The sequence below is a fragment of the Monodelphis domestica genome, chromosome 1 (genome assembly GCF_027887165.1).
Source record: "Monodelphis domestica isolate mMonDom1 chromosome 1, mMonDom1.pri, whole genome shotgun sequence".
In the NCBI taxonomy this organism is placed as follows: Eukaryota; Metazoa; Chordata; class Mammalia; order Didelphimorphia; family Didelphidae; genus Monodelphis; species Monodelphis domestica.
Window position 1 is genome coordinate 181520566 of NC_077227.1, and position 72089 is coordinate 181592654.

Genomic DNA, 72089 nt, shown 5'->3' on the forward strand with positions numbered 1-72089 from the left:
CTGGCGTCTCCCTCTCCCCACAGGAAGTGAGCGAATTCCAGAGGCTGTTCCCTACCTCACTTCCTGTGTCTCACAAAATCCAATGGTTGGCTCTAGCTTGGCTTAGGACAGCCCAGGTGGGCAGTTAGTTATTTCTGATTTGTCATTGACTAGCACATGCCCGTGTAGTGTGGGTGTGCACAATTTTTGGGTGCTAGACCAAGATGGAGACTTTTAAAATTCACATGGTAACAATATTGGGAACAGAAACCTCAAGTCAAGAGTTTGTAAATCTGAATTTCAACATAGAAAAGTTCCAGAGCAGCCAGTGCCTCTTGGAGAAAGAAGAAGATTGTCCAAATGACCACTGTGGCTGGAAATCAGCAAAGGAATAAAGTCGAGGGGATATGAGTAGAAGACTTGTATGTTGTTCCCTAATTTTATAGTGAGTTACTAGCATTGTACAGATTCTATGACAAAGGGTCTTTCAGGGGACAGCTGGGTAGCTCAGTGGATTGAGAGTCAGACCTAGAGACGGGAGGTCCTAGGTTCAAATCTGGCCTCAGACACTTCCCAGCTGTGTGACCCTGGGCAAGTCACTTAACCCCCATTGCCTAGCCCTTACCACTCTTCTACCTTGGAACCAATACACAGTATTGATTCCAAGATGGAAGGTATGAGTTTAAAAAAAAAAGAAAGACAAGGTCTTTCCTCAGTAACCCTAAAGTATATTTGCTTTTTAGAAAGAATCCATGCCACAGGATAGTTTTATAAGCCTGGAGAGAATAGTCTGTTTAGAACTCTGTAGAAGACTGAAATTTTCACAGAAATATCTGGGTATTTTCTTAATGACAACACTAAGTTCATTCTCCTTCCAACGGAAGCTAAAACGAGTGTTTTCTATGTCTATTTATCAACTCTCATGAGTCCTCTGAATTTCCTGTATTTTCTATGGGGTGAAATAAAGGTCATCCTTTATGTCATATGTATTAATTTGAGAGTTTATACAGGAGCTTACATTTTGGTATTCATTTAATTCATACTTGGAGATTTCACAAAATAAATTCTGAGTGGATTCTTATGACTCAAATGAGGGAATGATCTTTTAGGGTCGGTCCCAAAAATTGGATCTATTTTGTGGGAGTCATTGGGTTGAATTGGTGGGGGCAGGAAATGCTCTCTGGGTTATAAATTACATAGAGATGAAGCTTAGAGAAATTAAGTATTTTGCTCAAGAACAAATTTGTGACAGATCCATTATTAAAAACCAGGTCTCCTGCCTCTCAGCCCAGTGTCCTTCTTATTAGATCATATTTCCTTAGAGTTCCAAGATTCTAAGATTTATCCTCTATCTACAAACTCAAGCAACTTGATTTAAAAAAAGCAAACTAAGTATTTAATTGGAAACTATGTCCCTTCTCCAATAATTCACATACAATAAGAAGGAACAATAAAAAAATTACAAATAATCATAGCAGCTGGGCGTCTATGCTAAATACCAAATAGAAAAATGAAGAGTTCAGATGAATCATTGGTTCATCTTAAAACCTATCAAACTAACTTTTATTTTAGTCTTAACCAATCTACATGAGATTTTAATTATAAAAATTAAGTAAATATAGGGTTGTTGAAACAGACATTAAGTTAGATCAAATTTTTTTCCATCCAGATTCTTGGACATATTGCTTTAGTATTATCATTATTATTAAGAGGAGTAGTGCACACCATGGACAGAGGACTAGTCTTGCCTTGGATTGTTTCGAATCCAGCCTCTAACATATACTATATATATAGGTGTGACCCTGGGTAGGTCACTTATTCTCTCAGAGGCCAAGGAAACTCTCTAAGATTATAAACCAGAGAGAGGGTGCTAATCTGCATCTGTAGAGGATATTTCCTCATTTGGAGGTTTCCTATACCAATTAAATCACAGGTTCAGTCATCTTGGTCATTGACATCTATGGTAAAGCTCTTCCACAGTTTATAAATTGCTCTTTCCCCCACATAAATATGCACTCATTTGGTCTCTACAACTACCCTATGTATAGGCAGAAGGCAATAATATTATCCCCCATTTTACAGATGGGGAAACTAGAAGCTCAACAAGATGAAGTGATTTGCCTGGGATCATGTAGAGAATAAGTTATGGAGAGAAGAGTCGAACCTAGATCTTCAGATCCCAGTCCAGTGCTCAAGAAAATATTCCCTTTGGGGTCTGTGGTCTATAACAGAAACCTGGGAATTTTGAGCCCTTTATCCATTTAGAAAAGCAACCTAGGGTTTTAGGGACCTCTAAACACCAAGGGAAAATGAGTCATTGATAAGGAAGTTATATGGCATTGGGGCAACTACATGGAAGAGTGAATAGGGTGCCAGGCCTGAAGTCAGGGAGACTTACTTGCCCCAAGTTCAAATATGGTTTCAGACATGTACTAGCTATGTGGCTCTGGGCAAGTCACTTACTCCTGTTTGTCTCAGTTTCCATATCTGTAAAATGAACTGGAGAAAGAAATGGCAAATCACTCCAGTACCTTTGCCAAGAAAACCCCAACATAAGGACACAAAGGGTCTCGGATGTGACAGAAAAACAATTGAACAACAAATGGTATGGTTTGAGCATAGAGTTTGGAACCAGAGGATGGTGCTTCCTAAGGTCAGCACCCAGCATCAAAGTTTCTGGGGGCTGATCTATTTGGCTCAATCCAGGTAAATGATTCATCTCTCACTTTGTAGATAGGTGTGTAGTAATCATTTGGGGCCAAGACATATCTAAGTCTGATTCAAGGGAGACTGATAGACACAACAAATACAGCTGCTTGAGGCAGCCCCATCTGATCCCTCCATCTGCAAAGAAGAAGAGTCCAGGACATGAGAGTTTGGTTCCAGGGAGCTCTGTCAGACCCCAAATTCTAGCCAATTCCATGGGGACCCTCAATAACTGTTCAAAATTCTATTTCTCCACCTAGTGGCAATTTGTCCTCTTTGGCAAATTATAAGTGGGTCCCCTCCCCAAATAACACCCCCACCATTAACAGTTAATAAGGCCAGAGGGGCAACTGGGTGGCTCAGAGGATTGAGAGTCAGAACTAGAGATAGGACGTTCTGGGTTCAAATGTGGCCTCAGACACTTCCCAGCTGTGTGACCCTGGGCAAGTCACTTAACCCCCATTGCTTAGCCCTTACCACTCTTCTGCCTTGGAGCTAATACACAGTATTGATTCCAAGATGGAAGGTAAAGGTTAGAAAAAACAACAAACAATAAGGCTTAAATAAATTTAAAGTTGGAAAGGGATCATCTAATCTAATTACCTCATTTTACAGATGAAGAAACTGAGGATCAAAGAAATTCAGTGACTTGCCCAAGTCCCAAGAAAATTAAATGCCAGGACTGGGATCTGTATCTAAGTCCTCTGGTTCTAAAGCCTACACTCATTCCATCATGCCATTTGTTGTTCAATCATTTTTCAATCGTATCCAAAATTTTTTGTGACCCCATTTTGGGGTTTTCTTAATGATTTGCCATTTCTTTCTCCAGTTCATTTTATAGATGTGGAAACAGGCAAACAGAGTTAAGGACTTGCCCAGGGTCACACAGCTAGTACATGCCCAAGGCCAGATTTAAACTGAGCAAGATAAATCCCTCTGATTTCAGGCTCGACATGTATTCACTACTCTGTGTAGTTGACCCTAATACCATATTGCTTCCTTATTAATTAATGGCTTACTTTTTGTGCTTAGAGAGCTACACAGGGCATTTTTCACAATAACTCTTCCAGGTTGGAAATAGGAGTATTATTATCACCATTTTCATTAAATTTAGAGCAGAGACAGTAGAGATTTAAATGAAATCCTTTTTTTTTTTAACTCTTACCTTCGGTCTTAGAATCAATGCTGTGTATTGGTTCCAAGGCAGAAGAGTGGGAAGGGCTAGGCAATGGGGGTCAAGTGACTTGCCCAGGGTCACACAGCTGGGAAGTGTCTGAGGCCAGATTTGATCCTAGGTCCTCCCATCTCTAGGCCTGGCTCTCAATCTACTGAGCTACACAGCTGCCCCCTGAAATCCCTTTTACAAAGGGAAAAACCAAGGCCCAGCCAGGCAAAAAGATTGTAAATAAATACTATAGTAAATAGAGAAACAGGACTTCAAACCCAGGTCCTCAAATGCCCACAGACTTCAGTCAGTCCCAGTCTGTTTTCTTCACTGAATCACACTCAGTGAAGAAATTGTGGTTCACGAAATTTAAAGTAACTGACCCAGGGTCTTGTAAATATTAAGGGAAAAAGCCAGGAACTGAGTCCAGGACCTCCGATGCCAAAGCCTCTGCTCCTCTACCCAACCTGTGTAAGGCCTACAAATTCTTTGAGGGTGGGCATGGGTTTCATTTTTGTCTTTGTATCTCCCCGGCCTATCACATGATAGACACTTAATAACTTATTTTTATTTTTTTTTTCAAAATTAAATTGAATTTTTATTTAAAAAAATATTTGTTCAGTCCCAACTCCAAGTCCATAAACTCTTGGCAACAAGTGGCTCGTCATTAACACCAAGTAAAGACTCAGACACAGAGTAGCATTTTGTCCATCACAGGTCCTGGTTTTAATCTTTTACAAACAACATTTCAGAATGTGGCTCCTTTAAGAGGGGGAATTTGATAAAAGTTAGTGATGACGCAGTAGTATGCTAGAAACAGTTCTTGCCAATTCTAGAAAGTGGATTGCTAAATCTTCAGCTTGAACAGGTTCAGTAAATGCTACAAAGGAGGGATTGATTTGTTGGTTTGTTGATGGTGGAGACCAGTGGGGTCCAAATCAAATATACATGGGGTCCATTAAACCACAGGATCTGTTCATACCACATGTTGACTAAAAAAACCACATATTAAAATGATCAAAGTTTTATTTTATTTTTATTTTGTTATATTTTCCTGATTAGAAATATATATATAATCTACATATAATTTATAATAATAAATATACATAATCTGCTTTGGGATATATATACATATATTTATTTATTTATTTATTTAGTAAGCCTTACCTTCTATAAGCAGAACAGGAGATCATTGAACACAATATCAGAAATATTGGATGACGATTATCTGTGAACGCTTGGCTACTCTCAGCAATGCATTGATGTGGGACATTCCTAAAAGACTTAGTGCAAAGAATGCTACCCACCTCCAGAGAAAGAACTGTTGGAGTCGTCTTTCACATCAGTGTATTCATGGGGGTTTTGGTTATATATGAGGAGGTTCTTATAACAATGACCAATGTGGAAGCATGCTTTGTATGACAATTTTTTTAAGATAAAATAAAAATAAAATAAATATTTTAGAATTAAAAAAAAAAAAACCTCTTGAACATCCTAATGCAAACACCAACAACATGGAAATAGGTTCTGATCAAGGACACATGTAATACCCAGTGGAATTGCCTGTTGGCTGTGGGAAGGGGGTTGGGGGAGAGAGGGAAATAATGTAACCAAGGAACAATGTTCTAAATTGACTAATTAAATTAATTAAAATATATTTAAAAAAACAAAAACAACCTCTTGCCTTCTGGCAGAAGAATGGGGATTAAATGACTCACCCAAGGTCAGATAACTAGGAAGTGTCTGAAGTCACATTTGAACCCAGGACTTCCTCTCTGTAGGGAGGCCTGCCTTGCCATCCATTGAGCCACTTAGCTGCCCTATCAGGCTACACTTGATAGTGTTGTAGGCCAGGTTGGACACTTAAGAATGTGATGGAGAAATCGTTGGTAATGCAAATGAAGCTTAAAAGTGTGTGGTGGATTTGGGGAGAGCTAACTGTTAAACATGTATCAGTACACTACTGGATTAGAATTCAGGTTTGTTCAGGGGGAAAAAATCTGGAAAAGGGGTAACTGACTTTACCTACTTATCTTGTCTTCAAGCAAGAACTTCTCCAGTCCCCACAGAAAATAAAACAGCAGAAGCTTTTATTAAGCGAAAAGGGAAATGGCAATGATTTTTATTGACCTTGAATGTACTTCATATTTTTAAGTGTCTGAGTGGAGTATTTATGTATTTTTTAGCCTGGTTTGAACTGATGAGAAATGGAAATTGTGAGGGACATGCTGAACAGCCGAAAAGAGCTTTTATTCCGGGCTGGCGAAATGGACAGGAAGGAGGTGACTGGGGGGCGGGACTCCCGCAAGTTCCGCCCAGTCATTCCACAGGAAGAGAAGACATCAAGTTTATACTTCCTCTGGTCCCCAGCGGCAAACCCGGAAGAAGCAGTGAATCCCCATTTCCTCTTTTGTCTCCTCTTACCTGGCTGGCAGAAAATGGAGAGGGTGGAGGGAGGAGAGTTGAATGAGGAAGCAAGTGCCTGCGTGGGACAATGAGATTGTTATGGTAATGACGACTTGTGAAAATACAAGGTAATTAGTACAGCAGAATTTGCTCTTCCTTGACAGCATGCCAGTTAAGGCTGTCAGGAAAAAAAAAAAAAACACACTTTCCCCCAAACTCTCTGTGGATTTTTTCACCTCCCAAGAAAATCTGTTCATCTCATCTTAACTGTGTTCTTTTCGAAAAGATTCAGAGGAAAGAACACTGGACTGGGTGTCAAAGGACCCGAGTTCGAGTCCCAGTTTTTCTACTAACTACTTGTGTATCCTTGGCCAATTTGCTTCTACTTTCTGGATTTCTTGGTCTGGTTTCTTCATCTAGAAAATGAGATGGTTTAATGAGATGCTCTCTAATAACCTTCTCAGACATCTGTGATGTCTGTGGCTATGTATTGGGTATAAATTGTTAAAGCAACTAACCAATTAACTAGATATATAAAGAGCCCAACTCCTTCAGTTAGTCCGTTAAAGGCTACTTGGGAGGTGCTTTTTCAATAGTCTGATGGCTCAATTCATCAATAATTTATCAATAAGCATGTATTAACCCCCTACTTTATGCCAGTCACTTTGCTAAGTACTGGGAATACAAAAAGAAGCAAGAGGTAGTCCTCATCCTCAAGAAGCTTAAAATCAAATGGCTGAGAAAGCATTTCTTTCAAATTCAAGAAAACCTAGGTTCAAGTATCAGCTCTGCCACTTACTAAATAAATGAGGGCTTAGAGTCAGGAAGACATTAGTTCAGATCTCATTTCAGATACTGGTTTAGGCATGTAATTGGGTGAGAATTGATCCTTTCATCTGTAAAAAGAGGATAACAGCAATACCTACTTCATAAGATTGTCATGAGGTAAGGATGTAAAGCACTTTCCAAACTTTAAATTCAATGTAAATATTAACTTTTGTTGTTTTAAATTAGCCATGTGAACTTGGGTAAGTCATTTCAGATGGTGTCCAAAATACCTTTTAATTTTGACATGCTCTGGTTGTATGGATTTTTTAACACAGAAAAATTGAACTAGGAAGTTGAATGAGCCTGTCACATAAAGGGTGAATAAAACCCCTGATACTTCATGAGAAACTAGTTGTCATTTTCTCCCTTCATTTCAAAAGAGGACTAAGGACATTACAGGTGATAAAGTGACTTGCAAGTGAAATGAATTTAAGTGAGGCAGAATTGTATGCTCATCACCCTCCCTCTCCATTCCAGAGTCAGCAAATTCCAATGGCAGGACAAAAAGTTAAGATGATTGGCAATGGCCCGGGATGCAGTGAATGACCTCAGTGTCTTCATCTTCAATGTCTGACCAAGCTCTAAGCACTCTTCAGTACCTGCTTCAGCTGCCTTCATGGTCACTGGAGTGAATTGTTCTCATCCGCTCATTCCAAGAAGTCTTCACATTCTTGGGATAGATGTCATTCTAGCCTACCAACAGGTTTGAGATCTATTGGTTGCCTCAACCTGATTTAACCCATCTGTTAAGATGGTATTACCAGAGTATGGCTACTAGGTATGCTACAGCTTCTTGGAGCCACAGGTGAGAGTTGGGTGACAAGTAGACACCAAAAGTAGATGAGCAGCCCTGAAAAGGGCTCCTACTAGTCCTCCCTGAACACCCTGTAGACCCCTGAGGAACCAATACTTTTGTCTAGAAGAACTCAATCTGTTGTTTCTTTTAAAGAAATATTTAATTCCCGATGAACAGAAATCTATTTTTGTTCCTCCTGTCTCATCCTATCCCCTGACCCTAAACCGTTGAGAAAAAGAAAAAAAGAAAAACAAAATCCTTGTAATAAGTATGCATAATCAAGCAAAATAAATTCTAGGAGTTAAAAAAAAATCTCATTCTGAACCCTGAGTATATCACCTTTTTGTCAGAGGTAGGTAGTATGCCTATTATTTCTAAATTGGGCAACTAAACAACACAGCAATGTAGTAACTTTTTTTTAAATTTCCTAGATTATATGTAGATACAATTTAAACATTTTCTGATGTTTTGCTCTCCATTTTCTCTCCCTTCCTCCCACTCTTCCTTCCTCCCCCAAATGGCAAGTAATATGATCTAGGTTGTATATATGTTATCATTCAATATGTATTTCCATGTTCATCATGTTATGAAAGAAGGCAAATATTGCTTATGCTTGAGAAAAATTCATGCAGAAAACAAAGAGAAGAATGGTATGCTTCAACCTACATTCAGATTGCATCAATTTCTTCTTTGGTGGTAGATAGCCTTTTTCATCATGAGTCTCTTGGAGTTGTCTTGGGTCCTGGCATTGCTTATAATAATAAAGTTATTCACAGTTGATCATCATATTTTATTGCTGTTACTATATACAATAATGTTTTCCTAGTTCTACTCATTTCACTTTGCATCAGTTCATACTAGTCTTTCTAGGTTTTTTTGGAGATCATCCTGTTTTTGTAGTTAGAAAGCACAGTTCTAAATTCCTATTCTGTTATTAGTAAATATAGTTCTCTTTCTATTTATTCTAAAGAAAGAATATCCATATTCTCAATTTAACTGTCAACTATGTGAGCAAGCTCAAGGGCCTTACCCTCTCCAAGCCTCAGTTTCCTCATTATAAAAAAAAAAATCAAGGCATAGTATAGTCTTCCTCTGTAAAATGAGAAAGTTGGGGTAGGTGAATGCTGAAGTTCCTTCTAGCTCAAGAACAACAAACTTATCCTATGACTATATCATAGAAACTCAGTGTTGGAAGGGAGCTTGGAAGCTATCCAGTCTAACTTATATCTAAGCAAGAAATGTCTTATCTCTTCTCAAAGAAAACTTCCTTAATGTGGAGTTTGGGGTGGGGGGAAGGAGAAATGATTTTGACTTTGGCTTGGTCTACTGTCCATGAAGTGGGGGCAGGGAAAACGACTGAAGAGACAGGGTCTTGGGAATGTTTCTTCTACTCTAAGTACGTGATGATCTATGATCCTCTAAGTATGTGATTTTACATTTCTCCCTTGCTTTCAGATTGATGCTAATCTACATATGGCCATATTTGTTTTTCATAATGAAAAGGGATGACTTCATTTTCCTCAACATCTTAAAATTAGTCTAGTGAGCAGCTATCCCTTATAAATTTCCAAATTCTCAGAAGCTGAGTTCAGTAGGCTACACATTGCCAACACCTAAACTAAAACTTTTTTGGAAACAGCATACTCTTAATTGTTCTACTCATTACAGGGGACACATTGGAGAAAGGCCACTTTTTCTGATCATATGATTAATTTCTTTCATCCCTTTCAGTTGTCTGGGCTTGAACTTTGAGATTTAGTGTTTCTTGAATAAGAAAATTTGAGAGTCCAGGATTTAATACTAGCCACAATTGTTATGTATGCAAGGGGCAAATGGGACTTTTCTCAAGGTTGCCAATATAGGTAAGAAGGATTTCCTTATTAAATTGACTATTCTCACTACTCCTTGCCTACAGATACTCTATTGCCCCATTCCATTGTGTAGTATAATCATTACCTGGTCATTCTCTCCTTGCCACACATATACCAATATCACAATGGCATAAGTGCCTCTTTCATGGAATCTATGGTTCCTTCCAATTCCCTTCTGATTATAAAAATGAATAATATGGAAATATATTTTGAGTGATAGTATATATATATATATATAACCTAGTGGGATTTCTTGTCAGCTCCAGGAGGGAGGAGGGAAGAAGGGAGGGAGACACCATGAATCATAAAACTTTGGAAAACTTATGTATAAATTTGTTATTAGAATAAAATAAATAAAAATGGGAACCAAGATGGTGGCTTGGTACCAATTATCTTCTGAATAGATTGTCCCTATGCTTCCACCTCCTTCAATGTTTGTCCTTTCTCCTCACCCAATTATTTTTGCTTCAAATCAATAAATTCCTGGTTAAACTTCTGGACCTTGGATGAATCAGTTATCTGCTGCATGCCTTAGCTTCTCCATTTGCAAAATGGCACCATTTCTATGCTTTTATAAAATAATAAACTTTGTCCCCTCTAAAGCTTTCTTGAGGACTAACATAAAACCCCAGGAAAACACAGAGAAAACTGGTCTCTACACTGAAGCGCTTTATAAATGTGAGTTATTATTATTGACATAAGCTTTTATGCTATTCCTGAATGTGTTAGCAGCTCACTAAAATTGATTCTGACAGACATAGCTATTGCCTACAGGTCCTTGCAATATGAAGGAGACAGGGAAAAAAACTGAATATAGAAACACATTCCCTGAAAGCTGTTTTCTCAAAGGCTTTGACTCTCTAGTTTGGCTAACTCCCCCAACCTTGTTCTGTGTTTTTGGCTGCTGGGGATGGGAAAGGAGGAAAGACTTTGCAGAAGCAAGAGATTTGAGAGTGAAACTGGAAACTAAAGAGCTTGTGGGTTTAGGGTTTTTATGTTTCTCTCTCCTTTCATTTCTCTGGGGAGTCTTTGAAAAGGAATGTGTTAGAACTATGAAGAATTCAAGCTTAATTTCATTTTTCCTGTACTTCCATTGAGCCTTGTTCCTCCCCTAATACATCCTACTTCCTTCCCCTAAAGGAAGAAAGAAATGGATCCAGAAAGGGAAAAAAGGAAGGGGTAAAGAGTGAGAAAGAAAGAGACAGAGAAAAGGACAAAGAGATCCAGAAACAGAAATAGGGGAGTGGAATTGGAAAGAATTAGAACTGAATGACAACGAAAGGTTAGAAAAATGATTCTACATGAAGATGATATCCCTCTCTCCTCCTCCTCCTCCTCCTCCTCCTCCTCTTCTTCTTCCTCTTCCTCCTCTTCTTTTTCTTCTTCTTCACCATCATCTTCTTCCTCTTCTTCCTCCTCCTCTTCTTCTTCCACTTCTTATTCTTCCTCTTCCTCCTCCTCCTCCTCCTTCTCTTCTTCTTCTTCTTCTTCTTCTTCTTCTTCTTCTTCTTCTTCTTCTTCTTCTTCTTCTTCTTCTTCTTCTTCTTCTTCTTCTTCTTCTTCTTCTTCTTCTTCTTCTTCTTCTTCTTCTTCTTCTTCTTCTTCTTCTTCTTCTTCTTCTTCTTCTCCTTTCTTCTTCTTCTTCTTCTTCTTCTTCTTCTTCTTCTTCTTCTTCTTCTTCTTCTTCTTCTTCTTCTTCTTCTTCTTCTTCTTCTTCTTCTTCTCCTTTCTTCTTCTTCTTCTTCTTCTTCTTCTTCTTCTTCTTCTTCTTCTTCTTCTTCTTCTTCTTCTTCTTCTTCTTCTTCTTCTTCTTCTTCTTCTTCTTCTTCTTCTTCTTCTTCTTCATCACGTGAGACAAGAGGAGAGAATGAAAAAAAAAAGGGGAATTTTCATTTGGAATAAAGTTGAAAATTAGAATAGACCAAACAACAACAACAACAACAAGAAACCCAGGAGATGACAAGAAATATTAGAATAAAAACAAAATATGGGGAAGAAAACAGAAGAAAATGTAATCTATCCAATATTTTTAAAACTAGTTGACTTAGAAAACAGGTCAAGAAGAAATAATTTAAGAATAATTGGTCTCCCTGAAAAAAAAATATATAATTTTTTTAAAATCTGGAAACTATTTGCAAGAAATCATAAATGAAAACTGCCTAGATCTATTAAAGCCAGAAGAAAAAGTGAACATAGAAAGAATCCACCAATCATTTCCTTTAAGAAACCTCAGGAATGTCTTTGCCAAAACCCAGAGTTTCCATGTCAAAGAAGGAATATGGCAAGCATCAGGTACCAATGAACCATGGTCAAGATTACCACAAATTTGGCAGCTTCTCATATAAATAAGAGGGAATCTTGGACTATAATATCCAAAATGCAAAAGACATGAGCTTATAGCCAAGAAAAATTTATCCTTGCAAAATTAAATATAAATCTATGGAGAAAAATAGACCTTTAATATAATAGAGAGCTTTCTTTTTTCTCTTTTTCTTTTTAAATTAAAAAAAAATTTTAATTAAAAATTTTTTTTATTTAGAATATTTTTCTATGGTTACATGATTCATGATCCCCTCCCCCCCCCAGCTTTTTCCTACCCCCTCTGGAAGCTCACAAGCAGTTCCACTAGGTTATGCATGTATCATTGTTCAAAACCTATTTCCATGTTATTCATACTTGCAGTAGAGTGATCTTTTAACATCGAAACCCTAATCATATCCCTATCTAACTATGTGATCAATCATGTTTTTCTTCTGCATTTCTGTTTCCAGTTTAATAGAGGACTTTCAAAAATTTCTGATCATAAGACCCAAGGAAAATAAAAAAACTTTGACATACACACTCAAGAATCAAGAGAAATCTAGAAACTTAAATTTATTGGAGAAATTGAAAGAGCTTGTATTTTGAGATGGTGTTAATTTAAAAAGAAAAAAAGTGTGAATAAAATAGGTGGGAATAGAGAAGACAGATAGTACATGGAGGGTATACTCACAAGTAAAATAATTTTCATTCTGAAAGAAGAAAGAGGTTAAATTTTTTTAAAAGAAGAAGATAATTGAAGGTTAAAAAGATATCTATAATTGGCAAATAACTAAACAAGTTTAGGTATAGTGATGAAATGGAATATTATCATGCTATATGAAATGATGAAAGAGGTGATTTTTGAGAATTCTAGGGAGTAGGAATTGATGGGGAATGAAAGGAGCAGAACTAGGAGAATAATTTATACAATGACAACATTGTTGAAAAAATCTCTGATCAAAGCAAATACCAACGATGTTTCTGGGGGACTTATGATGAAGTATGCTGTCTACCTCCCATCAGAGAGATGCCGTATTAAAGTCCAGGACATGAAGAGACACATTTTTAGAGATGGCAACTTATAGGAGTTATTTTGCTCTCCCATACTTAATGGTTACAAGTGTTAGTTTTTAAACTCTTGATTGGGAAGAGGTTGGGAAGAAGAGGTTGGATTAGCAATAATGCCCTCTCTCCACAAAAGGGTCATTAAAATTTTTTTTAATGCACAGAAAAGAATAGAAGGAAGTCGAAGTCTTATGGAAGCACAGACAAGCAGGACAGTTTTGAAAGTTATATGTGGAATTTAGAATATACTTTTTTTAAAATAAGGAGAGTGAAATTGAGAATTGTAGTTTCATATATTATCTGCTGTGTATGTGGAAATGATCCTTATTGTGTGTAAATTCAAAAGAAAAAATTTAAAAGTGAAAAAAATAAGGAAAATAAGTCACAAAAATTAGAACCAAACTAATGAAGAAAGTGCTATAGCTATAAGGAAAACCAGCTCTTGAAGGAATTGCCAAGCTTTTTTTTTTGGCCACCAACATATCAGCCTAGTTTAGCTATCAGAATACACAAGTGCTATAGATTATTTCACTAGTTTGTGGGGGGACAGTTTTATGGAAAACATAAACACATCAGTATGTGCTCTTTATTTTTGTCAGGAGGGCTGATGCAGGGTAGGAGTAGTTTGATCACTTTGATTATTTTTCAGAGCTTGAGCCTGCTTTTGAGATTAGGAAGACAAGTATCCAGGGGGAATATGAGAGTGCCTTTTAGTATTACTTAGTATTATTTTTAAAAAGTTTTTAAAAACTTAACTGTCCATCTTAGAATCAATATTGCATATTTGTTCAAAGACAGAAGAGTAGTAATGGCTAGGCAAAGAGAGGTAAGTAACTTGCCCAGGGTCACACAGCTAGGAAGTATCTGAGGTCAAATTTGAATCCAGGATCTCCTGTATCTAGGCCTGAATCTCCATCAACTAAGCCACTTAGCCACTCCTTGGCATTCTTTTTAAGAGGCTGGGGATAGTATCTATATTTCAGTGTAAGAGGGACAAATTATGATTGATTGAGGAAATCAATGGAAACCTAAATTCAAATCTAGCCTCAGATGTCAAAGAGAGAGAATAAATGTCATCTTGGGCATGACAAAGAGAGACATACTCTCTCTCTTTGCCTTAGTTTCTATAAAATTAGGATAATAACAGTGCCTACCTTTCAAAATTGTTGTTAGCGTCAAAATGAGATAATATTTATAAAACACACACACACACACACACACACACACACATATACACTTAGCATGGTGTCTGTCACATTTTTTTTGTTGTTGTTGTTCAGTCATTTTCAACACTTTGTAATCCTATTTGAGTTTTTCTTGGAAAAAATACCTAAATGATTTGCCATTCCTTTCTCCAGCTCATTTTGCAGATGAGGAAACTGAAGCAAATAGGGTAAAACGACTGCTCTTTACTGGTACATCTAAGCACATAGTAGTAGGTATAAATATTTATTCCATTTCCCCTTTCCCATTTCACTTACAGTAAGAGATAAGATAATTGGATACTTTAATGAAATGAGGTTAAATCTCAATCGATTAAATAAACTTCAGTTTGAGATTCTGTTTTTAGTTTATTTATTTAGTTAATTTAGAATATTTTTCCATGGTTACATGAATCCTATTCTTTCCTTACCCTCCTCCCACCTCCCTCCCACAGCCATTCAAGTTTAGATTCTTAATTCTATTGATAAACTGAAAAAAACTTTTTTTGATAACTTTCAATATTATCGGTTTCCTTTTTAATTACACATTTTATTTTATGTATTTAGAAATAGTATTCCAACAAGTCCATAAGTTTTGCCAGATTACCAAAGGAGTCAATGAGACAAAAAAGGTGAAGAACTTCTCTTTAAGACAAAGGCTGTTGAATGAAGAAGAATCTTGTTGGTTAGGTCATGCCTGAGAGTCATTATAAAATATCAAACTACTTGAGAAGCAGAGTAATTCCAGAGATTGGAGTGAGGCATCTCAGTAAAACCCCTGAGGAAGAATTTCTTGGAAGAGAGAAAGAGTCCTTGGCTTTGGTGTTAGTCTAAGTTTCTTTCCTGCTCTCTGACCCACTTGGCTGATAGAGGATTTTTCAAGCTTTGGAGGGTCAGGAGGATCCTGGACTTACCATTTTCTCATCAGTATCCTAGCACTAATCCTCATGGGATAGCAGTGGCTGGCAGTTGTGTCTGCATTGGGAGCCAAGGACAAATTAGACACAGATTCACAGCTCTATAAAGAACCCAACATAGAAACTATACCATGTTTAAGGGGAACTTCTTGAGTATCCCACATAGAAAAGAAAAGAACTTTCAGCAACCAAGAGTTATGAGTTACCCCTTTGCCAAATGTGTTCTCTTAACTTGAACCCACTTTCACTTGGCCTCTGTATATACTAGGAGAATATGTTAGAGATTTCTGAGGGGATGTTTTATACTCTAACAAATTGCAACACCTATTGTTACTATTACACTTTATAAACACCCCTTTCTAAAAGTTACTCAAGACTAGGTGACAAAATTGATTCTTAACTGGTAGTCTTAAGAAGAAACAAACCAGTGGGGGCTTGTGAATTGTAGCCCTAGAAGAGATGCCTCCTGAAACCTCAGGGCTACCCATAGAAGTCAAAGGGATTGTAGCAGTCAGACTCTGGGGCCAGTGGGAGCTGAGTTTATCACCTCAGAGCATGTGCTGCATCAGAGACTGGATTAGCCTCTGGGGAAAGATGACTGACTTCCTGGAAGTCAAGAGGATAGATTCCTACTGGAAGAGCCACTTCTTTGGTGGATGGATATAAAAGAGATTGGACAGATCAACTTAGCCCTTTTTTTCTGGACTCTTTCATCTTTGATGTTGCTGTTTAAAGAATCTACCAGAATGTGACAGAGAAGACCTATATATTCCCAAGAGAAGAGAAAAGGAACACTGTCAGAGGAACCTGTGCTTATACACTTTCTTCTTCCAGGAATGGATGATGACAGTTTTGGGGGCAAAATCACACAGGAATTACATGTGTTTGCCCATCACTTTCTGACCATGGGCCAGGGTCTGGACTTTCTCAACCCAAGAGATGGTAAGTAGTCGAGGGGAATGATATAATTTCTACAAAAGCAAGTGAAAGAAGCAGATCTGTGCTTTCCCATTCAGGCTATGTGGGTATTTCATGCATCAGCATTCTGTATAGAGTGGGAAAGATTTTGGTTTCCTGGACTGCACAATTCTAAAAATCTAGTCATATTGACAGATCAGGGATTTTGGGGGAGTAGCAACAGCCTTATAGATTGTTCCTTTTTCAACAATTTGAAGACTTGCCCCTTCTAGAGAGAAAGTTCCTGTGGAGCAGCTTTTTGGAGAAAAAAGAGGCTTACCTGCATGTCCTCAGCAACTGGGAGAATACCAAGGGTAAAGCCATAACCGGAATGGGTAGAGATTGGGATTATTTGGTCAGCAGAGGTCTGATAAGAAGAGAATTTTCCATCAAACAGTCTTACAGTGTGTTTGCCCTTTTTTTTGGTGGGGGAAGACCCCAACCATTGGGAGACACTATTTCATCTAATGGGACTTTAGGTAAGAGTGAATCACTAGCATTTCAATTTTTGTCCCAAGAGTGATGTCGTTTAGAACCTTCTAGGAGGAACTACTATGAGTTCTTTCAGAGCTTTACACATTTTGAAGGGACAGGAGGAAGGGGTCCCTTTTGTGCATTTGTTACCTTGAATATTGGTACAGGATCTGGGAATTCTGTTTACTTAGACATATATGCTATAACTAACATATATTTGGACATTTTCTTACAGAATACTCTGGGTGTAGGACATGAGCCAAAAGAGGAACATTTTTAGATAGCCCTCAGTAATGCAGACACATGAATCCTTTAAAGTAGTGATATCAAACTGAAATAGAAATGGTTGCCATTAAACTGACCATAAGGAGCCAGGTGGGTCATAAATTGACTTAGTTTTGGAAAAGAATATTACCTTTGTTTTATTATATTTTAATTTATTTTCTTAAATATTTCTCAATTGCATTTTAATCTAGTTCTGGCTTACCCAGGAGTATTGTGGGCCACATGCATATTTGACACCCCTACTTTAGAACTATATCTATGTAAAAAAATCATCTAAAATATTGTCTCAGCATTCTGATAATTGATCAAATTATATTCGTGGTAAACTCTATGAGCATAGAGACTCAAATATTATTCAACTTTGGATCTCTCACCAGGCCTAACATAGTGTCTTACACATATAAGATGCTTAATACATATTTTTAATTGAATTGGTGAATCACTGCATAATTCTATATCCAAACACAATTAGAGCAGAAGCAAGATTTTTCTTTTCAGATGCTACATCCCTTTTTAACTAAGTCTCCACTCATATTTCACATTTGTTATTTTCAAAACTACCTAATGTGTGTATTCTGTCAACAATAATTACATGTATACCTTCTTCATGCACTATAGCAGCCAGCTTCCATTATGGCCACGTTTGGAGGTCAACTTTTTGCAAGCAATTTTCATGTCATTTTTTAAATAATGGAGGATGGAATACATATAACACTGAAATAATAGATTCTTTCGGTATTAGAATAAGTGCCTTAGAATAGGATTCTACAGAGTAGAACCACTCCCCATCCTCTAGAAAATTATTATCTAAGGCCTTTATGTTTACATAAGAAGAGAAAAAATCATTTCCTTCTCTAACCTTCCTCTGTATATGTAGCCCCCTTCTTCCAAAAGCAAAGATTGACTTCAAAGTGAGTACTGTCCAAGGACGGGCATGGTTGGGTGGAATAAGAGTCATAGACTAGAACTAACTTCAGAAATATTTAGCCTAAATGACTTTATTTCTATGCTAAGGAGACTGAGTCACAGAGAGATTAGATGACAATCAAAATCAGATAGCAAGTTAGGAACAGAATCAGATGTGTGTTTCCTGACTTATGGTACAATTTTCTAAATTTTGTTGATTTTTAAAAAAAAAATACATATCACTTCCAAATAACTGACTTCTCCTTAGAAACTTTCCTTGCAGCAAAAATAATTAAACAAATTCTTGCACTCCTCTCTATATTTGTCAGGGTAGTTTTAAAATATAATATTATCTATGTTTATATGGTACATGGCAAATAGCAAATGTTAAATTGAATGATATGATATTCTACTGGATTTAAATACAACCTCTTGAACCATTCTTTTTTTTCTCTTTTTTTAAACCCTTATCTTCCATCTTAATATTAAGTATAGATTCTAAGGCAGAAGAGCAGTAAGGGCTGGACAATGGAGGTTAAATGACTTGTCCAGAGCCACACAGCTAGGGAATGTCTGAATCTAGATTTGAACCCAGGACCTTCCATCTCTAGTCCTGGCTCTCAATCCACTGAGCCACCAGCTGCCCCCTGAGCCATTCTTAATTGATGGGCATTTCATTTGTTTCCAATTTTTTATTCTCCCAGAAAAAGTACCACTAGGAACACTTTGGCACATATAAGCCCTTTCCTTCTTTCTTTGAGCACTTTGGGACTATATGCCCAGTTGTAGTAACACTGGGTCATAGAGACACATTTTAGTGATCTCATTATTCCAAATTGTTTTTCAGAAAAGTTAGATCAATTCATAGCTCAACCAATAGCCTGTTGTCATACCTGTCTTCCCATAACTCCTTTATCATTAATAATTTTTGTCAATTTGCTGAATATGAGGTGAAATCTCAGAGTTGTTCAATTTATATTTATTACTAGTGATTTTAGTAGTTTCCCCATACAAATTATTAATAATTTATAATTCTTCTAAGAACCTTTTCACATTCTTCAGTGCACACAGATCTATATTTATGTCAATTTTCTATATATCTTGTATATCAGTCTTTTTTGTTGAGTTAATACAAAGATTCCCCCCCCCACCCCAGTTGACAGTCTCTCTTTTTATTTTAGCTGCATTGATTTTGTTTATGGGTAAAACATTTTCATTTTTTATTATCAAAATTGTACATTTTATATTCATCCTTATCTTTATATTACTAAGAATTCCCCTAACTATGGTTTGTGAGAGGCTTCTATGTTCTTTAATTTTTTTAATGACATAACTTCTTGTCTAGTTGGCTTTTTTCCACTTTAATTTTATTTTCCACCAATTTTCTTCTATGTGAAACATTCATTGTTTTTTTTTTAATTCCCCCGTTGGCCATGCAACCAAAAGTGTAATTTTGTAACATATTGCTATACTCTTGGGCAGCCACATGCTAGCCTGGATACTCTGGAGAGTTTGGCAGGATCTTAAAGTCCAATTCCTATTCCCAAAGAAGGGTTTCTAGCAGTCTTTCAGTTGTGAATTAGAAAATCTAGCTTGGCTTTTCTGTTTCTCTCCAACCTATTTCTGCCAACTTTCCCTAAGCCCCAACACTACTATGTTTCTAATATTGTCACACCCAATTCAATTTAGAAAATGTTTTTTAGAAATCTATTATGTGGAGGACACTGTGCTGGGCCCTGGGGATATATACCAGGTATACTTTGATTCCTTCTCTCTATTGGCTGAGGAATGAAAATGCCACTTAACTTTTTTTTTTTGAAAATTTTATTTAGTCAATTTAGAACATTATTCCTTGGTTACAAGAATCATATTCTTCCCCTCCCCTCCCCCATCCCTTCCCATAGCCAATGCACAATTCCACTGGGTATTACATGTGTCCTTGATCAAAACCTATTTCCATGTTGTTGGTGTTTGCACTAGGATGTTCATTTAGAGTCTACATCCCCAGCCATATCCCTTCAACCCATGTATTCAAGCAGTTGTTTTTCTTCTATGTTTCTACTCCCACAGTTTTTCCTCTGAGTGTGGATAGTGTTCTTTCTCATAGATCCCTCCGGGTTATTGGTGATCACTTCATTTCCACTAATGGAGAAGTCCATTACATTCAATTGTACCACAGTGTATCAATGTACAATGTTCTCCTGGTTCTGCTCCTCTCACTCTGCATCAATTCCTGGAGGTTGTTCCAGACTCCATGGAATTCCTACACTTTATTATTCCTTTGAGCACAATAGTATTCCATCACCAACATATACCACAATTTGTTCAGCCATTCCCCAATTGAAGGACATCCCCTCATTTTCCATTTTTTTGCCACCACAAAGAGCGCAGCTATGAATATTCTTGTACAAGTCTTTTTCCTTACTATCTCTTTGGGGTGAAAATACCACTTACTATTGACAAATCCAGAAGCACCTTCCAGGACAAAGCAAAGCAACCAGAGTAGAGTGTTAATTGTGTGTGATGACTAAAGGTACAATAAAAGAAACTGTGCTGTAAACTCAACTTTCTGGAATAGTCTGGATGATACACCCAAATAATATACTTTTCATTAGGTAGATTTCAGCTATCAGTGCTTTCAGGACAGGCAGGATATTCAATTCCTCTCAGAATCTGTTTCTTAGTGCTAGATCCAGATGTACATTCCTTGATCATGACTCCAGGGTACGTTGAGCTTCTGCCTTGAACCCTAGACCCTCTTGGGTACTAAGCTGTTCTCTTCTCCCTGGGAGGAAAAGGCACATTTCTACAGAGCACCAAAATTTCTGTCTCTGGGCTTCCATATCTTGCTCTAACCTAGCAGTTGCCTCAATTACACTTAGCTGTTAAGTTTCTGTAGTTCCTGGATCTTTCCAAATGTCTAATCTTCATATACTTTACTGCCCTTTGAGCATTACACTGATCTGTTCTTCCTCCCACATGACACTCCATCCCCTGATTCTATGACTTTTTCCTTGTCCCCAATGCCTGAAATGTTTTGTCCTCTTCCTTCTTGCTTAGTTTTTCTGGTTTCTCAATCTCCACCTCCTGCAAAGAGATTTCCCTACCTCAATCTCCCTCCTCTCATTCCTCTTACCTTCTTTCCATCAATTCTGTATATGTCCTGAAGTGCATAATTCTATAGGTGTTATCACTTCCATTAGAATGCTCTCCTATAGGTCCAGCACCATGTTTTTGCCAGTCTTTGCAACCTCAGCACTTAGCAGAAAGCTTAACAGATAGTAAGGGTTTAATAAATATTTGTTCAAAATCTCATCCCATAAAAACATCTTCTGGACCTGTTTTCTTAGAATATTTTAGATTAGTCTCAGGTTTAGGTTTTGATTATTTTTCATTTAAAGAGAAGTGTAATTAAATAATCAGAAGTCAAAATTCCAGAATGGGCTTATGATCAGCATTATTTTCAGGGCTCTTAAAAATTATCTTGAATTTTCAGCTTACATTTCCATTCTTTCCACTATACAATGTTAACCTTGGTTTTGCTTCTAAATGTTTAATTTATTTTAATTGGTGCAAAGATTTGAAAATATTTCCCAATTACATGTAAATCTTATTTGGGCTACACTCAGGAGTGTTGTGGGCCACAGGTGTGTTTACAGATATGCATTCTACAACTGTAGTTTACTACCTCTCTAGCAGTAGAAAGTAAGTTTCATCATATGCCCTCTTACACCAAAACTGATCATTTCATTACTCTGAATTCTAATCATTCCTTTTGTTTTTCTTTATATTATTTGGATCACTGATGTATTGGGGGGGGGGTCTGCTTTTTTGCTCAGCATAAACTTCTGTTAGACTTTCCAAGTTTCTCTATATTCTTTATATTAATAATTTCCTATGGTTCATGGCAAATAGTGTTTAATTGTATGATTGATAAGATATTCTACTGTATTTAAGTATAACAACTTGTTGAACCATTTTTCTTTCTTTTTTTTAACCCTTACCTTCCATCTTAATATTGAGTATTGATTCTAAGGCATAGATGAGTGATAAAGTGACTTCCCTGGTGTCACCCAGCTAGGAAGTATCTGAGACCAGATTTCAACCCAGGATGCCCCATCTCTAGCCCTGGATCTCAATCTGCTGAGCCCCCTAACTTCCTCCAAGATATAGATACAGAATTGGGAGTTGACTTATGCTCTATTGGTGGCTAATTCACTAAGCGAGCTTGGGCCAGAAATTTAGCTTTAGTCTTCTCATTTGTATAACGAGAGGTACTTGTTAGAGAGCATTGTGGTTAGGGTGCTGGACCAGGAGTCTGGAAAGCCTGAATTCAAATGCCTCCTTTTTAAAAAATATTATTATTATTATTTTAGACTCTTACTTGAAATCAGTACTGTGTATTGGTTCCAAGGTAGAAGAGCAGTAAGGGCTAGGCAATGGGGGTTAAGTTACTTGCCCAGGGTCACACAGCTGGGAAGTGTCTGAGGCCAAATTTGAACCTAGGACCTCCCATCTCTAGGTCTGTCTCTCAATCCACTGAGCTACCCAGATGCCCCCCAAATTCCTCCTTTTAAAAGACCTTGTGGTTGTTGTTTTGTTTTTTTTTTCTGTTGTGTCCAACTCTTTATGAGCTCATATGTGATTTTCTTAGCAAAGATACTAGGATGGTTTGCCATTTCCTTTCCTAGTGCATTATGAAAACAGAGATTAAGTGACTTGCCCAGGGGCACATAGTTGATGAGTGTCTGTGGTCAAATTTGAACTCAGGTCTCCCTGATAACAGACATGTCTCTATCCACTAGACTACTTAGCTGCAGCCTCAGAACTTCATTTAGAGTTTTCTTGACAAAGATACTGGAGTGGTTTGCCATTTTTTTCTCCAGTTCGTTTTATAGATGAGGAAACTGAGGCAACAAACAGGGTTAATTGACTTGCCCAGGGCTAAATAGCTAATACATCTGAGACCAGATTTAAACTCATGAAGATGAGTCTTCTTGATTCCAAACTCAGGATTCTATCCACTGTGCCATCTTGTTGTCCAAATGAAAGGTAGAACAGAATAAAATAACAGGGCTGGACTAAATGACCTCTGAGGTCACTTGGAGGTTTAAATCTTTGAACTTATGACAGGACCATCTCTTAGATTTCTTCCAGCTGCCTCATTTCATGAACCTCTAGGAGAAGCTAAGGAATACTGCTTTGATCTCTATCAAGTTTCCAAGAATAAAAAGGCGATAAAAAACTTCTCATTTGGTGAAGAAAAAAGATGCCAGGTTTAAAAATGAACTGAGAGTCATTTCTCATAAAACTTTATTTTAAGACCTTGAGTCCATGTATGAATGTGTAATGCATAGCTACTAGATGTACTCCTTCAAGTTTTATGGTACACAAATGACCTGGGACCTACAAATTTTTTGCTAATGTGATGAGACCTAAAGCTATTGGTTCTATCAGACTCAGCCTGAATAAGACCTAAGATCTCTTTGTTCTGGGTAAATAAATAAGACCAACCTAACACCATTTAAATCGTGTATGTGTGTGTGTGTGTGTGTGTGTGTGTGTGAGAGAGAGAGAGAGAGAGAGAGAGAGAGAGAGAGAGAGAGAGAGAGAGAGAGAGAGAGAGAGAGAGAGAGAGATTAGGAGCCAAAAACAAGCATTTCAATTAGATTCATTAAGACAGTTATTACTTGGTAATTGAATAGCAACAGATTGCTAAGGAATACTTATTGAGGGCTAATAAGTATGTAAGAGAGAAATCTTTTTTCTCCTGTAATTCCATCAGCTATAAACTAGTGTAATTAGATTCTTAGTAACTCATTCAAATTGAAGGGAATGTTGAGGCATATAATTGGCACTTAGAAAGGTACCTGTAGTAGGTTTGGGTACTTTCCATTTACATACTTATTGTGTCATTTTAACTTGCTAAATAATTGAGACTAGTGGACAGCTGATAAGTTGGTTAAGGGTGAATTGAATTCTAAAACATATTAATAAATCAGGACCAGATATATTTTTAAAATTTGAAATGCATGCTTGTGGAGATCATTTTTATTCTTTATAATTTATTGTCTTTCAGTTCAATTCAGCAAACATCTCTATAGTAGTAGCTAAGTGGCACAATGGATAAAAAACTAGATCTATAGTCAGGAAGACCTAAGGGCAAATCCAACCTTGGATATTTATACAAGCTATGTGACCTTGAACAAGTCACTTAATCTCTGCCTCATTTTCTTCCTCTGTAAAATAGAAATGATAAAAACATCAACTGTTGTGAGGATAAAATGAATTAATATTTGTAAATGAATTTAAAAACCTTAAAGCAATATTATTATTATATGACCACTGTATTCTTTTTTTTTCTCAACTCTTACTTTTTGTCTTAGAATCATTAAAAGTATCTGTTCCAAGGCAGAAGAATGGTAAAGGCTAGGCAATTGGGGTTAAGTGACTTTTCCAGTGATTACAAAGCTAGGCAATGTCTGAGGCAAGATTTGAACCCACAACCTCCTATTTCTTGGCTGGAGTTCTATCCACCTTTTCTATCCAACTCTATCTACCTGGCTGCCCCATATGTAACTACTATATTCAAAGCACTCTACTAGACACTGGGCGATTCAAAGTCAAGCCATAAAATAACCCTTGACTTGAAGAAGATTATATTTGACTGGGCACAAGAGTAATGATAGCTCATGTTGTTGTCCAGTAATTTTTCAGTTATGTCTGACTTTCTGTTGACTCCTGAAGTAGCTTACCCATTTTTACAGACTCTACCTCATTTTACAGATGAAGAAACTGAAGCAAACAGGATTTAGTGACTTGCCCAGGTTCACACAGCTAGGAAGTATCTGAGCCAGATTTGAACTCAAGAAGATGTCTTGGATTTGAGTGATAATATATGTATGGTCCGGAGAAATTGCTTGTCAATTCTGGGAGGTGGGAGGGAAGAGGGGAAGGAGACAAGAAACATGGAATCATGGAAAGAAATTTTAAAATAAAATAAAACCAAAGAAGAAGAGACTTTCTTACTCCCCTCCTGCCACTCTCTCCAGTGAACCTAACTTTTGAGCTGAAATGGACCTTACAGGTCATCTAGTCCAACCCACTCATTTTGCATATGAGTAAACTGAGGCCTAAGAAGTTTAAATGACTTGCCCAAGGTTAAACTGGTAGTGTCAGAAGTAATATTTGGACTCAGATCCTCATATTCCTCATATTCCCATGGCAAGGCTCTTTCCATTGTACCAAGCTAAAGGCATGACAGAAGGATAGAACATATCAATATTAGGCTTAATGTGAACTTAGAACTAAAGTGGAGAAGGTTGAGGGAATGGGTGTGCAATAGTTAAAATTAAATTATGATATGGAAATAGGTCTTGATCAATGATACATGTAAAATCCAGTGGAATTGTGTGTCAGCTATGGGAGGGGGTTGGGGGAAGGGAGGGAAAGAACATGAATCTTGTAACCATGGGAAAATATTCTAAATTAACTAATTAAATAAATTGTTCAAAAAAATTAAATTATGAGGCTGCTAGTAGTTTTAATAACTTTATTACATCAAAATAGTGATAGTAAAGAGAGGGAAATGTAGGAAAGAGGTAGAGAGTTGCTTAGCTTACTACTCTATTTGCCACCATGATGGATTGAAGCTCACCACCAACTTGAGTTCCTTCAGGTTCCAGCCAGAAGAGAGGGAACAGTCTCCTGATCTCACCTCAAAAAAAGGGGAGAGAGAGAGAGAGAGAGAGAAGAGAGAGAGAGAGAGAGAGAGAGAGAGAGAGAGAGAGAGAGAGAGAGAGAGAGCACAGAAGTCCACCATGATGGGGAATATAAATGTACTTTGAAATCTTAGAGGATTTGGTTTCAATTCTAAGGGTATACACCCCAAAAGGAAGATCACATTTTTTCTCTTCCCATTTCTATTTCCAAACCTGCAGTGACTTCAGGAAAAGTTTCTAAAACAAAGCTTAGATGTGGCTTATGTCTGGGGTCTCCTCAAAATGTGGACAACAGGGTCCCCTCTAGAATGTTATATACCCTAGAGATACAAGGTGTAGGATGGTGGTTTATTTCCTCAACTACAAAAAATATGTGAAATGAATGTAGAAAGGGTAACAAGGTGTCTCAGTGGATAGAGAGCAAGGCCTGGAGATGGGAGGTCCTGGGTTCAAATGTGGCCTCAGATACTTCCTAGCTATGACTTGGGTAAGTCACTTAACCCCAATTGACTAGCTCTTACTGCTCTTCTGCCTTGGAACCAATACACAGTATTGATTCTAAGGCAGAAGGTAAGGTTTAAAAATAAAAAAGGAGAAGAAATGAAAAAGGGATTTCTGTCCATGAAGAGTACATGGTTGGAAACAGGAAGATTAATTCCATATTACAGGAAAAATCTAAATATCATGCTAGCTCAAAATATGACCAAAAAAAGAAGAGAAACTATAGTAAATATCTTTTATCCACCCCAAAAATCAGCCAGAACCTCACAGACTATAGAAAATGGTCTTCTAGTAAAGGCAGTGACATTAGGCAAACAGACCTGTATCTTCTCAATATAACCATAATCACTCTAGGAAATAAGACTGTGGGTTCAGAAGAAAAAAAAAGGGGGAAGACTCCCTGAAAAAGACTGAAGAGACCCATTGGGTGGAATGTTGGACACTATTAGGAATACTAGCAACTACTGTGATTGTACCATGACTCAGATTGGAACATTTCAGGTCCTCAGGCACCAGAGTCCCTAGAAGTCTGACCTGAGAGTCTATAGAGTACACTGAAGATATATCACCCTAGATCTCAATCATATAGGAGAGCCTAACTCTGGCAGGAGAAAGTCAGTATAGGGACCCAGGTGACCTGAGGTTCATAGACCATTCAGGACTGAGTACTCCATCCAAAAGTGCTATAAGAGGCATAGTCTGCTTCTAGCATAAAGCCCTAGTTCAAGATCTAGTTTAAGAAAGACAAGCTGACCAGAGAAAATGTTATCCATTATAAAGAATTTTTGGAGATCCAGAGATGCCCCAAAATCCAACATAGGAGAAGACATTAGGACCATAATAACTATAGACAGAGACTCTAAAGAAAAAAAATGTTTCCCACAAGGACTACATGAATACCTACAAGAATTAAAATAAGAAATTTTAAATATGAAACAAAAGCTCTGGAGGAAAAAACTGGAAATAGACTAAATAACATAACTGGGAGAAGCATAACTTTCCCATGGAATGGACTCTTAGAAAATTTAAATAAACCTAATAGAAATCAATAACTCAAGATGGCAAGAAATATTAAAACAAAACCAAAATATTAAAAAAATAACTGATAAAAACTCCTGACCTAAAAAACAGATCAAAGACATCTAATTTGATAATCATTAGACTCTGAGAATTATGATTAAAAATATACTATTTTTTAAAAAAATAATTAATGAGGTTGAAATAGTTAATAACCTTAGCAAAGTTGCAGGATACAAAATAAACCCACAGAAATCAATTAGTATTTCTAAATATTTCCAATGAAACTCAGCAGCAAGATTTTAAAATTACTATAGATAATATAAAATACCTGGGAATCTATTTGCCAAGACAGACACAGGAATTATATGAACACAATTACTAAACACTTTTCACACAAAGTTAGATCTAAACAATTGGAAAAACATTAATTGCTCATGGGTAGGTTGAGCTAATATAATAAAAATGACAATGTTATATAAATTAATTTATTCAGTGCCATATCTATCAAATTACCAAAAAACTATAGAACTAGAAAAGAAAAATAACAAAATTCATCTGGAAGAACAAAAGGTCAAAAAATATCAAGTGATCTAATAAAAAAATGTGAAGGATGGTCACCTAGCAATACCAGATCTTAAACTGTATTATAAAGCAGTAAAGTAATCCTCAAAACTATCTGGTATTGGCTAAGAAATAGAAGGGTAGATCAATGGAAAAGTCTAGGGGTAAATGAATTTAGTAATCTAATGTTTGATAAACCCAAAGATCCCAGCTTTCACAATAAGAACTCACTATTTGACAAAAATTGCTGGGAAGATTGGAAAACAGTATGGCAAAAATTAGTTTAAGATCAATATCTCATACTCCATACCAAGATAAAGTCAAAATGGATATATGACTTAAACGCAAAGAGTGATAGTATAAGTAAATTGGGGGAATGTAGAATAGTTTACCTATCAGATGTATGGAGAGAGGAGGAATTTATACCAAACAAGAGATAAAGAACATCATAAGATGCAAAATGAATAATTTTCATTATATTAAATTAAAAAGGTTTTGTACAAAGAAAATTGATGCAACCAAGATTAGAAGGGAAGCTACAAACTGGGGGAAATTTTTTTGTAACAAGTTTCTCTGATAAAAGTCTTACTTCTCAAATATATAAAGAACTAAGTCAAATTTGTAAAAATCCAAATCATTCCCCTGTTGATCAAAGGTCATAGATCAAAGGATCATGAAAAGGCAGTTTTTAGATGAAGAAATCAAAGCTATCAATAATCATATGATTGGCCACTATGACATTAAAGGAAAATGATAAATGTTGGAGGGAATGTTGCAAAAACATTCCACAAAAACACATTGCTGGTAGAACTGTGAACTGATCCAACCATTCTAGAGAGCAATTTGGAATTGTGCCCAAAGGACTTTAAAAGAATACATACCTTTTGATCCAATAATACTACTACTGGGTCTGTATCCCAAAGAGGGGGGAAAAAAAGACTTGTTTATACAAAAACATTTCTAGCTGCTCTTTTTGTGGTGACAAAAAATTGGAAACTAAAAGGATGTCCCTCACTTGGGCAAAGACTAAGCAAATTGTGGTCTATGATGGTGATGGAATACTATTGTGTTATAAAGAATGATGAAAAGGATGATTTCAGAAAGAAATCACTACACTAGAGATACATGGTATAAACCTATGTGAACTGCAGAGTGAAATAAACAGAACCAGGAGATCATTATACCCAATAACTGCAATATTGTGCAATGATCAAATGTAATAGAAATTGCTACTAATAGCAATACAGTGATCTAAAATAATTCTGAGGACTTATGAAAAAAAATTCTGTCCATCTTCAGAGAAAGAACTGTGGTAGTAGAAATGCAGGTAAAAACGTATGATTTATTACTTGTTTATTTGGGTATATATTTTGGTTTTTTGGTTCTATACGATAATTACTTAAAAAATAAATAATATGGAAATATAAAAAAGAAGATATTAATGAAAACTATCCATATCTTTTAGAACCAGTGGGCAAAGTGAAGATAAAAAGAAACCACTGATCACCTCATTAAAGAAATCCCAACAAGAAAAGACCAAAAATGGCATAGTCAAAGAAAAACAATTTTAAGCAGACAGAAAGAATTAAAATATCAAGGAAGCATTGCTAGGATCGCACAGTATTTAGCACCTTCTAATATAAATAAGAGAACTTGGGATATAATATTCCAAAAGGCAAAAGACATGAACTTGCAGTCAAGAATAACTTACCCTGGAAAAGTGAATATAATCACACTGGGGGAAAAATAGATTTTTAGTAGAACAGTACTTTTAAAGCATTTCTAATGAAAAGATCCAAGCTGAGTAGAACCTTTGAAATACTAAGACAAGTCCAGAGAAAATTAGAAAGGTAAATTTATTTACACAGTGATGATCTAGGGCTAACATTCTAGGAGAGGGAGAAGAAACAAGTGATCTTTCACAATTGTGAAGGTTTTAAGGAGTATTGAGAGAGTTAAATAAGAAAAACAGAGGACCAAGGGGGTATATTGCTTAAGCATATAGAGAAGATCTTGGTTCAGGCAGCCATCTTGGCCAGAAAATCCTGAACTTCCCCTTACTCTTACTTAAATTGGATAAAGGAGCGCTCTTTGTCTTTGTCTCTGTCTCATGCACATGCACACAAACAGAAACACATGGTTTGTTATGTACCACAATATGTACTATAAAATCAATAAGGAAACAAGTAGAGAATGAAGTTAAGAGGTAAGATAAAATTGAGGAGGCAGTAGATGCAAACAAAATAAATTTCCTGATCCTGAAAGGAGAGATAAGGGGGGAGGGGGGCTGGAATCTAAGGGATTGCCCATCAAATGGGTGTTGGCTGAACAAATTGTGATATATGGATATAATATAATATCTTTGCAGTGTAAGAAATGATGAAAAAGATGAGATCTGAGAACATTGGGAAGGATGAACTGATGAAGAGCGAAGTGAGAAAAAATGGAACAATTCATACAAGGACAAAAACTGAAGAAAAACTATCCTGAAAGACTTAAGAATTAAGAATTAAGAGCAATAACCAACCATGGCTCCAGAGGACCTATGATAAATATGTTGCCCATTTCCTTCTTGTTAGAGGACACAGTTTTGGATAAAAGAGGGCCAGTGGGAAAAAATATATACACAGAAAAAGAAGAAACTTCAGAAGGAAGCACAGACAAGCAAGACAACCTTGAAAGTAACATGTAGAATTTATTATATAGATAGGTGGCACAGGGCAGCTAGTGGCACAGTGGATAGAGTGCTTGACTGGAGTCAAGAAAATTCATCTTCCTAAATTCAAATCTGGCCTCAGACATTTATCAGCTGTGTAATCCTGGGTGAGTTACTTAACCCTGTATGCCTCAGTTTCCTCATCTGTAAAATGAGCTGAAGAAGGAAATGGTAAACTACTCCAGTATTTTTGCCAAGAAAACCCCAACTGGGGTCACAAAGCATCTGACAATTCTGAAAAATGACTGAACAACAAAAATTTTAGAAGTAAATGGTATAAAAGGGATATTTACAGTTTCTTATGTATGTCCTATATATTTGTAAATGGTTGTTTTTTGTTTTTTGTTTTAATTCAGAATAAAAAAAGAACAAATACATAAGATGTAAACATCTCAAATAACCCATTAAATTCATTTTATTCCCCTCATCAGGGGAGGGAAGGGAAACTTTCTGGGCCCTATCAATACATATTTCCCATTCTACTTAGATCTAAGATTGTTTTAGCAAATTTACAATCCAGACCTCCTTATCAACCAAGGCAATGGCCTTCTTCAGTGTTTTGAGCTACAAGATCCTGGCAGTGGCCATCTCCTTCCTATCTGTGAAGCTTTGGGAATCTCCATTCTACCTGAATCTAGAATCCTTGGGAACCCTTCATCCATGAGGTTACCATCAAAGCTCATATGAGTTCAGGTAAGGAAACAAAAAGACAAGATGGCAACTAGAACATTGAGGTTATATGTCAGGGTTTCACATGTCCATGCTGCAAGCTGCCACTGCTACTAGAGGAGAGGGGATTTGGGAATAGTGAAATCCCCTTGCCAGAAGTATAAGGGAAAGGAATCCATGGAAGAATCCCCTTAGAGGGCAGAGCCATTTCTGTAACTCTTTTTCTAGACTGGGGAATGGGGACAAATTTCCTGGACCATGAGTCCATGACTCAATTGTCAATCAAGTGCCTTAGGACCAGTTAGAAGTTTCAGTGTCATCCCAGTAAACTAAGTGCTTTAGTAAGAGATCAGAGCCTATGTCCATCTTCAAGAGGAGTGGCCCAATCCATTAAACCAGGGGTTCTCCTGATCATCTTTGTCACCAAAAATATAGAATTTTATGAAAAAGCCCCATGAAGTAGAAATTCCTCTCCCTTAAAAAAATTCCAATAGGAATAAAAAAATCAGTCTTGTAAGGTATATGAATAAGTAAAAATTGCCAGTAATAGTTAGAGTGCTAAGAATTCTACTCTGTGGTTGTAGTATGGTTTTATTTTTTGCAATTAATTTATTTCTCTCTCTTTTTATTTTTCAACCATCTACTTTCCTGGAAAGAAGCACTATAAAGGAACTGTCTTCTTCAATACTCTAGCTCCATTTTGACTTTTACTATTAACAATCCAGGTAATCTCACTACTTTAGTCTTATAAACATAGTCCATTATCTTTCAGGCTAACCTCTCTTCATCCCTTCACTGTTAGAGACACTTTTGTCTCCTTTTCTCTAATGCATGCTATCACAGGTCTGAATTTGACACTACCCTTTCCTCCCTGTCACTAAGAAATAAATGTCACTAAAGTCATGATACTCCCTCCCACCTCCTGCAAAATCTCTAACACTACTTTTTGCCTTTGCCTGTCTCTAAAACTGTTACCAATGTTTTATCCTGTGCTGCAAGACAAAATAGTCTTAAATGACAGCTAGGGGGATTTATCTTATAAGTAAGAAAGAATTTCCTGCCCACAAAACACTGGGAAAAAGCTCTTGAGGGAATCTGGTGCCATCTTTAAGAATAAGATAGATTGACCTTGTGGGGAAAAATGATTTTAAATTTTTTAACCCCAACCTTTATCCCTCAGCTAGCTGTGCTTATGACATAGATTTTTCTCCCCAAAGGATTTAGAAAAAAGATGTAATTTTATTATATTTTCTTTAGTGTGGTTGCCCAGTTACTATTCAGTCTGCTCTAATTCCTTTTACTCTTCAGAATATTTTTTTTTACAAGACCAATCATTTCATTAGTATAAGAAACTCCCAGGGAGGATATTCCCTCTACCAATCTATCTATCTATCTATCTATCTATCTATCTATCTATCTATCTATCTATCTATCTATATCTATCTATATATATATAGGTATCTGTTTTGTACTTTTAAGGTCTTAAGTGAGCTGACTAGAACTTCCAGGCTAATCAATTTGCTCAGGGTTATATACCACTATATGTCAGAGGTAGGATTTGAACCCAGGTCTTTTCACTCTGAAACATTCCTCAGATCCCATTCCGTGGTCCTCTTCTCCCATTAGTGAGTTTCTTTTGGAACCTTCATGTGAGGAAGACACCAGGCCAGTCATTCTTCACTTCTCTCCTGGCTCTATTTCTGACTCTCTGGACTTTGTTATCATGTTTCCTAGTAAGTACCCCTTCAATTTCTGCCCCCTCCCCACAGACACCTTTTTTAATTCTTTTTTTTTTATGTCATGATACTCCCTTCTCTTTAGAATGCAAACTCCTTGAGGTCAGGGACTATTTTTACATTTTTATTTATTTAGAGTTTTGCAAGAAATTCTGCTTGGCACATAGGCAACACATAATAAATGCCTTCTGATTTAATGATGTCTTGATTATTAGGTCAATTCTTTATTCACTGACAGAGTACCTCTTAGCAATTTTTAAGTGCAAATTTACATTCTAGGCAAGCTCAGAGAACAATTATAGGTTTCCTGGCAACTGGATATTAGCTACTTTGCTATGATAGCAAATATTCCAAGTCCCTTTGTTCTACTTTTTGTTTTCCAGTCTAGCCAGTGCCTCTTTGGTTTAACTTAAAGACCGTTTTGGAGTTGAGATCCTGTGGTGTGAATTTCTGTTCCATGATAAGCCCTACCTGGACTAAGCATAAGCCAGTTTTAGCTGAAGGTTGGTCCCAGACCCAAATAAAACCGATCTAGGAGCAACTCTTACAAGTTCATGCTGCCCATAGGGGAGGATTAGACCCGTTTTATTGTTCTAAGGGACTATGCATCACTGAATAGTGTATCATTGCTCCAAGCACAGTATATTGAAGCCATTGCCCTGGGGACCAAAGTGAAAAAGGGTTCTTGGCATCTTACTCAGAACCTGAGCAATATACTAAAATAATGACGGATCCCAGTTAGGAATATTTCTTGAAGCAGAGTATGAGAAAGAAAAAAGGGAGAAGGCAGGGAACCTGGACAAAATGAATTGAGAATGTTTGGACTAAAAAGCTGAGATCTAATGTAGATTTAAAAAATGCTCTTGTGAGAGAAAAGATAATGAATCACTTCACAAAAATGTATCACCTCCATACCCTTCTTTTCAGTCACATAGCCACTGTACATATCCTGGCACTCATTGTCTCATTTGGACCACTGCAGCTGCCTTCTCAAGGGCCTACATGCTTCAAGTCTCTCCTTACTCCAACCCATTTTCTTTTCTTTTAAAAATGTTTTTTTTTGTTTTAATAACGAATTTCCACATGAGTTTTCTGAAGTTATGTAATCCAAATTGTCTCCCTCTCCTTCCCTCCCCACTCTGGTAGCTGGCAAGCAATTCAGTCTGAGTTATACATGTATTATGATACAAAAACATGTTTTCATATTGTTCATTTTTATAAGTGAATAATCCTATGAAACCCAAACCCCCAAAGATATACCCAAATAAACAAGTGATAAATCATGTTTTCACCTGCATGCCTACTCCAACACTTCTTTCTCTGGAGATGGATAGCATTCTTTTTCATAAATCCTCAGATTGTCTTGTAGTTCTTCTAGTAGCAAAGTCTATCATATTTGATCATTCCACAATATTGGGTATAATGATCTCCTGGTTCTGCTTATTTTATTCAACATAAGTTCATGTAGGTCTTTCCAGCTTTCTGAAATAATCCTGTTCATCATGCCTTATAGCACAATAGTATTACATCACCATCATATAACATAATTCGTTCATCCATTACTCGATTGAGGGGCATCCTTTTAGTTTCCAATTCTTTGCCACCACAAAAAGAGCAGCTATAAATATTTTTGTACAAACGGGTCCTTTCCCAATTTTTTTTTCTCTTTGGGATACAGAGCCAGTAGTGATATCACTGGATCAAGAGATATGCATTCTTTTATGGCTCTTTGGGCATAATTCCAAATTGCCCTCCAGAATGGTTGGATCAATTCACAACTCTACTAGCAATGTGTTAGTGTCCCAGTTTTGCCACATCCCCTCCAACATTATCATTTTCCTTTACTGTCATATAGACCAATGTGATAGGTGGGAGGTGGTACCTCAGAGTTATTTTGACTTGCATTTCTCTAATCAGGAGAGATTTAGAAAATTTTTTCATATGATTTGATAGCTTTGATTTCTTCATCTGAAAACTGTCTATTCATGATCCTTTGACCATAGTCAATCTCTGTATATGTACCATGTTCTGCTGAAAAGAGGGTATATTTCCTTTTATTCCCAATTAGCTTTCTGCAGATATCTGTTAAATCTAACTTTTCTAAAATTCAATTCACTTCCCTTACTTCTTTTTTATTTATTTTTTGGTTAGGTTGATCTAGTTCTGATAGGGGAAGTTTAAGGATCCACCCCCCAGTATAGTTTTACTGCCTATTTCCTACTTAAGTTTTTGTAGTTTCTCCTTTAAAAATCTGGCTGTTATAGCATTTGGTGCATATATACTAACTCCTGACATTACTTCATTGTCAATACTACCTTTTATGACGATATAATTACCTTCTTTATCTCATTTAATCAAAATTTTCTTGCCTTTGCTTTGTTTTGCTTTTTTTGTTCTCAGTTGAAGTCCAATAGATTCTGCTACAGCCCCTTACCTTTACTCTGTGTGTGTCAACCTGCCTCAAATGTGTTTCTTTTAAACAATATATGGTAGGATTCTGGTTTTTAATCCACTCTGCTATCTGCTTCCATTTACATTCATAGTTATGATTATCATCTATGTATTCCCCTCCATCTTGTTTTTATCTTTAAAATCCTGGCCTTTCTCCTTTTACTCTTTCCCTCCACACCAGTGTTTGGCTTTTAATTCCCCCCCCCAAATTCTCTCTCCCTTATATTACTCTCCTCCCCACTACACCCCCCTTTCTCTTTCCTCTTCCACTTTTCTATAGGGTGATACAGGATTCTATACCCTAATGAATCTGGCTGTTCTTCTCTTACTGAGCCAATTCCAATAAGAGTAAGTTTTAAGTCTTACCTGTCACTACCCTTGTCCTCCCCTTCACTGTAATAGTTTTGCCTTCCCCACCATGTGCCTCTTTATGTGATATAATGTAATTCATTTTATTTCTCTCTTACCATTCTCTTAGTGAAATCCTCTTTTCCATCTCTAGATTTTTTTTTTGCATATCATCCTAAACAGCTTACTATCAAACCTTCTGGCTATGTATACTTCTAACTTCTTTGATAATGATAAAAAAATTTAAGAGTTACAGATATCATCTTCTTATATAGGAATATAAACTATTCAAATTTATTGAGACTTAAATTTTTTTTCTTTCTTATTTACCTTTTTATGCTTCTCTTGAATTTTGTATTTTGACATCAAACTTTCCATTTAAATCTGGTCTTTTCTTCAGGAAAGCTTGGAAATTTTTCTATTTTATTCAATGACTATATTTGCACCTATAAGAGTATAGTCAGTCTTGATGGGTTCTTGGTTGTAAACCCAGTTTCCTTATCTTCTGGAATATCATATTCCAAGCTTTCTGATCCTTCAATGTAGAAGCTGATACATCCTGGTTAATTCTGATTGGGACTCCATGATATTGGATTTTTTTTTTTTCTGGCTGCTTGCACTATTTTCTCCTTAACCTGGGAGCTCTTGAACTTGCCTATAACATTCTTGGAAGTTGTTATTTAGGGATTTATTACAGGAGGTGATTTGTGAATTCAATTTCTATTGGACTCTCTTGTTCAAAATTATCAGGAGAGTTTTCTTTGATAATTTCTTTTAACATGATGTATAGGCTTTTTTTTTATGACTTTCAGGTAGTCTAATAATTCCTAAATTATCTCTCCTAGATTGATTTTCCAAATATGTTGTTTTAAATCAGATATTTCATATTTTCTACTATTTTTTCATTCTTTTGATTTTGTTTCATTGTTACTTGATGTATCATGAAATTAATTTTTTCCAAGACCTGATCCTCCTTTTCCATTTGTTCCATTCTACTCTTTGTTGGACTCTTTATTGGATTTTTGTGCTACTTTTTTCATTTGGTCAATTTTGCTTTTTAAGCTATAATTTCCTTTTTTGTATTTCTTTTTCTCATTTTGCTTCCACCTATCTTATTTAATTTTTTAATTCATTTTTGAGTTCTTCCAGCGCCTGAGAGCAATTTCCATTTTTCTTTGAAGTTTTGCATGTGATTGTTTGGGTCTCATTGTCCTCTATTGAGTCTGTGCCTTGCTCTTTGACTCCTTAGAAATTTTCAATGGTTGGGTGTTCCTTTTGCTGTTTGCTCATTTTCTCAGCCTTTTTTTTGCCTAGGAGTTCCTGAAAGTTGATGATTCCATCTCCTCTGCTGATGGCTTGCAGGACTCAGCTCTCTGAGCTATTTTGCCCTGGGGCTAAGGGCTTCACTACAAGTCCAGGCCAAGAGCTACAGACATCTGGGTCCCACTGTGGGCTGGTTCCACGACCCAGGACTTCAAGGGGTGTGTGTGGGGTATGGGGTGCTCTGTTTTTGGTACAGATAGGGTCCAGGGATCCCAAAGTTTGTCTATGTCCAAATTCAGAACCGGACACAGTAGGTGCGTGTGTGTGTATGTGGGGTGGCAATCACTTCTCTTTGTATAGTTTTGCTTCTGGTTCCCCCTTTTCCTAGGAAAATCAACTCTTTCTAACAGAGTGGGGAGAATAATGGGAGCAATTTGAAAGGAAGTTGGGAGGAGATGGAATCAAAGGTGATTGTAGAAACTTGGAATTGGCAGAGACACAGTTCACTTTTTCATCTGAAGCCAGAGTAAAGGAGGCAATAGAAGGGGGTAGGGGGATGTCTAAATGATATGAGAAGGGGAACAGGATGAGTTCTGAGTGAATGGTCTCAATTTTTTCAGTGAAATATAAGAAGTCTTCTGTTGAGAAGGAGAGGGGAGAGAGTGCCAAAGGAGGTTTCATGAGAGATAAGAATTAAAAATGTTTGAAACAACTTTGGGTGGGGGGAGTACAATAGTGAATCTATTAAAGAGAAATAAAATGCTTACCTTAATGCAGTGTGAGCCTCATTTGAGGTTATACAGTATGAACTTGTAGTCAGTTTGGTTTTGTGATTTTTCTCCTGCTCAGTGCATTAGAATGTTTCTTGTTCCTGCTCAACTCAGTAATACATTTCTTGTTCTTGTTCTTCTTGTTCTTCTTCTTGTATCTCTTCCTCCTCTTCTTTTATTGTTACTAATAATATGGTTACTATTGTTGCTATATACCTAGTATTTTTATAATAGTTCACTAATGTTTTGAAATAAAGAATGGAAAAAATGTATAACCAAAGCAAGTCTAATGGTCTGGTAAAGAACTGAGTGATGGGATAAATATAGGTCAAGGCAAAGATGGAGAACCAGATTAGAGACTGATAAGGAAAGAAGGAATGATGAATAAGTGTAGTGAGGTTCTGGGAAATGACTAGGTCATACATATGGAAGATACTGAGGGATCTGCTTCAAGGAGAATAGAGAACTGGAAAGTAAATGGAATCCTGTTTTGGCCTATTATGTGGTTGGAAACAGCCTTTTTTTGCATTGGCTGCATATCTTAGAATGTCTGCATCTTTAAAACTGCCTGATTGAGCACAGTTGGAGTTTGTTCTGCATTCATGCCTAAGGATGAAGAACTCCTTCACTCATAGTGGGTGACACTATATGGTAAGTGAAGAGTACCTAAGGACTGATTTCTTCTAATTCCCCTTTTAGGTTCAGAAAAATGGGCCTGGGACTTTGTCCTTTCCGTTCTATGTATAGGAAGTTGAGACTTCAGTCAGGGACCCCAAACCACAGGGATCCAAAGATCCAAACTAGGTGTTAGAGTCAGTCAAGCAGTAATGCCTCAAGGAGTGCCAGTTAGAACCTGAGCCTAGCAGAAGCCAGTGCTGTCAGCTTTGTATTTAAAATGAGTGGAACTAATACTGTATAAAAACTAATCCTGTAGGTCTAATCATCCTCCCCTACTCAAAGATCTAGTATAAAGAATAGATTATACCTCCAAGGTATTGGGGAAAATATTTTTGTTTGTTCTTGCTATATCTTTAAAATTAATAATCCTTTATAAAAGCTAATCTGATGTTAAATGGAACTGAGCTGCTGGTCTCTGGGCCCCTAAAATGGGGAGAACATTGTTGGTGGGAAGTTTAGCCATCTAACTGCCACATACATTCCTAACATATAGTATGTGCTTAATAAATGTTTGTTGATTGATTGATTGAATGGTAAGAAAAGTAAAACAGGATTAAATTAAAGGACATTGCCATGGAAGCCTAGTAGAACTGGAAAATGTTTTCTCACAGTGTATACATATTTAATCCTGAACTTTCCAAGTTTACAGTGGCTTAAATTTGGAAGGAAAGTTCTGAGAAAGTAGTCATATGACGAGACAAGAGAAGTCAATCAATCAATAAAAATTTCTTTAAGCCTACTATGCTTCAGTTATTATGCTAAGGTCTGGGGATACAAAGAATCGAAGAAAGTTCAAGCCAATAACTCACATTTCCAGACTGAGAAAGAGGAAGCTAACTCAAAAGGGAGAATGATAATTCAACCAAAACTGAGGTAGGATTCAGTCAGAGAAAGAATTTCTACTATTTTAGAAATTTCTGAGATTCCATACTTTGGACTACTTTTGAATGTGGAGAGAGACTTAATGAGGAAATAAGCCAGTAGGTAATCTTATATCCAGTAGATAGCAGCTATCCAATAAATATCCTAGCTGTCAACAATATCATAATTATTCATGTTTTCCCTTTTGATATATTTTCTTTCTCCCATATTTAAGAATATTTTTCATGTAATTCCTATATCATCATCATCATTGTTATTTTTGTGTGGCATAGTGTATAGAATGCTGGGCTTGAAGTCAGGGAGAACTGTGTTCAAATCCCCCTTCTGATACTTAAAATACGTGATATTGCACAAGTTATTTAACCTTTATGTCCCTCAGGCAAATCCTTAGGATTTATCTACTATGCCATAGTCCAGTTGGTACTGCGTTGGTGGAGAGAGTTTCCACTCAGGGAATTTCCCAGCTGATGAAATCCTTTGGGTATTTCCATACTTTGAAACAGCAACTGCTGTGGCCAATAGAGGCTTCTCTGGGTGAAATGCATTTTGTCTTTGCTAGAAAAAATAGTTAAATTAAAGGACCTTTTGGGTTTTTTTTTTTAATCCTTTGACTAAGGGCAGAGGATAGGAAATGAGAAAGAATAAATGAAGAAAGAGGAAAGAAAGAAAGAAGAGCTATTTAGCAAAAACTACTGTATTATTGCCTATATCTTTCTTGTACTGAGAATAAAGCGAGCTTTAATATACATCCAGCCTTATAGCGATCCACCCCTCCCAGGAATATACACATTTTAAAACCTTTTCTTTACTTATAGAATGAAAATTTTATTCCCCTAGTCAAAGGATTTTAGGTATTGGGGAGCTGGTGAAAGTGATTGGAAGGATTGCAAGGGTGACTTTGCCTATGCCTTTGAAATCTTACCACTAAGGGGTCCTACTTTACCAATTAATCAAGGAGACATTAAATACCACAATATATTTCTTAATTTGGCATATAATGTGCCATTACTTTGGTATCACTTTTTCTACCCTCAAACTCTTCTTGTTTAGTCACTGACTGGACCTTCTAAGATATCTATATATGACAGGAAGACAAAAGAGTCAATCTTTGTCCTTCTAGTATTGTCTATTTTGCTGTAATTATTGTTTCATTTACACAAAATGAGAATGGGTCAACTTGAAAGGGTACAAGGGTAACTTCTGCCAGGGAAACCATATAATATTTCAGAACTACCAGGTCTCCTGAAGAACACAAAAAGTACAGATAGAGTCTGATTCAGAAAAGACGGAAGTAAAAACATTGTGAAATCATGGAAATTAGAGCTGGAAAGCTCTTCATCTAGTTCAAATGACTTATTTTACAGATTAGAAAACTGAGAGCCAGAGAGATGAAGCAATTTTTCCAAGGAGAATTACCTTGGACAACATATATCTAAGCTTAGAGCTTCAGGTATATTCGTTGTATTAGCAAAGATTATGACCTAGAATCATAGGTTCTTAAGAGCTGAAAGGAGTTTTAGGTGTCATCTAGCCTAAATCTCTTATGGTAGAGATGAGGAGGATGAAGCCCAGAAAGGTGGTGACTTGCCCTCAGTGGATCGGGAAGCATTATTTCGAAGGCTGTAGTCAGAGTGATTATATGTTAGTCACCCCAAAAAAACAAATTTAAGATGCAACTACCAGATGACTAACACTGGCAGAGGAGAGCAGAGAATCATGGCAAAAGAATAACAAAAATACTAGTGAGGGCTATAAAAATGATGAGGCACAGATAGAGATGAGAACAGCCTTAGTTCCAGGGATGCAATGGTCTCTATGGCATTTGGACAAGAAGGATCAGATCCAGGGGACAGCCAGAGCCCTGGGAAGTTCTAAGAATAGCTCCAAGGACAGCTGCAGGCTAATTGATCAGAAGTTTGCATATCAAGTTGTCAGGCTGTTTTGTGGCATGATCCCAATTCACTTGGCAGGGAAAAGGCCTTGGAAAAGCTTATAAACACTTATAGGAAATGAATGAAATACATTCCAAGGAATGTGAAAGCAGAGATCGATGAAAGTCTTTCTCTTTGAGAAGTTCTTCAAAAAAGAGATTAGAGACTATCACCCTTTCCCACAAAGGTTATTTTCATCTCCTAGAGCATGGTGGGATAACTCTAACTGCTGGTGGGAGTTGTCCATATTCTTACTGGATGTACTATAGGGACAAATTATTTCAGACTTAGAAGGGACCATATAAATCATGAAATACAATTCAGTCAGTTATTTTTCAGTCAGGTCTGACTCTTTTTGTTTGTTTGTTTGTTTGTTTATTTGTTTTTAAAATGTTACCTTTTGTTTTAGAATTAAGTATAAATTCCAAGTCAGAAGAGCAGTAAGAACTAGGCAATTAAGATTAAGTCAATTGCCCAGGGTAACAGGGTTAGGAAGTGTCTGAGATCAGATTTGAACCTAAATCCTACTGACTCTAAGCCTGGCACCCTCTTCTCTCAGCCACCTAACTGCCCCTGGGTCTGATTCTTGGTGATCTCTTTTGGGTTTTTCTTGGCAGAGATACTGGAGTGGTTTCCCATTCCCTTCTCTAGCTCCTTTTATAGATGAGGAAACTGAGACAAATAGGGCAAAGTGACTTATCCAAGATCATACAATTACTAAGTATCTGAGGTTGGATTTGAAATCATGAAGAAGAAAGAGCCTTTCTGACTCTAAGCCCAGCACTCTCTCTGCTGTGTCACCTAGCAACCCCCCCCCCCCCCCATACAAACTACCTGGAAAGAAATCCCCTCAACACCAACAATGTCTTATCCAGACTTCTTTTAAAGACCTCTAACATGTCCATTATTTTCCTGGGCTAGACTCCCTATTTTCAGTAAGCTATGACTGTTTTAGAGAACTTAGATAATGCAATAATCAGAAAAAAAAAACAACAATGAATTGATATTTACATGAACATTGTTTTGTGAATTGTTTTATTTACATTATTTCATTTTAGTTCATTTGAAGCAACTAGATGGCAGAGTGGAGAGATTTGAGAATAACTAAGTTCAAATCCTACCTTACATGTGTACCAGCTCTTTGAACCTAGACAAATGAGCTAAACTTCTCTTTCCTTTAGTCTTCTCATCTGTAAAATGGAGATAATAATAATTGTACCTAGCCATAGGGCTGTTGATAAGAATCAAATGAGTTAACATATTTAGAGTACTTTGCAAACCTTAAAGTACTTTATAAATGCCATGTATTATTATTAATCCATATAACAATTCTGTGAAGGTTATATTATTATCTTCCTTTTACAGATGAGGAAACTTGGACTCAGTAAGGTTAAATGACTCCCCTAGAATTACACAGCTAGCCTGTGTCTGAATCAGGACTGAAATTCAGAACTTTCTGACTATACATGCTATTTCTACTGAAGAAAATCTGAATAGAATCATAGAAATTTAATATTTCAGGCCTGAAAGGGAACTTTGAGATTGTCTAGTAGATTTCCCTTAATTTACAATAGAAAAAACTGAGGCCTGAAGAAATTAAGGAACTTGTCAAATGTTATGTAATAGATTATAATATGGTTATAACAGCCCAATGTAATTTGCTTAAATGGCCTTCAAGAAGTCAGAAATGGACAAAAGTAAAGACACTGACTCCAATCTTCATTATTTTTCAGATAAAATTTAACTGATGTAAAACATATGCTCCAGTGGGGAAGACAAATGGGTCTAGAAACTACCTCTGTAAGAAAACTTTATCTCCTTGTCAAACAGACAGATGTGGCAGACAAGGACAATGCCAGTTTAGAGTAAAAAATTATTAGTAAAATATTACAGAGGAAAATGACAGATTATAAAAAGTGTCTCCTTACAAATCTACTCAAAAGTAGTTGAGAATGAGTCTGCAGAGCTTGGTGTGAGATTCAATAAAGCCAGATCATTTTAGCAAAATCTGTAGATGAAACTAATAGTAGTAAAATAAATAAAACAACAAATAAAGATTAAAGGGAATGTATCTGTTTTCTCATTGATGATAATTGAATCACTTCTACCAACTTAATGTTTTATGGGAGGGAGTAGCACTAATCAATATGAAATCAGAAAAATGATGTCCCTTGCACACAGTAAATGTTTAATAAATGTTTTCTAGATTGTTAAAAAGAACTGGACTTGACATTCAGAAGAAATATGTTTTGGAGGTAACTCCATTTTTAAAGGTGCTCAAACATTAATTTTTTTTTTACTCTTTCCTTTTTAAAATTTTTTCCATATTGCATCAATTTTTTAAATGAACATGACAAATACCAACAAAGATGAGCATTTCCATATACAAAGAAGAATGAAAAAGAAGATTGAATAGGGAACCATGAATCTACATTATATCCAACTTGTTTGCACTGAGAATTTTATTTTCAATTATTTTTATTTAATTCAATTCAATATTCAGTTATATTTATTAAATAATTAAATATAAAACAATATTTAATAAATATAACATAATAAATTAAACATGTTAGTTTCATAGCTATCCTTAGTCCATGTCTGCTAAATCCTCTTCTTTTCTTTGAATCTTTAATATTTCATTTACATTTATTTTGACATCACTATCACTAACTCCTCTCTCCTACCTAATTCACCATCCACCATGAAAAATAAAGAAAGCCTTCCTTTCTAACAAATAAGCATAGTCTTCCCTTCCCTTCCCTTCCCTTCCCTTCCCTTCCCTTCCCTTCCCTTCCCTTCCCTTCCCTTCCCTTCCCTTCCCTTCCCTTCCCTTCCCTTCCCTTCCCTTCCCTTCCCTTCCCTTCTCTCTTCCCTCCTCCTCCTTCTCCTTCTCTCCTGTTCATCAGGAAAAGAGGAGAGGAAAAACAAGGATGTTATAGAACTGGGGATAGGCTCACTTTGGGGAGCAGGACTAAAAAACTAGAGATTGATAAGTAGGAAGGTTAAGAAGGATTTGGATCAAGATCTAATTCCATTTTCAGTTTTGTAACTTTCGAGTTTGGTTTATCATTTTGATCCCTGAAAGAGTCCCTCTGGTTAGTAGTAATGAGAATTTCCTTTAAAAAAAACTACCTAGTTTACTTAGCAGGGAGTGTTAGATATCTATATTCCCTTAATTTTTAATAAATAATTTTTCATTAATATAATTTGGTTTTATACCATTTAAATTGCTCTCATGTCTCTTACTTTTCTAGAAGGACTTTCTATATAATGAAGGATTTTTTAAATGAAAAAGTTAAAAAGAGAAAAAAATCAGCAAAACTGATTAATACATCAATTTTTTTGACAGTTTAAGTATGTCCTTTATAGTTTTGTAACATTCATTTTAGATTTTTTTTTGGTTTGGTGATTGTTATTCTTTCCATTGCTATCACTGTAGTCATCATTATACATTGTTTGCTTGGCTCTTTTTACTTCAGTTTGCTTTGATTCATCTAAGTGTTTCTATGCTTCACTATATTCATCATGCTTGTTATTTCTCATAGCACAATAATATTTCATTTCTTTCATATACCATGATTTATGTAACCATTTCCCAATTGATGGACAACAACTTTATTTCCAGTTCTTTGCTACCTTGAAAAGTGCCCCGAATCCCCTTCTGCATGTGATTTGAATGAAAAAAAAAATCTAGGATTGGTGAAATTGATTAGTAGGAAGCAGATAGACAAGATTTTTAGACCTAAAATGTTGAAGTGAATGAGTGAATGAATGAATGAATGCAAAAGCATTTATTAAGTACTTATTATATGTCAAACATTGTCCTATACTAGGGATATAAATACAAAAGTGAAGCAATCTCTGACTAGTTCTTAGGAATCTGATATTCTAATGGGAGAGACAAATATATATCTTTCTTCTCCTCACATCAAATCAAACTCTAGGTCCTATCAGTTCTGTCTCATTAAAACTCTCAAATCTTTTTCTTCCTCTCTATTCTTATTAACATCACTAATTTGAGCCTTCATCATGTCTTTCCTGATTATTGTGATATTCTCCCAACTTTCAATCTCTCTTCTCTTCAGCCCAAACATCGTAAGTGGTCAGCATAATCTTTCCATAAAAGACTTATTACCATGTTGCTTTTTTGCTCAAAGCTTCCCCATGGCTTCCCATTACTGTAAATAAACTTGTAAGTCAGACGTTTAAGTCCTTCAATAATTCGATTCCAATCTCACATTTTAGTTGTCCTTCATTATTATCATTCCCCTCCTTGCACCTTCCTTTCTAGCCAATTAAACTGCCATTTTTAATGATGTTCTGCCATCTCCCATATCCATGTATAACCCTATATATCACAATCAACATAGAGGGAGACACTTTCTCAAAGTCCACTGATGTCATGAGTTTCAGGGTATCGGAGAATGTTAATCTAGGAGAAACATGAGAGAAAAAGATCAGCTCACGGGATAAAGAATTTGGACTCTCATCTTCCATCCTAACATCACATTGATTTTTTCCAGACTTGAGCACTTGGACAGCCAACAAGCCACTGATTTGTGTTTCTGTGGACATGCCTACAAAGACCTGAGAGATAGATGCAGCTGTGCTATGGCTGTGGTCATGACTGTCATTAGCAATGCGAATAGTGTTGGATAGCAAGAGACCATGACTAGTAAGTCCCAGGGTGACTAGTCACAGTTCCACGAGATGCCCAAACCTGTTCCTTAGAGTCAATATTGCTTTCCTGGAACTCCGAGATGGAGAAGGAAGTAACTGTTCCAGCCTCTTTCCCGAAAGGAAAAAAATGAGAAAATCTAGTTCCCTTTCATTTTTCTACCTCCAGACTGCCTACAAACCATTCTCCTTCCCATCCTCTGTTGTTTCCCTGGTCACAGTTATTCCATTGTTACATAAGGAAATTAGTGACACTAACTCTTTTGTGTGTGTGTGGTCAATGTGGTGATAGAGGTCTGAGGAACTGGTCAATCTGAGAAAAGCAGGGACAGCAGATTGTTCAATCTGGAAAAATTTAGCACCTAGTGTGAGGCAAAGAGCAGAACGTGGGAGACTACTAATGTCCCCCCTGAGGGTGGAAATCACCAGCCCAGCTGGTGCTGCTCTGCTATCTATTCCTTAACTAGCTGAGGATGATAAGCAAGTGAGAGAGAGGTTATTAATCTAAAGTAAATGAAGAAATCAAAATGCCCTACAATAGGGATATTCTGTAAACTTTCCTGGGATAAAATGGGAGAATGGAGTGCCTTTTTGGAATCTTCTCTTGGTGTATTCCTGGGTTTCTCCCAATAATTCTTTCAGAAGCACTTTACTGATGAGTAAAGCTGTAAAGGACTTCTCTCGGTTTTTTCACTTGGCCTTGCTACAATTTTAATGCAGGTAGAGACTACCTTCTATAGGATTATGTCCATTATGTCTGATATGTCTGATATGGTCTGTTGCATAGACCAACCAGTCTATGCAAAATTCACATTTAGAGAACTAGGCAAACTTAATTCTCCTTATCTTATGATATTTCATATTAAATATGGGAGGCAAGCCTTTATTTTATTATTAGTGTATTCATTTGCACAAGTCCTCGCCCATGCCTAAGATGCACTCCTGTCTTATAGCCATCAGGTGAAATATTTTTCTTCTTTCAGGGTTTAGCACAGGTTCTGTCTCTTCCATGAAGTCTTCTTTGCTCTCTCCTGAGAATTTTCTATCCTTTAAAATTTAGAATTTCCTGGAAAATTATATCCTTTTTATGTATAGTACCCTGGTCTGATATCAGGGTTGTGTTGGAGTCAACTCACGTGGAGAGTTGATTGTTAGATTTTCAGTGTGCGCATTTATGCCACATAAATTAGCAAATGCTACAAATCAGGGCTTGATTTATTGTTTTGATGATTGTCTAGACTTAAGAAACCAGTGAGAAAATTGTATGGAATTGATCTTAGATTCTAAAATGTCATGTATACTTTTTTCTTTTCTTTTTTTTCTCCCAAGTGTTCAACATTACCAACACATCCCTGAGTATACTTGTGTGCATTTCATTTCTTCATATCTGATAAACTTCTTCTGGGCAGAGTTGTTGTTCAGTCATTTTTCAGTCACGTCACCAACTCTTCATGACTCCATACAATTCTCCAGCTCATTTGACAGATGAGGAAACTAAGGCAAATAGGATTAAATGACCTGCTCAGAATCACACAGCTAGGAAGTATCTGAGACCAGATCTGAACAAGAAAAAGTACGTTCTTGACCCCAGGCTTGGCAGCTCTATCTATTGTACCATCTAGCTATTCATGGATAGAAACCATGTGATGTTTCATCTTTGAATCCTTAGGTCCTTGACATAGTGCCTTGCCCATAGGAGGGGCCTAATAAACTTTTCTCAAATTAAATTAGTACAGAACTAAATGTCCCTCATTTTATACTTTCTACTAGGACCACAATGCAGTTTTGCACTTTGATGATCAGAATTCTCTCAATTTCGCAGGAGGTGGGAGAATGTTTTCTTAAGAGATGAGGGGGAGAGGAAATGGGAAAACTCTGACAAAATCTACTACCATTATCAACAGTCAGTAACAAACACCATTGAAACACAAAGGATATCAATTCTTCCATGTATGTATCTACCTCCTTTTCAGATACTCGGATCAGCTGAGGATCAGGAAGTGGTTAAGTATGAATAGATAATGGGTGAACCATAACTAATGCATCAGATTGAGCCTGGGAAACCAAATGCCAGGAACTGCACCTGGGACGGAGGGATCAGGAAAAGGCCAGACAGGACCATAGGCCCTCATCTTTAGAATCTCTGATGCTTGCTTCACCAGGTTGGGTTCACGAATGGCCTGACTAGAGGCAAAAAGCAAGGTGTAAGGTCAAGAGGTAAGGCAAAATGTTGCCAGACAACTCCATCGAGTCTTTGGAAGTCACACAAATAAATATTCTTGTATTGCTTTACCTCAGGAGTTCCATGTTCTTTGGAGTCATCTCGTTTGCCTTCAGACCTGCCTGGGCAGTAAGTAGGTGTGCTTATCCCTATAGAACTTTTGTTCAGACTTGCTTTCTGAGACTTAGTTCTAGTCTCAAAAATTTGCTTTTCTATTGGCACAGAAGAGTTTAGCTAAGATACTATTGTTGTCAGCTGGGCTTTCAGGCTTTGTCACCCTTTGAGGATGTGTGTCTTATCATGAATCTCAGACACCTGCCAAGGGTGTCTGAGCTATTTCTTCCTTAGCCAGTCCAAGATGAGAAACAGAAGTAGAAGTAAAATTTCAGGACAGCTCAAACTGTTCTGTGTTTATCTGAGATGGAATGGGGAGTGAGGATGGGAGCTGTAATATTGGTATGAATTCATGTACCTAGCACAATAGAACAGAATGGTGAGGCAGATCACTAAGGGAGGGTGGAGGAAGGGAAGAGCTGAGAGGGGAAAAGGAGGTCTTTTTGCTCCAAGAGCAAAAAAAAAAATGGATTTAGAATTTTTATAATAATGCTTCTCATTTGTTGTTTCCTAAAGTAGAATCATAAGATCTAAGAAGGAATCACATAGATAAGGGTGTGCTGGAGCCAGCTCAAACCAACTCACAGTTGTGAAATTCTCAGTGTGAACATTTTTGCCTTAGACATATGGCAAACAATACAAATCAGTACTTGTTTTGTTGCTTTGTTGACTGTCTAGACTTAAGAAAAATAATGGAGAAAATATGAAGAATGAAGATTAATTTTAAAAGCATGTCATAGTACATTTCTACCATAGAGAGCTGGTTGTTAAATATTTATCTGCTTATAGATCATCCAACATAACCTCTACCTAACCAAGAATTATTTCTATAAGGTGCTTAACATCTAGCCACTCTTTGATGATCTCCATTGAGGAGAAACTTATTACCTCTAGGGACTTCTAATTTCACTTTTGGGTGGCTCTTATTTTTATGAATTTTTTCTTTTTAAATACAACTTTCTAAAATTTCCACATATTCCTTCTAGTTCTGCCCTGTGGGAGCAAAGTAGAAAAAAAAAACAAAAAACTTGGTTTCGTTTTTTTTTAATTTGAAGAAAGTAACTCAATTGATCAATTATTTCAAAATGAAATTTACAAAGAAAACAAATTTTGGACTTTGCTGAAGGGCAAAATAGCTTAATAAAGTTCCTTCCTTCCTTCCTTCCTTCCTTCCTTCCTTCCTTCCTTCCTTCCTTCCTTCCTTCCTTCCTTCCTTCCTTCCTTCCTTCCTTCCTTCCTTCCTTCCTTCCTTCCTTCCTTCCTCTTTTTTCTCTTCTTTCTTTGTCTGTGACATAAGATATTCCAAGGATGTGCTGATGCTGGCTTATACTGGCCAATGGTTAAATTTTCAATATGAATATTTACATCTCAGAAGTCAGCATGTGCTACAAATTTAAGAATGGGTTATTATAATTTTTGGTCTGCTAGTCTTAAGAAAGTGATGGAGAAAAATCCTAAAAATGTAGATTAAACTTAAAAATGTGTCATTTATACAATTATTTGGGATTTTTTTTGAGAGTTAGTTGATTAACATTTCCCAGAACACTTATGGACATGCCTAAGTGAAAACATACAATCCTCATTTATAATAAGACGTTGCCTGTGTCATTGAGCAAGTTAGCCAAGCTGTATCAGCAAGGTATCCTGAGGTATCCCCTGCACTTTGCATAGTGATTTTTATGTAGTAAGCACTTAATAAGTGCTTTGTTCATTCATTCAACTTCCCTATTTAGAATTCTTTAATGTACCTTTTCTCTATTCCAATTCTGAAGGTCTTAGCTGTTATTCCCATTTTAGAGATATAAGTTCCTTCCAACATTATTTCATGCCCTTATTCCAGCCCTGGAACATTTTTTTAAGCCTTGAACTTTACCTTATGTGAGTTAAAACACTTGTAATAAAGACCTAGTACTTTCAGCATTCATTGGCCATTCAGCATTCAATCTCTTCCTCTTCTCCCCCCCCTCCCCCATTCCTTTTGGTTCCCAAATGGCTGCAACAATCAAGTTTATTGTAAGGTAGCTAGCCACTTTGTAAAAGTGCTGTATAAATATAAGGTATTTTTAGAGGAGCACTAGGCAGCCACTTGATTTATGGCATACGTAAAAGGGCTATAGGTACCTTCACAACTGCTTATAAAAATCCACACGGAAGGGTTTAAGTGAGATGCCAATGGGACAGACCTTTGCAAAGAATTAGCTTGACTACAGTAGTAAAGAAAGAGAATGGAGAAAGACTAGATGTTATAAACTGTGGGGAAGCATGGATAAGATCACAATATTGACTCCCAAGCAACATTACTACTTGGAAGGGATGGGGGAAGGGGATGTTGTGATGGAAAGAAAGGAAAAATAGGGAGAGAGAAGTGCATGGAAAGGGCATATGGCAAGTAGTATTCTCCAGTACAGAAGTGAATCCTTAGATCAAAGGTCTAGGACTAGAAAGCACAGGGTTAACCAAAGAGTTGAATCAGCAGGGTAAAACCCCAAAACATGATGCCCAGCACTGAGTTATGGGGAAATTTCAGCTTGCTAGGACATGCCACTAAGGGCTCTGTGATACACAGGCGTGTCCTAATCTGCTGGTTGAGAAATAGGGCCCTCAAATGTCAGAAGCTTGAGGCCAGAGATAAAATAACATCTAAACAAAACCAAGTAAAAATGGCCTTCTACAATGCCACATCCGATTTGGGTGCTTAGTTAAAGCTGGATGATGAGGGATGTAGGGGCTAAGAGCAGTCGGCCCTAGGCAAAATTGTGAAGGAGACACAGTTCATCTTCAAGGCTTTCCCATCTATCTTTAGAGCATCTTCCCCTATTTATCTCTTGCAGGTGAACTCCTGTTCTCTTCATGTTCAGAATGTGCCCAATGTACCTTCTGTTTCTCCTCTGATAGCATACCATGTATAGGTAAGATTATTTTTCAGTGACTAATGAACAAACATACTCTTGGAGGAACTGAATCTTATCTATCTTGATATTCTTACTATGAACAAAAACAAGATGAACCAGCAGTTATGGTGAAATGGAAAGATTAAGCTCCCAGATTCTTGTTGGAGAGTCAGGTGGAGTTGGCAGAACTGGTCTTATCATGTGTCCAAAAGAAGTACAATTTCATGGTTACCTTATATTACAATGATAAGCATTTGCAAAAAAGCTAGCATGATTTAGTTGTGGCCAACATCTGTTGGAAAAGAAGGAATACAGAAATTCTATAGACTATCTCAGTAAGATCCTCTAAACTTTAATACTTGGTGATTTCAGATGCCCATAGAGAAATATGAACAAAAATAAACTGAAAATTTTATTTTAAGGATAAGAAACGAGAGAGGCTAAAGATTATTTAAAATATTCAACTGTGTGTATCATAAATACTTTGAGAAAAATAAGGAGATATTGAACATGGCAAGTACCAAATAATATAAAAATGAAATGAATGATTTTTAATAATTCATTTTTAAATTAACCAGCATTTATTTTCTTTCTTTCCCAGCTCTCCTTCCAGCCACTTCTTTGGGTCTGAGGGAAGAAATGCAAAACCAATCTTAACAAATATACACAGTGAATCACAACAAATTCCTGAATTGACAACACCTAGAAATTTGTCTGATTCTGTATTTTGAGACCATTACCATAGGTAGCATTTGTTATCATTGGTATTCTGGAATCATGGTTGATTACTATATATCAAAGGTCTCAAACTTTCTTAGCTCAGGGCACTCAGTGTCTTAGTAGTTTTCTAATAGCATCCTTACACCAAAAGAAATACCTACCTATTCTATTTAGTAAGTAGTTATGTCTAAACAACTTAATAAGTGTTTGTGGCCTAAAAATGTGGTAGCCAGTTGAAAAAATAATGCAAGTGAATTGAAACACATTTTTTTTTCATTTGTTAATGAGATGTGTATACCTGTTGGACACTGCACACTTACTCAAACCTTGGAATCGGTTTGGATGCCAACACTTTACTTTTTTGTTCTACATCAATTTTTGTGTGGTATTTGATTTTTATCATAGCATTATATCACAAAAGTGAAAGTTCAAGAAGTTACTGCCACAGTGGAAATTAAAATAAAAACATTAATAAAAGTATTGATCAAACACTCGAGAATATCATAAAAAGGCAAGTAGTGTTAATTTTGGAACTGTGAACTACCTAGATCTAGTAGCTTGAGTGTTATCCAAGAGATGTCAAGTATTGCAATGAAAATTTAATATCCTATAGGTCTCTCTGGGTTCCCTGTACAGCACTGTGGCATGCAGTTTGGGAATCATGACTGGCTACATGGTTTTGGTTCTACTTCCTTCATTCTGCATCAGTTCATAAAGTCTTTCAGGGGGTTTTGAAATGGTTCCTTTTGTCATTTCTTATGGCACAGTAATATTCCTTTATATTTATATATAACAATTTGTAAAGCAATTGATTCCCCAATTAATGGGCACCCCCTTAGTTTCTATTTCTTTAATGCTACAAAAAATCTGCTATTTTTGTACATATGAGTCCTTTTCTTCCTTCTTTGATCTCTTTGGGGTACAGGCCTAGGGGGAAAATTGATAACATTTTAACAAATACAACATGTCTTTTTATCAATATGAGAATCATTTCTAAATTCATTATCTGTCCTATGTTTGCAAGGTTGGTTTTCAGAGACAGATATTCAGAAAACACTAATGAGGGAGATAATATGCAAACAATTATGTACAAACAAGTTGCATACAGAATTAGTAGGAAATAATCAATAGAGAAGAATTGAAACATTGGGAAAGACTTTATTTAGAAGGTAAAATTTTAGCTCAGATTTGAAAGATGTCAGAGAGGCCAGGAGGAGGAGATGAGGAAGGAGAGGATTTTAGATGAGGGTGATGGCCAAAGAAAATGCCCAGAGCCAAGAGATAGAGAATCTTGTTCAAGCAACAAGTGAAGAGGCCGATGTCACTGGATCAAAGAGTGCTGGGGACACTAAGGTAAAAGTATAACTCATTGTACAGTTCATGTATTCAAGTGGGTTGTATTAGAAGATATGCTATAGATGACTAGATTTAAAAGAGTGAGTTTCTGTTACAAATGCTGCAGGGCCACCTTAGATACTTCCAGATGAGAGCCCATTTCTTCAAATGTGAATAGTCTGTTCTACCAATTATCAACATTCCATCACAAGAATGGTGTCAACGTGAGTCATGGTTTAAGCATGAGCAATATGTTACCTCAGAAGAATAATGGATAGATGTGTATGGGAAGCACATATGGTTTTTGGCGATAGCTTGGTGGCACAGTAGATAGAGTCCTAAGTCTGGGGTCCAGGAGACTTAGCTTCTGAGTTCAAATCTGGCTTCAGACACTTAATAGCTGTGTGACCCTGGACAAGTCACTCAACCCTGTTTGCCCTCAGTTCCTCATCTGTAAAATGATATGGAGAAGGAAATGGCAAATCACTCCAGTATCTTTGCCAAGAAAATCCCAAATGGGGTCACGATGAGTCAGATATGACTGAAACAACTGAACATCAACAATAACTTCAGTGTGATTTGGAACTCATTTCTCTAGTTCATGGAAGAAAAGACCTTGTTTTTGATATTTAATTAGCACTCTTTTGTATTTGATTACTGTCTTAGAGGAATCAGGGATCCTGATTAGCCAGGATATGAGTTTATGGCTGGTCTTTCTGAATTTAGGATGTTTCTTTTAGGTTGCTCCACTCTAGGTGTTTACTCAGAAATCTTGGACATAGCTTCACAAGAAGCTTCTATATGCATAAAAGGTGGCCTTCAGGATGTGGTTTTTCACAACATTCTTTTGAATGACCTAGGAGAAGGCTACCAGCTTAGAATGAGAAGTCTTTAGAATACCTTCTCAGGAGTATTAGAGACACCGAGAACAAAAGAAAAATAAAAAGAAATCTATTGAATAAAAAAAACCACCTTTCCATCTTAGAATCAATATTGTGTATTGGTGTCAAGGCAGAAGAGCAGTAAGTGCTAGGCAATAGGAATTATGATTTGCCCAGGGTCACACAGTTAGGAAGTGTCTGAAGCCAGATTTGAACCCAGGACCTCCTGTTTCTAAGTCTGTCTCTCAATCCACTGATCCACTTAGTTGCCCTTGAAATTTTTCCTTGGATGGAGTTGGGAGTGGGGTTATCCACTGTGATTTCTTTTGTGAAAAAGACCTCCCATTGTGCAAATTCTCTCTACTTATGCAGATTGGCAACTAACTACAATTTATGGGCTTAGCTGCCTGCGGCACTGAACAGTTGAACAACTTGCCCAAGTTCATGTATCCATTATCTTTTTGAGGTAACTTGAACCCTTACTAACTCTAAGGCAATCCCTCCAACCACAGTGCCCCATTAACTGAACTTTTAATAACTGGAAAATTATAAGAGGTTATAATGGGTTTCCCAGAAAGCTCTTAATCTTATAACCAGTAAGCAAAAAACTTGGGACATACTTCACTTAATGCTGTGAAGATAGGATTAACTCTCCCATTGCCTATTTTTAACTAAACAAATCAAGAGCTTAAAGCTCCTCTACTTAACACTAAGTAAGAGAATTCACAAGTCACTTTCTAGAGTAAGCTCACACCTCCAAAGGCTACTGCCACCGTCCTTGGGCAGTGCTAGGTAAATTGAAAGACCTTGGTTCTTTCAAAGAAATTGGTTCCCATAAAGTGGGGAAGGTATAGGAAGTAATGTGGAAAAAGGACTATAAAATGGTCTGAACTTCCTGTCCAAGGGACTTCTCCTTTGAACTTCTTCTCCTTTGGAGTTCATCTTGGGAGACTCTGAGTTGGTGACCTGGACTGAAGGAAGAGACTCTTTCCCTGGATCCTGTATTGGCTTGCTGGGTAAGTAGCTGGCCTTCCTTTCCTGGCTTCTGGAGAGATTGGTTCCGGAGACTCCTGCCTTGGCTTTGGAGGAGGCTGTGTTGGTGGAACCTGTGCTGAAGACACCACTGAACTTCTGTCTGAAGATTACTGGGAAATCCACATGGGGACAAGGGATATGGGGAATCCCCTGCAGGGAAGAGTCTCACTTCCTTGGAGAAGGGTTGGTAGCTTGTTAAAATCTATTTCTTTAGCTACATTTTTCCACTTTCACTCTTTCCACCTCTTTGTAAATAAAGCTGCTAAAAGGTATTTTGATTTAAGCTATAATATTTTAATTTTAATTTATTATTATTAGATAATACATATATTATATAATAATTATAGAATTAATATTACTTTAGAACTTTCATATTTAGCACAAAAACCTAAATTTTAAATTCTTATAATGCAAACATTTCTTCTATTAGAGTAGAAAGGAGAAAGGACTCCCAAATAGTAATTATACTGGTGGTTACAGTATACATAAGCAATAAATTCATCTAATCCTGCAGAGAGACTTGGTTCAGCAGCTAGCTTAATGCCACAGATAGAGATGCATATATCAGTGGCAACCTACTTTGTGATATGGGCAAAAGCAATTTCATAAGGCACAAGTCAGAAAAAAAAATGACCTATAATACTGTTTTCGCACAATCAGACCATTAACTTCTTTGGTGCAAAAATAAAAAAAATCAATACAAGATAGAATAAAGAATAAAAATGATAAGAATTATGGTGCCCAATTGAAGTCAATAGAACTTTACTTATTTAAATAAGTTGTTCATACTAAAAAATAAGAAATTGATATAAGAACAAATATCAGGATAGGCTGGCCCCATTTCCCAAGAATATTGAACTAAAATTATTCACCAAAATAAAAAGATCTAAAAAACCTAGAAACTAACTCGGAGAATAAACAATTAATCTCCTTGCCAAGTTGAAAAATATAGCAGCCAAAAGCAACATTGATTTAGAACATAAACTTGTTTGTCAAAATCTCACAAAGGTGGATGTTAGAAGATTATGAGTTGTAGCACCTCATGAAAGAGTGAGAAGCAATGGTGGAGTAGGGGGTAGGGAGTGGGACAAATTTACAAAAAGGTTGGCAGGAAACCTAACTAAAACAAATCATCATGAAGGCAATTAAAGGAAGGAAAATAAATGGTTGAAGATGGGGAGAGAATTCTAAATGTTTCTATAACAGATTCTCTTTTCCATCTATGACAGTAGAAGCACCATATTTGGGTTCTAATAAAATAGTCCCTGCTGTGCCAAATGAGACAGTAGAATAATAGTAAAGAAAAAAATGGAAAAAACAGATGGAGTAGTTACAAGTCTACACAAAGGAACACTAGAGGAGACATAATTTTGAAGGTATTAAGAGATTAATAATCAAGATAGTGGAGAGAAAGGATATGACATGTCAGGTGATGACAGCACTAGAAGCTCAGGGGTGGCAACACCAACAAATATAAATGGCAAGAAAGAGAGCTGGTCTAATACTGTCATCTTCTCCAACCTGGATACTTGACAGAATGGGGAAAGAGGATCCCACCTTGATGGGAGGGAAATTCTGGAACAGAGATTAGTGACTCATTACCCACCTGGAGAATACATAATTTGAATTGGCCAATGGCAACAATAATAAGGAAATTTAACAGCTCTCCAGCACCGAATGCCAACAGCTTCTGAAAGATCAAACCCCCTCAAATCAGGAAAGTAAGTCAGAGAAATCTATCTCAGACCTTTGAGTAAGAATTCCACCTGCTCACCTCGGAACCAGCATCTCAAAAACGGATCCTACAGTTACCCATCTGACTACAGGATGGTCTAGAAAGTTAAGGGAAATAGAGAATAGTTGAACATCAGAAGATGTACTAAGATTCCCCCTCTCCACCATCCCAGTCCCCTCTTTGTCTTAATGCTTAATTTTTGTGACCTTAACACTCCTTGCAGAGTTCAGGAAAATTGTGCCCTTGCACATAGTCCTTAATGACACTATTGGGGCCTGGTAGGAACTGCCCACTGGGAAGGAGCATTGTCTAGGAAGCCTTACTCCACATTTTCCACCTTTTTCTTTTAAAAGCCATAACACTCTCTCTCTCTCTCTCTCTCTCTCTCTCTCTCTCTCTCTCTCTCTCTCTCTCTCGCTCTCTCTCTTGCTCTCTCTCTCTCTCTCAGAATTGATATGCAGTTGGGGTTAAGTGACTTATCCAGAGTCACATAGCTAGAAAGTATCTGAGACCCCAGATTTGACCCAGGTCCTCCCATCTCCAGGCCTGGCTCTGTATCCACTGTGCTGCCTAGGTGCCCTTTTTCTACCTTTTTTTTCAAATCTCAGCTTTCTTCCTCTCCTCCCAAACCAAGGTGCTAAGCTATGATTCTTCCTTTCACCTTTCATTCTAACTTTAAGAAAAATAATAATATTATAAAGTTTAAAAAATGTTTGGAAAAATAATGGACTTTATTTTATTATGCTAAAACAGCTCAAAGAATTATTCTATCATTATGTATGTCACAGACACGGTGGATGGACAGCGAGGTGAGCCCTGAATTGAATAGACTATGCTTTTAGTGACCTTGGGTTTTCCTGTGCAACAAAGTCACATCCTTTAGCATTATTATTCTTCCATATGAGTCATAGAATAGCACAATTTCTAAAAAATTAAAGTTACAAGGTCACCTATAGGGCAATGATAGGCTTAAGAGGGATATAATTAGTCCACAACATATTACCAGGGAGGAATTTGCGCAAGAGAAGAAACATTATGCCTGTCATCAGGGAAATGAATGATGGAAAAATTAGTCAACAAGCATTTATCAAGTGTTTACTATGTGACAGAAGCAGTACTACGTGTTGGGAAACAAAGGAAAACAAAAACAGTCACATCCCTCAAGAAGTTCTCATTTTTTTGAATTAAATTTTAATTTTTCAATTAACATTCCCAATAAACCTCCTACCCTCCATGAAAAAATAAAAAACACATTTACAACAAATATGCAAACAAAAGAACAAAACACTTTTCTAATAAATATAGTTAAACAAAATTAACAATAATAACTAACCAAAAATAGTCAAACAAAACATTCTTATATTATCCATGGGTCTCCTTCAGCATATTCAGAATATCATGCCTCTGTCAGGAGGTGGGTAGCATACTTCATTATTTGTTCTCTGGAATCATGATTAATCATTTTGTTGCTCAGAGTTCTTAAGTCTTTCAAAATTGTTCATTTTGACAGTGTTGTTTGTCCTTGCAAGTTGTTCCCTTAGCTCTGCTCTCTTCACTATGTATCAGTTCATATAGTTAATCCCAGGTTTTTCTGAATCCATTTCTTATAGCATAATAGTATGCCATCACAATCATATACCACAACTTGTTTAGCCATTCTCCATTTGATGGGCATCCACTCCATTGTCAATTCCTTGCCACCACAAAATAAACTGCTCCCAATATTTTTATACATGTAGGACCTTTTCTTCTTTCCTTGATCTCTTTAGGGTGTAGGTCTACTAGTAGGATTGCTGATCAAAAGGTAAACACTGTTTGGTAATTTTGGGAGCATAGTTTCAAATTGTTTTCTGGAATGGTTGGATCAGTTCACAGATCAAATGTATCCCTCCAGATCTGTCCTGTTTCTTTTTCATCAGTTTTACTAATCTGATAGGTATAAAGTGGGTTCTCAGAATTGCTTTAATTTCATTAATAATTAATGATTGAGATAATTTTTCTCATATGGCTAAAAAGTAGGTGGGTTTCTTCCATTGAAGACTTCTTGTTCCTACCCTTTGGCCAATCAATTTGTGGGTGGCTTTTACTGTTCTCAATTAGAATCAGTACCTCATGTGTCATGGAAATGAAACTTTTGTCAGAGAAACTTGCTAAAAATATTTCCTCCTACTTATTTGTTTCTTTCTAATCTTATCAACATTGAATCTTTTTATTTCTCTTTGTCTTTATACATTTATTTCTTTCATATCTTCATTTCTCTTTGATTTTTATAGAGCTAGAAAAAAAGAAAAACAAAATTCATGTAGAAGAATAAAAGGTCAAGAATATCAAAAAATCAAAGAAAAATGTGAAAGAAGGAGGTTTAGTAGTTCCAGATTCAAACTATATTAAAAAGCAGTAATCATCAAACCAATTGGTACTGGCTAAGAAATGGAATGGTGGATCAGCAAAATAAATTATATCCATATCTATACATATATATGTATATATATTACACAGTAGTAAATGATCATAGTAATCTACTCTTTGACAAACCTAAAGATCCAAGGGTTGGGAGGTAAAAACTCAACATCTGACAAAAATCGCTAGGAAAACAGTGTCAGAAATTAGGTGTAGATCAATATCTCATAGTGTATACTGAGATAAGGTAAAAATGCATAAATGATTTAGATATCAAAGGTGATAAACGTAAGTAAATTAGATCAGCATGGGGAAAATGTACCTGTTAGATACATAGGATGAAGGAAAAGTTCATGTCCAAAGAAAAGAGGATCATAGGAAATAAAATAGATTATTTTGATTACACATTTTGATTTGCACAAACAGCACATATAATATAGTCAAAATTAGAAGGAAATCAAGAAACTGAGGAAAAATTTAATAGCAAATTTCTCTGATAAAGGCCTAATTTCTCAAATATATAGGGAATTGAGCCAAATTTACAAAAAAATGAGTCATTCCCCGGTTGATAAATGGTCAAAGGATATGATTTTTAAAATATACAAACCCTTATCTTCTTTCTATCTTAGAATCAATATTGTGTATTGGTTCCAAGACTGAAAGGTTTTAAGGGATAAGCAATGGGGATTAAGTGATTTGCCCAGGGTCACAGAGCTAGAAAATGTCTGAGGCCAAATTTGAACCCAGGACTTCCCATCTCTAGATCTCACTCTCAATTCATTGAGCCACCCAAGTGCCCCCTAAACAAGCAATTTGCAGAAGAAGAAATCAAAGCTATCAATAGTCACATGAAAAAATACTCTAAATCACTACTGATTAGAGAAATGCAAATTAGAACAACTCTGAGATATTACCTCACACCTGTTAGATTGGCTGACATTACAGGAAAGGAAAATAACAAATGCTGGAGGAGATGTGGAAAAAATGGAACACTAATGCACTGTTGGTGGAGTTGCAAATTGGTCCAACCATTCCAGAGAGCAATTTAGAAGTACATCCAAAGGGCTATAAACTTTGTATATTCTTTGACCCAGCAATACCAGTACTAAATATGAATCACAAAAAGAGCAGAGAAAAGAAAAAAGGACCTATTTGTATAAAAACTATTTATAGCAGCTCTTTTTGTGGTGGCACAAGAATTGGAAATCAAGGGGATGTCCATTAATTGGGGAATGACTGAACAAGTTGTATGTGATTTTGATGGAATACTATTGCGTTATAAGAAATGATGAGCAGGAATATTTCAGAAAAAGGTGGGAAAACTTATATGAACCAGGAGAACATTATACATAGTAACTGCAGTATTGTAAGGATGATGGACTGTGAAAGACATAGCTACTTTGATCAAGACAGTTCCAAAGGACTCGTGATGAAAATTGCTATCCACCTCCAGAGAAAGAACTAATGAATTCTGAATGCAAGTCAAAGCATACCTTTTTTAAAACTTTATTTTTCTTGTTTTATTTTGTTTATGGGTTTGTTTATTTGTCTTTGCATCGTGGCAACCCAAAATACTGTGCTAACATTCCAGAAGCGATGCCTTTTGCTTCATGGACGTACAAATGGAATTCTTTATTATAATCAGGTATTCTAGGGATGACTAGCTTCTGTATGTCTGCTATCCTTTTATTAGAGATTTTCCTGGTGCCCCCCTCCAAGACAAATCCTAAATATTCCACTGTTGGTAGGACCCATTGAATATTCTTTTTAGAAACTTTATGTCCCCTCTTCTAAAGTTTTATTAACAATTTATTTTAGATTACTTACTTACCTTATTATTATTACTTATTGCTTACCTTCTTAAGGAAAGGAGAGGGGTAGGAGGAAGGAAAAGAATTCGAAACTCAAAAAAGTTTAAATGATTTCTCAAAAATTCTATTCCTTCTTTGATCACGAATTTTCCCCCTTTCCATAGAGCTGAAAGGTAATTTTTTTCCTTGCTCCTCTAATTTGTTTATGATGTCACTATGTATAATGAAGACATGTCTTCATTTGGAGCTTATCTTGTTATATAATATGAGTTGCTGTTCTAAACCTAATTTCTGCCAGATTGCTATTCAGTTTTCCCAGCAGTCTTTATCAATATAGTTAAGTCCTTACTCCAGAAGCTGGGATTTGGGGACTTATTAAATACTAAGCTACTGAATGTATTTGCTTTTGTAGGTTAAGAACCTAACTTGGCCTACTGACCAAACTGGGTGTTTTTTAACCATTACCAAATCAGTTCAACAGTTACTACTCCGTAGCAGGTTTTAAGATCTGGCTACCAGCATGTCGGGATCAGGCCATCATTGGGAACTTGAAGGCCTTCTAGCCCAACCCTTTCATTTTAGAGATGAGGAAGCTGAAGTCAGGAAAAGATAAGTAAGATGTTGCAGGTCATGCAAGTAGCAGCAGAAGCAAGATGTGAATGCACATTCTCGGTTTTCAAAGTCAGTGTTCCTTTCTTGTTACCTTGCCCAACAGCCAGCGTGGGTTGTGACTTCCATATTACATGGGAAATCCCTCTCTAACGAAAGACCCCTAAAATCACACCACATCATCATACTTATGGACGAGACCAACCCTAAGGCTACAAAGAGATGAGCTCCCCGTCTTCATAGCCCCATCGTTTACTTTGATGAAAGTCAATAGACTTTAGGGATACCTCAAACGCCAAGAACTGGGAATCAGGGAACTGGGCCAAGAGCACAAGCCACTTTCTAATGGAGTCAACGGTACTGGAAAGCACAAGTGGGGAGTGATCTAAGGACTATTTTCCATTTTCTGCTTTTCTCCTTCCTCTTTCATTTCACAGAAAGCTAGTAAGCCAGTGTTTACTTCCCGGACTGCCTTTTTGAGTCGCTGCCGTAACTATGCTCTAGCTTAAAGGGCACGGCGAGTGATTTAAAAGAAAGAGAATACAAATCAAGTTTCGCTGCCTTCTACAGCTCATAAAGTAAAAGTAAGCAAACTTGATTATGCTAATGGAATGCAGTGCAGCGTGACAACAGCCCCAATGTCCTGGCATTTTTGAAATCAGAAACACATTTCCCCCCCATCTTGCCCAGCCTTCATCTCGACCACTGGCAGAGTCCTCTGTTTTTTCAAGTCAACCTTAAAAGCTCATGGATTCTTAATTTTTAATAAATGAGATATTGATTTGGTGTTGCCAAATACCCCAGCAGGTACACTTTAATTGACTGCTTTTAAAGACCAAGGCTTTTAAAAGTCCTCAAATCCCACGATTCGATTCTCTGGTTTTCTCTTGCTTTAAGGAGGTTTTAGAATGCAATCGCACCTTAGAGAGATTCTTTGGATTAGCTTGCGAAGGCATCCAGAGGCTTAGGACAATGGAGCGCTGCCCTCTCGCTTCTTAGCAATTCTGATCCTGAATTCTTGTCCCAGAAACTTCAGCCTGGCTCCGTGCTGGAGCACACATGGGGAAGGATGACTTGTTTTCCAGGAGTCAAATATTTCATGAAGATCAAGGAAGGGGCAAAGTTCCTGAATGTAAAGGAGCAGCAGCTGCCTTCTAAGCAGCCCTCTTCAGATAAAATCTCTTCCAAAAATGTCACAAGATAGGGTGGGGGTAACTGGGGCTTCGCCAAAGGCACGGAATTAGAGGACACCCAGCTTTGGGGGTGATTCTGAAGATCTAGCTCCCAAACCTATTCCTTCCCCTCCCTGTCCCCCTCACCCCAGGAGTTCCTGTTCACTCCCCTACCACAAAAGTTCCTGGTCACTCCTGTGTATAAAAAGCCTGTAAGCCCCAGAAGCAGGGCTCCAGCCATTTTTAGAGTGCTGAGCCCAAACTGCAGTTTGTTAATAAACTCCCTCCTGTGTGTTACATTGTTGGTCAAGGATGTTGGCCATCCTTGGGATCGATTTACCAGGGACTTCAATTCCTTTCCTGCCTGCCCCATTTCTATCTGTAGTAACAGTAGCCAAACTTGCCTTGCCTGACCACAGTGGTGGCTTCATCCCAATTCACAATGTTCCATTTCAGCAATATCCTAAATGAGTCTGGCCCACTACCTCTTGCCCCAAGTGCAAATATCACTAATTACAGTCGTTGGAGGCATAATCTCACCCTTGCAGAGGAAAGACTCTTTGACAAGAAAAGTGCAGAGAGTGGGGTGGAAGGGTAGGAAGGCTCAAATGAGCATTGCAGTCCAGAGTATGCAGACCACGTTTTCATGTGAGATAATTAAGCATTAACCTCTGACATCAAAATTAAAAAACATGATTATTAATCTAACAGAAGAGGCCAACAGGCTAAGCAGAAAAAACCAATTTGTAGCAAGGATCTTGGACTCTGAGCTCCACCTTTGCATTTGAAGCCTGGCCTGGACTTTTCATTTTTCAAAATAAGGCAGCAATCAGGGCTTCTCTCTATCAATAAGGCATAAACATCTCATGGTAAAGTCCATCCAGGATGTTCCACATTCACCATGAGGTAAAAATCAAAGCGGCCCAGGCATTGCTTGAGGCAGAAAGCTCTGCAGACAACCCGATAGGATTTGCAACCCCATTTGTTGATGGTGCAAATGTTATTGCCTAGTTACCATTTGGCTAATTCCATTACCAATTGTTTCCCACCTCCCTCAGGTTTGTCCTACCTACTGTAATCATAGTTATCCTGTCAAAAGAAATGATTTCCTGCTGCACAAAGATAGAGACAGGATAGCATATGGTGCTATGCAAATCAGGAGGGATGATGAAAATCACTTCAGGAGGAATTCATGTTGGGGAATCTCAATGGGAAGAGAGGCTCTGACCTCATTATCAGGACCAGTGTAGTCCCATTCACCAAAATGTCCAATGAGCTGACTGCTATTTCACATTAAGGGAAACTAGAAAATTACCCAGTATTGCTGAGAAGGACGGTGTGAAGGGATATTCCATGAAAGATTAACACCAAGTATTTAAATTTATTCAAATAGTAAACTATCCAGCAGATGAATTCCCTTTCCATGGATTGCTTCATGTTTTTATGACTTATTTGCTCTGTGTAATTGTAAATTTTTTGGGAAGACACCCAGGGATCTGTCAGTATAGGAAGCTCCTGGAATGGAGATTCCTTCCACCAAACAGCAGATGCACTCAGGACACAATTTAAAAGAAAAAATTTTTTACAAAGTTTCCTGAGGCACTGAGAGTTCTGTGGTTTGTTCAGGGTCACACAGCAAATAAGTGTCAGAGGGGGATATTTGAACCCTGTCCTCTGATCATTACTCCATTCTGTCTCTCTAATTATAATTTACATGCATTTTAAATATACACTTTCAGCTAAATCAATTGTATAAAAAATCAAGCCATTTTCCAATTGATAAATGGGCAAGGGGCATGAATAGGCAATTTTCAGTTAAAGAAATCAAAACTATTAATAAGCACATGAAAAAGTGTTCTAAATCTCTTATAATCAGAGAGATGCAGATCAAAACAACTCTGAGGTATGTGCTTGGTCTAGCACCCAAAATTGTGCACATCCACACTACACCAGCATGTGCTAGTTAATGACAAATCAGAAATAACTAACTGCCCACCTGGGCTGTCCTAAGCCAAGCTTGAGCCACCATTGGCACATGTGAGGCACAGGAAGTGAGATAGGGAACAGCCTCTGGAATTCGCTGACTTCCTGTGGAGGGGGGGGGTAGGCACTCGTTCTAGGAGCTCGAGCAGGGAGGAGGCCCACAGGCAGCTTTCCTTCAGATAGGTCACGTGAGTGAAAGGACTGATTCCCTTCCCTGCCTTGGCCTTCCAAGGCCTGAACTCCCTCTGGCTCTGCTAGAAGGTTGAGTTAACCTCTTATCTCCTTCTTTCCTTCTCTCCCTCTCCTTCTTCCTTACTCCCATTGTAATATTAAACTACCATAAAACTCCATTCTGATTTGAGTGTTTCATTTAGGATTTTCATAAGTAAAATCCTTGGCGACCTTAAATTAATATATATCAGTCTTTAAAAGCGATTTCAATATCGCAGGTACCACTTCATACTTACCAGATTGGTTAACATGACAGCAACGGGCCTAGAGATGCCCCCTATGTGAACTCTTAAAAGAAATTTCCTTGAGCTAGTTACTATTGGTGATAGTAACCAGATTCTCTGGTCAAATGTTTTCAGATTACTGGGGAAGAGAAAATGATGCTCCGTGGAATATGGCAAAGAACCCTACATGAGGAATCCGGAGAACTGAATTATAATGGCTATACCAGTATACAATGTTGGGTTAGTCATTTAAATTTTCTGGCCTTGATTCTCTCGATGGTAAAAAGAAGGGAACTGACCTCAAAGGCTTCCCAACACATTCTGTTACTCTATAATGTCACTGTTTAGAATTAGATTCATTTGATTTCCAACATTTTCCCAGAAGGAGAATACCATGGGGGGGAAGGGGGAGTGGGAATCCAAATGATTCATTTCCTATTTTTAACGGAAGAAAAGATTCACCAGAGGAGAAACATACGCACGCTTATTAATTGATGTCTGGTTTGAATGAAACTTTCCATTCTTGGTGGGAACCAGGCAGAGGGAATTCATTTGGCTTCTGCTACCACTTAACCCTTGATTTTTCTCAGTTGTTTCTTATACATTCAGGGAATCCACTACCAAGGCCATTTGGAGGATACATCCTGCGGGTAGAGTCTGAAGACTTGGGTTGATCTGCTACTTACTACCTATATGCATGACTCAGGACAAATTACTTAATTTTTCTGAGTCTTGGTTTCCTGATCTATAAAATAATGGGAATGGACTAGATAACCTGTAAGGTTCTTTTCTTCCTTGAGCCTATGATGTATGAACTAATCATAATCAGTGTTTATCACCCTATATTTAACTTTCAAAATACTTACCTATATATCAGTATATGTGATTAATGAATGAGTGAAAAATCACTTAAGTGCCCCTTATATGCCAGGCATTATCAATAGAATAGATAATGTTAATATGTGGTTTTCTAAGTCAATATGTAGCACAGGGATCCTTAGGTATGGTTTAGTGGAACTATTTCTATTTGGCATCTTGACTTATACCATGCTGTTTCTCTCACAATAATTCTGAAGATACTCTTCTCATAACAGAAGAATGACTAAGCATCAAAGGCTAACAACAACAAAAATATGTCAGGCATTATGCTAGGCAAAAAGTCCTGACTTTAAGGAGCTTATTTTCTATTAGAGGAAGACAATACATATGAGGTGGTTGTAAATGAAGGGAATTTTTGTCTGGGGAGTCACAGGAATGGTGGGTAGATCTATTGTCATATCCTTCAGGTTAGCAATGGGAGCGACGGCACTGAAGATGACAAGATAGACCAAGAGATTTAAGACAGACGAAAATGAGGCAGAGCACCATCGTGTTAGAAGGCAACCGTGTGAATGGAGAGAAGAGGTTGAATGTGAGAGATGCTATGGAGGTAGAAATGACAATATTTGGCAATTGATTCCCTGTGTGGCATAAGGGAAAATGAGAAGTCCAAGGCAATTATGAACCTTAGAAACTAGAAACATGGAAGTACCTTCAACAGAAATAGCTGTTTAAGAGGGAAAGGTTTGAGAGCGTTGTGGTGGGGAAGGGAGAAAAAATAACAAGTTTAGTTTCAGATATGTTGAGTTTAAACGTCTCTAGGACATCCACTTTGAAATGTCTTAGGGGCCATTATTGATTCAGGACTAAAGCTTCAGGGAGACTGGGGCAGAGTTTATCGATCTGGGAATCATCTGTATAGAGATAATAATTAAATCTATAGTAACCCATGAGGTTACCAAGAGAGTCAAGATTAGACTGAATAATTTTTCTCCTCTTTCTCTGTGATTTTATGATTTGTCAGTTATTGACAGAGCCAAGAGTAACATTTAGGTCTCATGAGTCCCTGGCCTCTGGCTTTTTTTTTTTTTTCATTAAAGCAATGCTCCCCAATTAGAGCATATTGTTTATCCTTGATCATATAGTGATGGAACTGGAAAAGACCCATGGAGATCATTTAGGAAGGATGGAAGCAAGCATTTATTAAATGCTTACTATATGCCAGGCACTGTACTAAGAGCTTTACAAATACTATCTCAATTGACTTTCACAATAGCAACCCTAGGAAATTCAAACTATTATTACACCATCTTAGAGCTGAGGAAACTGAGGCAGAAAGCGGTGAACTGACTTGTCAGGGCCATACGACCAGTAAGGGTCTGAGGCTAGATCTGGACTTAGATCGTCCTGATACCAAGCCAGGTCTCTGTTCACTGTGCTCTCTAGTACCTTTATCTGAAAGATGAAAAAATGGAGGATCAAAGCAATGATGATGGGCTCAAATTTCCTTGAACCCAGACCTATTGAATGGGTGAATCTTTCTACTATAGTCCATGGGGCACTAATTTCTAAACATTTTAAAACATTGGGGTGATGATATATATATATATGTATCTGTAAACATATATATATAATATATATATATATAATCAGGCATATATATGTATATAAACACATATACACATATATAACATGCGTAAACTTTTCATCTAGTCATCTGGCATAGAACATGTAGTTAAAACAATGTCTTGTCTTTTTGAAGACAGCATTGCTCTAATTGTGAAAAATGATACGTGATGTCTGCTTTTGAGGTCTTTGAACTTTAAGAGGCTTCCCCAAAGGTCTCACTGGTTGCTCCTTTGGCAACTCTGATTCTTATTCCACCATCTCAGGACAAGACAAGTGAATAACCCCAGGGGCAATGATTTTCTTTTAATCCATCTGGTTTGGGCTGCATTATAGGTAACAGAGGGCCAGTCATGTTTTAACCTGTATTCTTGGTTTCCTGAACTATTATCCAGCCCTTTTTCTCTTTTAAGGTTTACTGTTTCCCATACAAGCTTGCAATGCTCAGATTTTCATCCCCAAAGAATTTAGCTTCAGCTTTGGTGCAATCTTTCAGTTCCTTACTTTTATTTTTTTTCAATACCTTTACTTTTAGAATAAATGAAGGAGGTGCATGGGATAAAATATATTGTGTGCAATACCTGTTTGTTGGTGTTCAGTTGTTTTAGTGGTATCTGACTCCTTGGGAAGCCTTTTTTGGGTTTTCTTAGTAAATATACTGGAGAGGTTTGCAATTTTCTTCTCTAGATCATTTTACAGATGAAGAAACTGAGGCAAACAGGGTTAAGTGACTTGCCCAGTGTCACATAGTTAATAAGTATCTGAGGTCAGGTTTAAACTCAGTTCTTCCTGATTCTAGATCTAGCTCTCTTAACCTAGCTGCTCCAAGACATCTTTTTTTGTTTGTTCATTTGTTATCGTTGTTCAGTACTTTTTCAGCTGCATTCAACTCTTCATGACTTCATTTGGGGTTTTCTTGGCAAAGATACTGGAGTGATTTGTCATTTCCTTCTCCAGCTCATTTTATAGATGGCAAGACTGAGGTAAACAAGGTTAAACAACTGGTCTAAGGTCACACAGATAGTGTAAAAATGGAGGTTCCTGAGGTAAAAATAAAGGTTCTCTCCTTTTTGATTTTGATGCTATATCAGTGGAGTTCTCAGGTAATTTCTGGAAAAAGATCTGTATATGAGAGAGAGCTGAAGCTTGAATGAACTAGACTCTATTCTCCTCTCACCTTCCCCAAGAGAGAAGCAGTTGTTCTTTGTTGCACAAGGTATATTGAAGTTCCCTGAAAAAAGGGGTGATGGAGAGTTGAAGACAGGTCTCCCCCACCAGCCAAACCCAAGGATGGTCTCAGTTCCTCTGGCACAGAGAGGATGTGGAGGCTTTGCCTCAGCAGAGGATGGTCCTGGTGGCTCTCTGTTGGTCCTGAATCAAAAACCTTCTCAAATATAAACCAAGAGGTTTGACAAATCAGACTGCTGTTTGTAATGATGAATTTTATTTAGATTTAATATATAATATATATATATATAATATATAATAATATATTATATATAATATGTTATATATAATATATTATTATATAATATAATATATAACAAAAATAAATTTAATATTTATATATAAATATTTATATTTATATATTTTAAAATAAATATATAAAATATAAACATATAGATTTAATGATGAATCTATAGACAAATTGGGAGATGGAAAGTGGACATTGGTTACTCTAATGTTTCTCTAATATGGTCTTTCACCTGGACAGTGTAATTTTGTGGATCTGGGTTTCTCCATCCTGTACCCCCAACTAAATAGTCCCACTATTAATTCATGTATCCAGCTGGCCTAAAGAAACTATAAAGAGATAGGAGCAAGAAGACTGGACGGGCGAGGGAGCTGGGCTCTCTCCTTCAGGAGTCCACAGACCCCTGTGGGGTTTGAGGTATCTTCTCCTCAGTTAAAGGTGCTTGGAGATATCAGACAGATGATAGGTTTGTGGAAGAACTTGAATGCAGGAACAGGATATTCTCTGGTGGCTCTTGGTGAGATCCTCAGCCTGGCAACGGGTCTTGCCAGGTCAAGGACTCAGCTCCAAAGGCCCAGAATTCCCTATAGATCTCTCTCAGGTCAGTTTCCTTTCCCAGAATCCCTCCCTCTCCAACCGATGCTTTCTCTCCCTCAGTCCTGCTGCCAAGATTCCAAAAATCCTCTCATGCACCCATCATTCCAATAGTAAGTGTCTGAAGCTATGCCACCTACCTATCCCAAAACACAAATAGCATTTGTAAATAAAAATGAAACTACCATATTTAGTCACATATTTCCCCCCAGATATTTTCTCAGCACATGCTCTTTTGGAGTGAATAAAAGGAACGATGCTTATCCACTCTTTAATACTTTTATCAAGCCCTTAAAATATCTGCCCTGAAAGAGCTGCTACTACTTATAACCATAGCAGTTTACTAGGAAGGGAACTATGCTGAAGAACACAACAATATCATGCTTCTTCATTGCTGCAGAAAAAAGCAAAAGATCTTCACCCATCCTGTCCCCTTTCCAGCTATAGAATATTATCCTAAAAAGAAGAGGGGATCTTCTTCCGGGATCAAAGCTTTTAAGAAGGCTGGGATCCAATCCATCTTGTCTTTATCAAAGAGTCCTTAGAATACAGGTAACTCCTAGATGACTTCTTTCTGCTCCAGTGTCATGATTCAAGCACTGCCTGGGCTCTAAGGGGTTCAATGATTTACTGGGATCATATTGTCCATAGATGTTGGATGCAGGACTTGAGTTCAGCTCTATTCATTGCACTAAGATGTATGTAAACTAAGGATAACTGAATCCTGGCTTTTTATCTTGCAGTGAATTTGAGTGATAGCTACCCAGTTATGTAGGACATGATCTGATTTGCTCCTGACAACAACCCTGTGATGAAGGTGCCTTAATTATCTCCATTTTAGAGATAAACAAACTGAGGCTGACAAAAAAAGTGTGTTGCCCCATGGTCACACAACTAGTAAGTGTGAGGCAAAATATGAATATGCCCAACTTTCTAGCCATTGTGCCACCTCGCTTCCTCAAGCAGCTTCCTTGTCTTCTGAATGACGGGGTTCACATTCCCTAGTGGAATGGAGGCAAGAAGGACCTCTTTTGTCCATTATGTGAAGCAAAGCAGAGACTAGACTGGTTGTCCCCACGGCATGCAAGAGCCAGCTCCGTGTCCTCTGCTCTTCCTAGTGAAAGCCCCTTTTGATTCTGCTCCAGCCTTGCGTATAGCCACAAGCAGTCACAAATGACCTCACAGGGGCTGCTAGTCAGGCCAGTGTTCTAACCCACACCATGACTGCTTCGGGGTGAGATGAGGAAGAGTTCAGAGCGGCATGTAATGATGCTCCCTTTCCCATCCTCCACATGCATGTTCACTTGACTAGTTAGTATTTTTTATAAGCATGAGAAAGAGGAGTGAACTGAAGCTTAAGGTCTATGTTAAACTCCTATGAAGGGGGCAGAACCAGTCCCTGCCCTCCACATTAAGGAGATGGCATCGCTGTCTCTCTACCGCCACTGAAAAGCTTTCATGAGACACCTGCTCTGACCTGCTTCTCTGTTAGAGTAAATGGATGTCTCCTCCTGAAGCCTCTTGAATCCTGGCCACAGTGTACTACTCCCTGCTGAATTGGTACCTGGAGCATGTGGCATCCAGGCTCACCAGCCTACTCTGGAAACCTATGCAAATAGAATTCCCAGGTCCTCTGTGAACGCGGTCCTTGGTGCATGGTGGTTACCTAGGAGCCCATTGTTTTTCCTGGCAATTTCCTAGAGACAGCTGGTCTTCCAGGGAGACAGGATGGAGAACTGGAAAGAGCACTGAATGGGGAATCAGAGGTCCTGGGTTTGAATCTCAATTTGACACTTCTTGTCTGTGTGAGGCAGGGCCAGTCAAGTCATATCAAAGTCTCCGTTTCCCTTTCTGTAAAATGAAGGGGTTAATCTAGATGATCTCTATATAACCTTTCAGTTTTAACATTCTGTAATTCCAGAAAGCTTAAGTTTATTATTTCTAAGAATAGACTGACAAAATATCCCATTCTCAGTATTACCTTTTTCATTAGTCTCAAGCCTGAGTAGTGCAGATTATCTTTTTCCTTTTGAAAAAAATTGTTTATTTATATTTTTTATCCCTTACCCTCTGTTTTAGATTTGATACTAAATATCATTTCCAAGCAGTAAAGACTAGGCAGTTGAGGCTAAGTGACTTGTCCAGGGTGACATGGCTAGAAATTTTCTTTCTTTCTTTCTTTCTTTCTTTCTTTCTTTCTTTCTTTCTTTCTTTCTTTCTTTCTTTCTTTCTTTCTTTCTTTCTTTCTTTCTTTCTTTCTTTCTTTCTTTCTTTCTTTCTTTCTTTCTTTCTTTCTTTCTTTCTTTCTTTCTTTCTTTCTTTCTTTCTTTCTCTCTTTCTCTCTCTTTCTCTCTTTCTCTCTTCTTTCTTTCTTTCTTTCTTTCTTTCTCTCTTTCTCTCTTTCTTTCTTTCTTTCTTTCTTTCTTTCTTTC

The 72089-nt window shown here is 37.1% G+C and overlaps 1 long non-coding RNA gene across 1 annotated transcript; it reads left to right on the plus strand.

Moving 5' to 3' along the window:
• The first annotated feature begins 14496 nt into the window (after nt 1-14496).
• LOC130456263 (uncharacterized) lies at nt 14497-35305 on the plus strand. The gene is made up of 3 exons (XR_008914859.1): nt 14497-16178; nt 16903-17042; nt 30030-35305. It is a non-coding gene; the product is annotated as an uncharacterized LOC130456263 (long non-coding RNA).
• The last annotated feature ends 36784 nt before the right edge of the window (nt 35306-72089 follow it).